At 37.0% G+C, this 72,089-nt stretch overlaps 2 protein-coding genes and 1 long non-coding RNA gene across 4 annotated transcripts; all 3 read right to left on the bottom strand.

The window, feature by feature from the left end:
• Window positions 1-24,721: 24,721 nt before the first annotated feature.
• Window positions 24,722-29,746, bottom strand: LOC149181013 (F-box/kelch-repeat protein At1g22040-like). 2 transcript variants are annotated; one of them, XM_089416414.1, is made up of 3 exons: window positions 29,421-29,746; window positions 26,490-27,003; window positions 24,722-25,754 (listed from the first exon to the last, which is right to left on the bottom strand). In XM_089416414.1, the coding sequence occupies exons 1-3, from the start codon at window positions 29,569-29,571 to the stop codon at window positions 25,040-25,042; spliced, it is 1,380 nt and encodes a 459-aa protein (XP_089272540.1). In that variant the 5' UTR covers window positions 29,572-29,746; the 3' UTR covers window positions 24,722-25,039. The 2 variants fall into 2 exon arrangements, with proteins under 2 accessions (XP_089272540.1, XP_089272541.1); XM_089416415.1 differs by having other exon boundaries at window positions 26,490-27,000; window positions 29,421-29,743.
• A 6,129-nt stretch (window positions 29,747-35,875) lies between these two features.
• LOC149181014 (uncharacterized) lies at window positions 35,876-36,151 on the bottom strand. The gene is made up of 2 exons (XR_016257507.1): window positions 36,031-36,151; window positions 35,876-35,954 (listed from the first exon to the last, which is right to left on the bottom strand). It is a non-coding gene; the product is annotated as an uncharacterized LOC149181014 (long non-coding RNA).
• A 13,656-nt stretch (window positions 36,152-49,807) lies between these two features.
• LOC149181015 (homeobox-leucine zipper protein HDG2-like) lies at window positions 49,808-51,028 on the bottom strand. The gene is made up of 4 exons (XM_089414061.1): window positions 50,977-51,028; window positions 50,748-50,849; window positions 50,212-50,415; window positions 49,808-50,110 (listed from the first exon to the last, which is right to left on the bottom strand). Exons 1-4 carry the CDS (start codon window positions 51,013-51,015, stop codon window positions 49,808-49,810), a joined length of 648 nt encoding a protein of 215 aa, XP_089270187.1. The 5' UTR covers window positions 51,016-51,028.
• Window positions 51,029-72,089: the final 21,061 nt, after the last annotated feature.

Below are 72,089 nucleotides of genomic sequence, written 5' to 3' on the forward strand. Positions count from 1 at the left end.
CAATCTCGCTCATTAGTTCCTCGGGTATGTGTTATGTCCTTCCTTGGATTTGCTTTGTTTTCACTGACATATTTCTTGCCATGCATGCGGCTTGTTTCCAGATCTTTCAGGTATTCATCTGTATCAATGGCTTCCAAGAGGATAGGATCTCAGGACACTGATGGTATTGCAGTTGGAGCAGTAGTTGAGCAGGTGTCCTCTAATCTACCGATCTACAAAGATAAGAAGTTGTATTTAGACAAGGACATCAAACTGAAGTGGCAAGAGGTGAATGAAACATTCGCAAGTACTTTTGGGTAAGACCTTGAAGACCGTCAGGTGTACGTGAATAGTCATAAGTCTGGCCTGTACCGGATTGCATGCAGATACCCCATGTTCCCATCCACGGACATGATTCATTGGATCATTTCTCACACTGACCCCAAGACAATGACCTTGAGCAGTGTCAGTGGGATGAAGCTTGCAACCTTCTAGGCACAAGATTACGATGAGATGTATCAGATGATCAAACCCATGACTGCCATGACTCCTCCATTCAGCTTGCCCAACAGAAAAGCTCACTCCAAAGACATTTTGAAGGATTGGGTAAAGGAGACAGCTCGCTTCAAGATGACACCCAACCAGATCTACAAGACAAATATATTGAGGAAGGAATACCAATATGTGGTCATATTCGCATGTCGACTGAGTGGCCAAGCAAGCACTAAAACCTTTCCTCAGAGTTGGGTGATCGTATTGGACCAACTAGCTAGGGAAGGAAGACCATGCAACTGGTCCAACATACTGGTTCACCAGCTGAAGGAACAAGTCACGAAGGCTCGACAGTCACCTGAGGGTATGCATGCAGAGATTTATATGTCTGCTTACATTCTAGATGCATTTTGTGCTCGACATGAGTTCCTGAGCTTAGAGTGGGCATGTTCGCCAGCGGAGACTGTTGTGAGCACATATTTCAAGTTGTTTTCCGAATGCAGCTTCATAGGAGTGATCATACGATTGTCCGACCATTTTGTCACCCCAGTGTACAGGTTGATATTCGAACTGGATCCACCCTGCATGTCATAGGAAGCGATGAAGGCATTGCTAGGCATTGTAGATGAGTATGCCTCACCATCTGGCACGTTCATCTGAGTCTTCAGTGCGGAGAAGTCTTTGCATGTTCTGCCAAAGTTCACATTGGACATGCTTTTCATGCAGGAAGTAGCGTACCACATCTCGGTAGGATTGATAGCTAGACAGCAGCGAAAGAAGAAGGCACCTTGGCCCACTCTTCCATTTCAGATTAGGTTATATGAGATCCGGAGTATCAAGAAAGTGGATTTCGAAGAAGAGAAAATGAGGAAGTATCCTTTCAACCTCCGAAGTTTCAACTCGTATGACCCACATTGCATTGTGAAGGATCACTGTGCGAGAGTTCAGTTCAACTGGATCCATGGGGCATGCCATTGGGCCGAGGACTAATGGAGATGTTGTTACAATTCCTCCAAACCCAATGAATAGGTTGGCTTTGTCGTATAGTTGTTAGCAAAGTAGCATGAAGCGGCATCGCAAAGAGCACCAACAGTAGCAACAGTAGTAGCAGCAGCAGAGGTAGCAGAGCCAAGCATACCTGTGTGCAACAAAGGGAAGAGGAAGATTGTCGACCGAATGGAGGAAGAGAAAAGATGCAAGTTTCGAGTAGATCCACTTGTAGAACAAGCAGTTATGGCTATTCAGGCGAAGAGGTAGCAGTGAAACAAGTGAATCGCGCGAAGGTAGAGGGATAAGAAGAGAATGGAAGAAACACAGAAGGAGTTGCATGAACTGAGAGAGAAACTCCAGAAAGAAAAAGAGCTATGACAACAGGAGAAGGAAGCGCAGCAGTAGCAAATTTATCAGGGAGCGCATCATGTGCAGATAGATGAAGCAAAACTCATACAAGTATTTGATTCATCTGAATAGCTCGCATCAGGCGAACAGGGTGAACCATCGCAGGGGCAAGACTTTGCTCATGAGATAGAACAGGCACTTGAATAGTTGGATGCAAACATGGAGCAGCAGGAGATGGAACAGGATACCGACCTCATGCCTCACCATAAATAGGTCAACTCACCCGCTTCATTGCATCCCGATGATGAGAAAGTCTCAAATGACCAAGGAGGCACTGAGATCCTTGGTGGTCAACCGGAAGTAGAGATGCACAACATCTCCTTTGACGAATCTTATCACATAGTTGTGCAGTCTCAGAGAGTACCGACCCCGGAGAACCAAACATCCCTTGCACAATTTGAAGAGCAAGTGATCGTGACTGATGTACACAAGCATCCAACTGCTTTGGCTAATGAAACTAGAGTGTATGTTGAAGCCACTAGCTCAAGTGTTCGTTTTCTCATAGCTGAGAATGAGATAATGGGGAAGGAATTACAGGTGGCCAAGCAGGGAGGAGACTTGGTGACAATGTCCGCCCGAGCTAAACTAAATAAGGCAATACTAGATGAAGTATTGTCCTTGGACACAGTTATGCGAGCATTTTACTCCAAGTTTGTATCGTGCATCTAGCAGTCATTCATCTCCATGGATGGTAGCAGCGATGTGCGAGAAGAGCACGCATCTTGAAGAACATACATAATGATGTTGATAACATGCAATCATGGACAATGAAGTACAAGGGAGCCATGCTTCACTTGCCAAATATGATGAAGGCCAATGCGGTCGAGCTACAAGCACGTATCTAGAGTCAGATCCAGAACTATGAAGACCTACCGCAACTCATCACTAGCATACACACTTCCCATGCACGAGTATTCAAAAGCATGGAGGTTATAGTGCACAATCATGCGATCCCATCACTTGGGACTCTCACCCAGGAAAAGGCCAAGAAGCAGGTCTGATAGGAGCTTGACTCGTACTTCGACGAGTTGATGTGCACCGCCACCAACCTAGACTTGCCTAATAGTGTAGACATCATGCACAAGTACGTTGCTGGTTCGGCTACACTGAAGACAATGATGCGCATGCTCACAGACGAGTTGGACAAAGGAGCCCAAGCAGTGTACCCAGATGCTATGGAGGCAAGGTTTAGGTTTCAGACGGATGTCATAGCAGAACACACAGACACTCTCAAGGACTACCAATCTTGGCATCAATATGTCACTATTGATCAGCATGAGGATGTCAAGCAGTTGGACTTCTATGGTTGTCTAAGTCCGAATGATGTCTAGTTTGGCTTGTCCAAGCCATTGTTCACATGGGTACATGTGCATTGTAATGTTGAGTCATGTCAAGTGTAAGTCAAGTGTCAAGAGTGGATGTAACAATCATAGAGTAGGTGAAGAGTCATGAGGGTAGTTGAATGGTCACAAAGGGGAATGTCAAGGGTCACCCCACCTTTTGCTATAAATAGTCCCTCATAACTCATTGTATAGGCTTTTGGTCAGTGAAGCTTCTACTAAGACTATCTTGAACAAGGCTTGGACAGTATTGTAGCGTGCCTTGGCTTCTCCACTGCACTGAGCTAGTACATCTCTTAGGAGGAGCAGGCAGATGTGGTTGTAATGTTCCACTGTCGGGGCTTGCATGTTTACATGGATGTATTGTATGATTGTGACTTGCACTTCTTTATATAATAAGAGCCAACACATTTTCATATGTTGTTATTGTAGTTTGACTGATCCAGTTGCTTTAATGATATATGTTGTTTAAGTTATGTACTTTTGTATGAACTGATTCACATGCAATTATATGAATCTTCTTTTTAATGTGTTGCATATGTTTTTAATGTTGTCACCGTCTGTGTCGACTGTTATGTCGGACATTAGACTGACCTTTCACTTGAACCTTGCCATAACAACTGTCGCACTCATCGCGGACTGATCCATGAGTGTTGTACGTGTTATCTTACCTTGTATGATGTGACTGTCGCATCTGAGTGGACTGCTCCACTGGAAGTTGTGCATGTCCTTTGTGTTGTGTGTTCCTAGCTGAGTTGGGATTGATCCCTTTCAACCTGGAACTCACCTTCACCTCCTTCCCCCTTCGAAGTGTTGGAACCTCTCATACACCTTCCTTGACTCATTGCATCAGTCACACCCTTTCTGCTGACAGAGTTATTCTACTTGCCTCTATGCGACATTGCGGTCAAGGCATTACCTTATGACCCACTGCTAGGACTCCTACACCAAATGGTCTGAGGTCTAATTGGGACTTCTTACCGGGGAGATCCCCTTGACATGTTTGCAGGTCCAGCACCGTCAACATACGCATGGTCGTGGTTTCATCAGGGTAAGTGGTGCGCTAACGCACTCGCATATTTAGGCCCAATGAAATAATCTGACTGCTCGATTAGCTTTAAATGCATTGCTACGTTACTTTGGGAGAAGAATAATGCTTAACTTCCTTGTGGCTAAATTCCCGGTGATGCAATCAAGGTCATTGGTTGGATTAGAAATATTTTGATCATTGAAAAAAGGAGAAAGGATAAGCTCATCATGGAAAGGAGATATTTTTTTAAAAATATGCAGGTTGCAACCCGATGAGTAACTGCAGACTGTCAATCCATTCAGAGCGTGATCATATTTAGATATTTACCTGTCTATTACCTGTGCTCTGACTATATAAAGGTGGGCTATTTAAAGTTATAATACGAATTATTCTATCTTAAAGGTGTATTAAACTTTAGACTTAAAAGAATGGAAGGGATTGGGGATAACACCAAGAGCTCAGTAGGTTTGGTCGAGGACACTAATTTTGAGTACTCTCCCTTGGGTCACTACATTTGACTAAGAGACCATATAATCGGGGAGATTGGCCCTTTTTACATCGAGATCAGGATTCCTCTAAGTTGGGTCGTGGACTGAGCAACTATATAGTCGAGGAGTTTGATATTGAGGTAGGGATTCCCACCTTAGGTCATTGAGCTTAACCAAGAGACCCATATTTATGGTCAGGGAGACCATTGGCATTGGAGAAATTTTCGGTTTTACCGGGAGACCGTTGGCATTGGAGAAATTTTGAGGTCTAAAATTGGCCTCAAAACAAAAAATTACAACCAAAATCAAATTTATAAGAACCAATAAGATTCAAGATGATGATTTCAACCAACGGGGATGATCCGCCATTTTTGGAGTAAAAAAATTAAAAATATTAAAAAATTGAAAAACTAAAACCTACTTTTTCAACTTGTCTCTACACATTTTTACTCAAATTTTGAGTGGGAGCATTCGTTGGATGTATAATTTAATTCCTTATCCAAGGAGTACCCATATTGTATACTTTGAATGGACCCTGCTACATGAAAAATGAGAAATACATGAAAAAATGTGATGTTATCACCTTTTTTCATGTATTTCTCATTTTTCGTTCAGTAGGGTCCAATGAAAGTGTGCAACGTGGATACTCCTTAGATGAGGAATAAAATTTTGCATGCAATGAGTGATATCGATCGAAATTTGAGTAAAACCATAGGGAGATAAGTTGAAAATATGAGTTGAATAAGTGTTTTTTCTTTTTTCCCTCTAAAATTTGATGATGAAATCTAATTTTATTTTATTATTTCCACTATCATTTTATAATATTCCTTAGGAGGCCCATTTTAGACTTGTATGGTCAAAGAGTTTAATCCTAATTACTCCCTTGAGTAATTGTGTTTATCTGAGAGACCGGTAGGTTGGTCGGGGAGATTAATTTTGAGTTCTCTCTCTTGGGTCATTGGTTTTGACTAAGAGACCAATGGGATGGTTGGAGAGATTGACTTTGATTACTCTCTTGGGTCATTGCGATTGTTTGAGAAACCATTTCATTGTTGAAAATGCAACAAGAAATTCCTAATTTAATTTTGCCCAAAATTAGTTAGGAGAAATTCGAATTCTAATTTCATAAAAATACTTGGAGGAAATTAACTTAAGTGATATAGCTCTTATCACTCAGTTACATCAGTTAATTTGAGGTGGAAACACTTGAGTTCAGTTCTACATGATTGATTGCTAATTTGTAGCAATCTAGTTTAGTTAATTTGAGTTATTGTCATTGTAACTAGTTCTCACTATTAGTAGAACTAGTGGAGGTTCAGTCAAGGGTGTGTAGCATTTTTCACACTGAGTGATCATCTAGTTAAACTAATCAAACAACCTAAATTAACTCATGCATGCAGAGAATTCGAGTTACCCAGTTGAGATTTGACTTCAAGGGAAGTGTATTATTAGTTGTAGAGAATTCCAAATTGTACAGGTGGTGAATGCAGTCAGAGAAGGGGCCTACAGGGATTGCGCAATACTAATTGGGAATCTCCCTAATTAATAGGGGGGTAATTCATTGAGGAACATCATAAGAAAATAGGGACTTGGGAAGGCTTGGATTCGGTTAAGCATCAAGCAGAGCTTGTCTAAGAGGCAATGAGATAGATTATACTAGTGTAGAGGTTGTTTGGGCTTGAGCAAGCATTTTATTTCTTCTATATTTTCTAACTAACGCAATACAAATAGGAAGGGATTTTGAGAAATTTATTTCCCTATAGATAAATCTCTGAGCATGTGTGATTTAATCTTGTCTCATGTTTATGTTGTGATTTGTCAATCGTTTAATTTTTTCTGCTGATAAGTAGAGTAGATTCAAGTCTTTTGTTTTAGCAAATTACATAAGAAGTTTGAATCTACAAGGAATTTCTACATGGTATCAAAGCAAAAATCACAATAGAAGAGAAGAATTCGAGTTTGTCTTTGCAAGTGAATCTAATTTGCAGTATCATTCTTCAAAGCCAGAAGGATGTCGTTCTATGGATTGAGACTTGAGTATGTCCTTGAGGATATCTCGAATTATATTGCTTGAAGTACAATATGGAGGCAGTGTTGGAAGATAACGCTGAAGGGATTCATATACAGTGATATTACTAAGCCTCCAACAACTGATGCTCAAGATATGGTAGAGTAGAATAAATGTGTGGCAAAGCCGAGGAGGATCATACTAGAAGGAGTTCAAGATCATATTGTCTTGAATCTCCATGGGAAGGATACCCCATATGCAATGTGGAAAGCCTTGATAGACTTGTTTCAGAACAACAGTGACCATAGGAAGCTGGCACTAAAGGAAAAACTTTGAAAGATCAAGATGGAGAAGGGTGACACAATACCACAGTACCTAAGCAAGTTCACCCAATGTCAGGATGAAATTGGGAGTGTTGGTATTACAGTTGTTGAAGATGATCTGGTAAGCCTAGAACTTCTAGTCCTTCCCAAGAGTTGACATAGGTACCAGGATTCAGTAAATGGGAGGGAGAAGCTACCAAATTGAGAGCAATTTTGGTATGACTTGGTGCAAGAAGAGATCAGTTGGAACACCAGAGATGGAACCTCATCCAAGCATAATGATGAGGAGAACTATGCCTTGGCTGGAAAGGAAAATAAATGGAAAAAGAAGAAATCCAAATCCAAACGGGATTCAACAGCAAGAAGAAATACGTGTCGAAGATCAAGTGCTTTCACTGTCATGAGCTGGAATATTATGCCACGAAGTGTCCACATAATAAGGCGAGTAAGAAGCCATCATGAGGAGTTTCAAGTGAAGCTATTGCTTCACAATTCAAACTTGATTTCACCATCATCTTATGTATGGTGAGCACCATGATGGGTTATATGTGATATATGTATAGTGGAGCCTCATTCCATATGACAAGAAACCAAGGATTCTTCAGTGGATGGAGGAGAAGGACCTCTAGATTCACATCGAAATAGGAGATGATAGAAGGTATAGTGCTACATGTATTGGTATAGTTACTTTTCAGAGGGATTTTGTCTCCCCTCTCAAATTAAAAGATGTGATGTATGTTTCGGGTCTAAAGAAGAATACGGTTTCAATTGCTATGTTGGAATATTGTGGCTATGATGTGATATTTAGCAAAGGAAATCATTTCCTTAGACACATCACCACAAGATAGGTGAAGCAGATCGGGGTTCAGGTGAAGAACCTTTATAAATTAGGTGTAGAAGATTGTGCAACATTTAGCACAAAAGAAGAGAAGGTGCAGAGTGAGACATTGGTGAATTATGGCATAGAAGATTGGGCCATTTGTGCCATGGAGCCTTAACGATCATGCAACGAATTTCTATAGGACTTCCCATCAGTGCACTAGAGCAGAGATATACATGCAAAGGTTGTACATTAGGGAATTACATGAAAGACACCTTCAATGAGCAAGACAGTAAAGCGCAAGTAGTCCTTGAAAGATTTCACTCATATATGTGTGGACCTTTCTCGACAACCTCCACGACCAAGCACAGGTATTATGTGATATTTGTAGATGGTTTCTCATGGAAGTGTTGGATCTTCTTCATGTAGAATAAAGATTAGAAATTCTCCAAATTTTTTGAATTTAAATCACTTGTTGAGAAAGAGACTAGAAGGAAGGTGAAGTCTCTCAGGAGCTACAATGGTGGAGAATATGTGTCGAATTATTTTAAGAAATTATGTGCAAAACAAGGCATTCGACGGGAGTTGACAGCACCTCATAACCCACAACATAATGGGGTCGTTGAGTGTAATAATGAAATTATTGTGGGAGTTTCATGGGCCATCTTACATGATCATAGCCTACCATTGCACTTGTGGGATGAAACATGCAACACAGTTGTTTATTTGCAGAACATGAATCCTCACAGGATTCTTGGCATGAGTACACTAGAGGAAGCTTTTTCATGGAAGAAACCAGATGTGTCACACTTCAGGCTATTTAGATCATCAGTTTACTATCATGTTTCCAAGGATGCAAGGAAAAAACTAGAGCCTACAACTGAGTTGGGCATATTTATGGGGTACACTGATACACCTCACATCTATCATGTGTACTTGCCATATCTCAAGATGATAGTTGTCAAAAGAGATGTGAAGTTCGATGAGGAGAAAATGAGGTGTTCCCTTGAGAGGGAGCTTCATTGGCATTTAGAGCGGGAGATTTTGGCTCCATAGGAGGAACCTTAGGAAGTTTTGGAGCAGCCACATGTAGAGGTAGAGAGAGTGGAGACTTCCACTCAAGCAAAGACATCCAGAGATGGAAGTAAGCACACCAAAGAAGATGACATATTATTTCATGATGCTTGAGAGAATGTGGGAGCACCCACATCACACCATATGCAGAGGAGGTCACTAGATCAGTACATTTTCTACATGGCTCTGATGAGTGAGCTTGTAGAGACTGAGTCATCCTCATTCGAGGAAGCAGTGCAAAAGCCATTATGGGTTGATGCCATGGTACAGGATTATGACTCTGTTATCAGAAACAATGTTTGGGAAGTGGTCCCAAGACTAGAGGACAAGTCAGTGATAGGTTCCAGGTGGATCTACAAGGTGAAGCAAGCAGCGGATGGAAGCATCGAGAAACACATCACCAAATTTTTGGCCAAGGGGTTCTCTCAAGTGGAGGGAATTGACTTTGAGGAGACCTTTGCTCCAGTTGCAAGGTACTCTTCAATCATATCAATTCTAGGTCTTAAAGAGTAGATGGGATGGAAGATACATTAGATGGATGTGAAAACAACATTCCTCAATGGAGTGATTGAGGAAGAGGTGTACATTGAGCATGAAGAAGGATTTGAGACCTTCGACAGAGAGTTACATGTGTGTAGACACAAGCGATCATTGTATGGATTGAAACAAGAACCTCGTGCTTGGTACATCAGGATTGAAATTTATCACACCAGGTTGGGCTCACCAAAAGTGAAGCATATGCAAACCTTTACCATATTGTTGTTGAAAGTAAATTATTGATTATAGTATTATATGTCGATAATTAAATTTTAACCAGTGATGAGAAGTTTATCAAGTCTTGCAAAGAGGATTTTGGAAGAGAATTTGAGATGAAGGACCTGGGGCTCATGCATCATTTCCTTGTTATGGAAGTATGGCAAGGAGATGGGAACTATTTGTCTCTCAGGGAAAGTATGCCAACGAGATACTGAAGAAGTTCCACATGGAGAGAAACAAACCTATGGAGACTCCTCTAGCAGGGAATTGGAGGAAGATGCTACTTCAAGTGAAGTGGTGGAGGCTAACATCTAGAGGCACCTTGTGGTTTCACTTATGTATTTGGTGAACACACAACCGTACATGTGTTATGCAGTTAACCATCTTAGTCAAGTTATGGTTAAGCCAGCCAAACTATATTGGAAGGCAGCAAAGTATGTATTGAGATACCTCAAAGGCACCACTCAGTTTGGTCTTTCATATAGGCGGACAGAGGGAGTGAAGATGCAAGGCTTCACAGATGCAGATTGGGTGCGTAGTCCATCAGAAATCAATAGCACATCAGGAGGAATTTTTAGTGTTGGGTCAGTAGCTGTTTCTTAGTACAGCAAGAAGCAGTGATTTGTTGCACTCAACTCAGCAAAGGCAAGAGTACATAGTTGTTAACCAAGCAGCATGTGAGGTTATTTGTATGGGAAAGATCCTTGTTGGGTTATTTTGTCAGATGATGGATCCTACAATGATTTAACAACCAGAGTTTTATCAAACTCTCTGAGAATCCAGTATTTCATGATCGGTCCAAACATATCGACATCGGGTATCACCATCTATGAGATTGTGTATAGAAGAGAATCATGTTGTTGGAGTACATTCCTACAGAGGAACATGATGCAGATATTTTGACAAAGGCATTGTTAAGATGCAAATTTGAGTTCCATAGAGGCAGGATCAGGTTAGCAGATAATCTATTTGTTGCTAAGAGGGAGTGTTGAAATGCAACAAGAAATTCCTAATTTAATTTTTCCCAAAATTAATTAGGAGAAAATTGAATTCTAATTTCATAAAAATACTTGGAGGAATTTAACTGAAGTGATATGGCTCTTATCACTCAGTTAAATCAATTAATTTGAGTTGGAGACACTTGAGTTCATTTCTACATGATTGATTGCTAATTTGTAGAAATCTAGTTCAGCTAATTTGAGTTATTGTCAATGTAACTAGTTCTCATTGTTAGTAGAACTAGTGGAGGTTCAGTCAAGGGTGTGTAAATTTTTTCACACTAAGTGATCATCCAGTTAAACTGATCAATCAACCTAAATTAGCTCATGCATGTAGAAAATTCAAGTTACCCAGTTGAGATTGGAGTTCAAGGGAAGTGTACTATCAATTGTAAACAATTCCAAATTATACATGTGGTGCAGTCAGAGAAGGGGCCTACAGAGATTGCCCAATTCTAATTGGCAATTTCCCTAATTAATAGGGAGCTAATTCCTTGAGGAACAACACAAGGAAATAGGGACTTTGGCACACTTGTATTTGGTTAAGTATTGACGGTAGCTTGTGTAGGAAGCAGTGAGATAGATTATACTAGTGCAGAGGTTGCTCGGGCTTGAGCAAGCATTGTATTTCTTCTCTATTTTCTGACTAATGCAATATAGATAGGAAGGGGTTTTGAGCAATTTCTTTCCCCTTAGATAAATCTCTGAGCATATGTGATTGAATCTTGTCTCATGTTTATGTTGTGATTTATCGATCATTTAATTGTTTCCGTTGATGAGTAGAATAGATTCAAGTCTTTTGTTTTAGCAAATTACATAAGCAGTTTGAATCTACAAGAAATTTCTACATTTATATGCTTAGAGAGTTTAGCTTCATAAACAATGTTGATTGATGAACTTGATTCTTTGAGCCTTTCCTTATAATGAGACTTATACATCTGATTTTGTGATATCTCTCTTAGGTCATTGCCAAGAGACTAGTGAGTCCGTCGGGGAGATTGATCTTGAAAGAGAATGAAAAGTACCTCCCTAGCTATAAGGGAGTGTTGGAAATTAGTAGCTTCATTCGGTATTTTCATCAATAAAATCAAAAGAGATAAATAAAATTTAAATTTACCCCATAAGTGTTCAAGTCATTCCTTCTAAGATCAATTCAGCCTGCCACAAGAGACACACCTTTTCACATGGACGAACTACTATAAATAGAGTATATTTTCTCTCCCCAAAGACATAATTTGGATCTCATATCTAAGGAAGACAACTTGTTCATCTGAGGCATGAAAGATCACTAGTCTAATGGTTAATCTTTATGGAAAATCTCGTTGGTCTGAGGCATACTCTCTGTGGAAAAGCTCACTAGGCTGAGGCATACTCTATGTGGAACAATGCACAGGACTAAGGCATACTCTCTATGGAACAATGCACAGGACTAAGGCATACTCTCTGTGGAACAGTCCGGACCTGAGGCACATTATCTTTGTGAATAGTGTGAGCTCTAAGGCTGAAGAAGACGTTGAAGTTTGGTCCTCTTAAAGACCTGTGGCAGACCTATTTATGAATATAATTGAAGGGATCATTGTATTGGATATTGGAGGGTTGGCTTGGCACTCGTGGGAGATCATCTTTCTAGTCAATATTTGCCTATGTAATCTTATCAAAGATATGTTATTTTGATGTACAAATTGGATTAAATTGGACATTCTCACATAAGGAAAGTTTGTTGGGTTTTTCCCCTTGGAGTGGGGTTTTCCCAGGAAATTTATGGTGTCTCTTGTTTATTGTCTTATTGTGATCTTTATTTCTTATGGATCTTAATGTGATGGTTTGAATTTTCATGCATAACTACTTAAGGACTAGAATGTTTTAAAAGAAATCAAATTGTATCATTGGAAATAGTTATCACTTTGAAAATTTCTCTAATCTTATATGCTACCAGAAAATAAAATAAAAAATAACCCTTGCATCACCCCGCTTCTTATATATCCAAAATTGCAACAATAAAAAAAATACAATTGTATAAATCAAAATGATATCAAAATAAATAAGAGGTTGAAAGCATTTATATAAAATGTGTGATGTATAAGGAAATTCGAAAGGGTTATGTATGCTCGCTAGCAGTGGATAAATTATTATATGATGCTAAGGAACCTTTGTCAATGCTATGGACATTCATAGACAGCGAAGCAATGCTAGGTTAAAAAGACACGAGGAACAAATGTTTGCAATTTGTTTTGCTAATATTAAATTTTGGACTTAAAACTTCTAATTCGGAATTAGTTAATGTCATTAATAATAAATTAACTTCGTCTTTTAGCTCTTGGAACAATAATAGATGAAGAATGAGTACTTCGAATGATTGACTTATCTTTATCTTAAATATCATGGTTTTTATTTGATACTTATAATTATTTTAATAACATAATTTGAACTTTATTATGATTAATATTATTTTATCAGAGATAATTGGTTCTTTACAATGTGTCGTCATTTGTTGTTGGGTCTACAACATCCTCCCATTTGTTTCCAAAATAAATGGGGATCCTATTAAAAAAATTATTTTGACTTGCTTATTTTCTGCTTATTTTCTGATGTAATGTATTGATAGTTTGTTTTTAATACTTTTGTGTGAAACTCCCATTTTTCTTTTATTTATAAAGTCTTGTGTTACATTTTTGAAATTTTGGATTTCTTCCCCAGCGATCCGCCCATCTGACATCTTCCTCTATCAATCCGAGTGATATTTGTAGAAACTTTTTCTACAATTATCTAGCTCTGATACCATGTAGAAATTTTGAATAATTTAACACATATTCAATGGAGATTATCCTGATCATGTACTAATGCGGAAAACATACACAATACATAAGCTCCTCTACGTTGATCAAGAATATAGCAGCATCAATAACAATAAAACATCAAGAGCATTCACACATTAACACAGTATGTATCACGGGGAAAGCATCTCGCTAAAAACCCCACACTATCTGTATATTAATGATTGAGTCATGTAACATTACACAGCATAATACTTCTCACAAGTATCTCCACCTCTGTTACACACAATACAGCTCAGATCTGATCTCCAAATCTCTTCCACTGCTTGCCTGCCTCCACTGCTCAATACCTGCTCAAGAACTGATGAGAATTGCTTCCCAAACTCGATTTTCACCTGCAAAATAGTCACTCACTCTTTGTGGACGTGAGCAAAGGCTAAAATGCGGGCCAAATACGTGAGCAAACTCATTGGCATACTCAATCCTTTGATTGTGCAAGATCTGGTGCACAACTATAGTCACAACTGATAGCAATCTGATTCTCTACCACCTGTCCCTGTTGAACTGAACATGCACTGACATGCAACTGAGTTAACTGATGTATTCTTTAGTTGTATTATGAGTTAATAATTAGTTTAACAACTCATCATTAGTCTATCTGCAGTTAGACTAACTACAACCAGTTTAACTAAGTTAAACTGAACACAACTCCATCAACTGTACCTCCAGTCCACTAAACTCAACTCACTTGAGTTCTAACTGAAGTCATGCATGCAACAACTCAACTGACTCATAAGAAAAACGAATTTCCTTCTGACAGCTGCATGTGCCACTTCCGTAGCTCAAACTGAAGTGCTCCAAGAGAATAAGATTAAGTTTATAGTCCAAATATTATTGTGAGATAATAATATTTGACTTTTCTATTTTTGACAGCCAGTCTAAAAATAGACTTGATCACTCACACTTTCATCAAAAATAGAAGTCCATCTATTTTCCCAACTTGATCAATCATCCATAAACATAGACATGATCCATATGTCTAAAAATAGACATAGTCTAAAAATAGACTTGCGCCAAAAATAGCCTGCGGGCCCACTTAGTGAAGGCGACTCTTTTCACTAAGCTCCATCATCTTGTTGCAATCTCAACACTCCCTCTCGACAAGATATGGATTATCAGCAACCCCTATCCTGCCTCGGTGGTACTCGAATTTGCTCCTGGTGAGAGCCTTCGTCAGAATATCAGCATCCTGATCCTCCGTTGGAATGTACGAAAGTAACATGATCCTCCGCTGCACACAATCTCTGATATGATGGTACCTGATGTCAATATGTTTAGATCTATCATGAAATACAGGATTAGCCGAGAGTTTAATGCAACTCTGGTTACCACAGTGAATCACAGTAGGATCCAAATGAGAACCGAACAAACCAACCAGGATCTTCCTCATCCATATAGCCTCGCATGAAGCCAAACTTGCTGCCATATACTCGGCCTCCGCTGAACTGAGTGCCACAGATCTCTGCTTCCGTCTGTACCAAGAAACTGCTGTCGATCCGATACTGAAGACCCCTCCTGATGTGCTCTTTCTGTCTGTTGGGCTCCCTGCCCAATCTGCATCCGTGAAGCCACATAGCTTCACCTCATCCTCCTGTCTGTACCACAAACCATATCCCGATGTGCCTCTCAAGTAGCGCAATACATGCTTGCCCGCCTTCCAGAAGAGCTTGGTAGGCTTAACCATAGCTTGTGAAAGCTGGTTAACTGCATAGCATATATCAGGTCGTGTATTGACCAAATACATCAGCGACCCCACCAACTGTCGATAAACAGTGGCATCCACTTCTTCTCCCGAAGTGGCATCCTCCTTCCTCCAACCTCCAGGAAGAGGAGTATCAACAGGCTTGCAGCCATGCATGTTGAACTTCTCCAGTATCTCCCGAGCATACTTGCCCTGAGAAACAAACAGTCCACCACTGCGCTGCCATATTTCCAATCCTAGGAAATAGTGAAGGAGGCCCAATTCCTTCATCTCAAACTCTGTAGCAAGATCCTTCTTGCATGACAGTATCAACAGCTCATCACCCGTTAGAATCAAATCATCAACATACAGTACAATGATAAGCAACTTACCCTCCACCACAATCTGGTATAGGTTCGGATCCGCCTCGCTCTTGGAGAATCCAAGTCCTGTGAAATAGCTGTCTATCCGTGTGTACCAAGCACGTGGTGCTTGCTTCAACCCATACAGCGCTCTCTTGAGCCTGCACACATGCGACTCGCTGCTGAAGACTTCAAAGCCTTCGGGTTGCTCAATGTACACCTCCTCCTCAATGACTCCGTTGAGGAACGCAGTCTTCACATCCATCTGATGAATGTGCCATCCCATCTGCGCTGAGAGAGCAAGAATCGTCCGTATGGAAGAATACCTTGCGACAGGTGCAAAGGTCTCCTCATAATCGATCCCCTCAATCTGTGAAAAGCCTCGGGCAACAAATCTTGCCTTGTACTTCTCCACACTCCCGTCAGCTGCCTGCTTAACTTTGTAGATCCATCTCGAACCTACCACTGATTTCCCTTCCGGTCTAGGAACAATCTCCCATGCACTGTTTCTGACAATAGAATCATACTCTTCCACCATGGCGTCTACCCATGCGGGATCCTCCACAGCTTCCTCGAAAGAGGATGGCTCAGTCACAACACACTTGCTCATAAGAGCCATGTATCCAGTGTACCGATCAGGTGACTGTCTCTGCCTGCGTTGGGCTGTAGGTGGTCCTACAACTTTCTCTGCATCTTGAGCCAGTCGCTCAGCTTCTGTCAAGCACTTTCGCCCTCTGATGGTTGGCGCTGCATGAGTGGTCTCTTCCACTCCATGAACCTCGTCCTGTGGCTGATCCACGTCCTGAAGCTCATCCTTAGGAACTAATAGCTCCTCATCTGCATGCAAGTGTAGCTCCCTCTCAAGCGAACACTTCATGGCTTTCTCCTCCTGAAATTTTATATCCCGTCGCACAACAGTTTTACCACTGTCTGGAAAATACACACGATAGTTGTGGGGCGTATCAGTGTACCCCACAAATATCCCAACCTCTGCAGTCGGCTCCAACTTCTTTCTGGCATCCTTCGTCACATGCATGTAAACGTTAGCACCAAAAATCCTCAAATGAGAAAGATCAGGCTTCTTACCAGAATAAGCCTCCTCGGGTGTACTCATGCCAAGTATCCTATGAGGACAACGGTTCTGCACATAAACTGTTGTATTGCATGCTTCCGCCCACAAGTGAAGGGGTAGGCCCTGATCATGCAACATTGCCCGTGCAGCACCCACAATCGTTCTGTTCTTCCGCTCAGCTACCCCGTTCTGCTGTGGGTTATGGGGAGCTATGAGCTCTCTACGAATCCCTTCTGCCTTGCAGAAATCCTTGAACTCGTCCGAGATGTATTCACCACCATTATCGCTCCTAAGAGCCTTCACCTTCTTCTCGACCAGTGCTTTGAATTCACAGAACTTTGAATATGTCTCGCTCTTCTTCTGCATGAAGAAGATCCAGCACTTACGAGAGAAATCATCAACAAAAATCACATAATACCTGTGTTTTGCTGTCGAAGCAACTGAGAAAGGCCACACACGTCTGTGTGAATTCTCTCAAGGATCGTCGTGGCGCGACTATCCTTCTCGTGAAAGGTGGCTTTCACAAACTTCCCCAAAGTACACCCCTTGCACTGATCTGACTGCGCAAGTGTGCCTTTAGGAAGCCCTGTAGTGATCTGCTGCAGTATCTTCAAGGCTCCATGGTGAAGGTGACCCAATCTCCTGTGCCACAACTCGCCATCATCCCGGCTCACCAATCCTTCTGCCTTGCCTGCCATTGCTGCGCATCCATCTACATGCAACTGATAAAGGTTCCTCACTCGAACCCCTATCTTCCGGGTCTCACCAGTTGTCTTGCTGCGCAGGAAGGCCTTTCCCTCGCTGAAAACAACATCATACCCCTTGTCTTCTAACATCGCCACTGAGATGAGATTCTTCTTCAATCCTGGAACATGCATGACTTCCTTCAATACAAAGGGTTTACCAGACTCCCTCTCAAAGGAAATGGTACCGATACCGGTCGCACTGTATCTACCATCATCGCCCATCTCGATGTGCACTCCAAGATCTTTGTCCTCCAGATCAGAGAACAAATCTCTATCTCCCGTCATGTGAAAAGACGCACCACTGTCCAGAAACCACACTGATCCCATCACACTTGAAACCAAGCATGCGATCAATGAAAAATCAAGCTCAAACTGAGAAGCTAAAGCCTCTCCCCCTGCAGATCCAGCAGCTTGCTTGTTCTTCTTCTTCTGCGGACAATTTGTGGCATAGTGTCCATGCTGGTGACAGTGAAAACACTTCACTTTGGACATATCCTGCTTCTTGCCTTTCGCACCAGACTGAGAAGCTTTCTCGTTCTTCCCTTTCTTTGCTTTGGCAGCCAAAGCGCAATTCTCTTCATCAGATACCTTTGATGAAGATCCATTCTCACCTTTATTGTTACTGAGTTTATCCTTGAGCGCCAAGTCGCTCTTGCTTTGGAATAACATTTGCAATCCGTTGAAAGACATTTTCAACAACACTGCTGCAAATTCGAATTCCACCAGCAACCAACTCAACTGCTTCCGATCAACCCTCGCTTGATATCCTGTAAAAATCTCTTCTACAAATCAAGCTGCTCCGATACCATGTAGAAACTTTTTCTACAATTATCTAGCTCTGATACCATGTAGAAATTTTGAATAATTTAACACATATTCAATGGAGATTATCCTGATCATGTACTAATGCGGAAAACATACACAATACATAAGCTCCTCTACGTTGATCAAGAATATAGCAGCATCAATAACAATAAAACATCAAGAGCATTCACACATTAACACAGTATGTATCACGGGGAAAGCATCTCGCTAAAAACCCCACACTATATGTATATTAATGATTGAGTCATGTAACATTACACAGCATAATACTTCTCACAAGTATCTCCACCTCTGTTACACACAATACAGCTCAGATCTGATCTCCAAATCTCTTCCACTGCTTGCCTGCCTCCACTGCTCAATACCTGCTCAAGAACTGATGAGAATTGCTTCCCAAACTCGATTTTCACCTGCAAAATAGTCACTCACTCTTTGTGGACGTGAGCAAAGGCTAAAATGCGGGCCAAATACGTGAGCAAACTCATTGGCATACTCAATCCTTTGATTGTGCAAGATCTGGTGCACAACTATAGTCACAACTGATAGCAATCTGATTCTCTACCACCTGTCCCTGTTGAACTGAACATGCACTGACATGCAACTGAGTTAACTGATGTATTCTTTAGTTGTATTATGAGTTAATAATTAGTTTAACAACTCATCATTAGTCTATCTGCAGTTAGACTAACTACAACCAGTTTAACTAAGTTAAACTGAACACAACTCCATCAACTGTACCTCCAGTCCACTAAACTCAACTCACTTGAGTTCTAACTGAAGTCATGCATGCAACAACTCAACTGACTCATAAGAAAAACGAATTTCCTTCTGACAGCTGCATGTGCCACTTCCGTAGCTCAAACTGAAGTGCTCCAAGAGAATAAGATTAAGTTTATAGTCCAAATATTATTGTGAGATAATAATATTTGACTTTTCTATTTTTGACAGCCAGTCTAAAAATAGACTTGATCACTCACACTGTGATCACTCACACTTTCATCAAAAATAGAAGTCCATCTATTTTCCCAACTTGATCAATCATCCATAAACATAGACATGATCCATATGTCTAAAAATAGACATAGTCTAAAAATAGACTTGCGCCAAAAATAGCCTGCGGGCCCACTTAGTGAAGGCGACTCTTTTCACTAAGCTCCATCATCTTGTTGCAATCTCAACAATATTTCTTTGCTTCTCCATATGCTTGGATAAGTGGATTACCTTTATCAATTTGCAAATGAATCGGACATGCATCCAATTCACATTTTGTTATATTTTATTTGGAATCTACTTTGTGTATCTACCCATCCGGGCTAGCCTTAAGCTCAGAATAGTTTAACCACCAGCTCCCTAGATGCCTGAATATACACCTATTTGGGCCCACACGACGATGATCAAGCTCTACATCCTATCCCCCACATGACCAGATGTTTCAAAACCATTTTATTAATAACTAATAATGAATGTGTCAATCCATCCGTTTGCTTAAATAAAAACACTATGCATGCCCCACACCCTAGATGACCAAATCTCGTTTCAAGCTTGGTTAATCACCAATTAAGAAAGTTAATCAAGTTTAACAAACAATTAAGGTAAACTTTGACATTCGACTTCTTTCGATAGATACTACTCGTTGCATTCAATGGACCCTGGATGTTTGGATCATATCATTAAAATGCAATTAAAAGCAAAACAAGGTTAGTAAGCAAAGTTTGACTTTGATACCTTAGCAAGTTTATTTAGTTTAAACAAAGTTTTCCTCGATTCTAATTATGTTGGTTATTGCGTTGCACCGATTCCTTAATTTTTTGAACTCTTGCATTTGATAAATCCAGTTGTCCAAGTAAAATGAGAGTAAGCCTAAAGGATAGTGGACATTGCCTCTAAATGAAAGGAGTTGGGAAAATAGACTCTAGATCAAGAAAAATCCCTTGAAAATTGCAGCAGATTTGGATTAGGTTAAACAAAAACCCAACTAATAGTCAATTAGGACATCCTTAACAATGTCTTTAACAACGAGACGTTTAATTTAGGAGCATGATTTCATCCATTCAATGGATTTCCTGTACATAGAGATATTTTGTTTTACCTACTGGTCAATTAGAACATCCTTAACAATGTTTTTAACAACGAGACTTTTAATTTAGGAGCATGATTTCATCCATTCAATGGATTTCCTATACATAGAGATATTTTGTTTTAATTTTTTATTAAAGTTGATTAGAACAATAAACAATATTTGTTTGTCAAATAAACTTTTAATATATATATATATATATATATATATATATGGTTCTTTTTGAGGAGGGGGTTGTTTGGATGAACTTTTATTGAAAGGAAACTAATATTATCTATCAATTATTTTGATCAATTTTGAAGACCTAAGGAGCTTTTTAGATAGTCTATTATGTCTATTATGTTCAACAAAATCTTGTAAGTTATATACTACTATATGCATTTGCGATTTTAGTTGAATACGAAATTAGGATTTGATTGAATATTTGCTTTCCATGAATGTTAGTATAGTCATTTTAATTCTATAATTAAGACAAGGATTTGTGTTCATCTATTTATTTATGTTTATATTATTTATGTTGCTTAAATTGATTATCTTTCGAACTAATGTTTATACTTCAAATTGAGTTGTATTATCCTCGGCATTGCAGATTAGTCGTATTTGTTTTAAAATAGAATTTAGAATTAATAAAAAAAAAATATAAAATAACAAAACTATTATTTCTTTGATACTCTCTCATTGGAGTTTATTTCTTTAGGTAGCTTAGTTGAGCTCACATATCAGTGACAAGCTAATCCACCCTGGTTCACAATTCTTAAACTAATGACAAACACAAATAATTTCACAAAATTCATCTAAAAATCCATTGAAATTTGTTTCAAATTCGTTATGAAATCACAAAAAATTCAAAGAGGTTGTAATAAAAAATCTACTTGCTTTTATAAATAAAAAACCAAAAAAAAAAAAACTAGGTTGTCTACACAAATATCAAACTTAACAACCAAAAAAAGCCAATTAGCTTTGGGAGGATGTTGAGAATCATTTTGTTAATTTGAATGTAACACTATTGTTTTAAATAATGTTTTTCATTTCTATATTAGTAATATTTTTCATTTATATGTTTTATCTTTATCTTCACAATTTTGATAAGTAACAAAAAAATCTCACAAACACCAATATAATAAAAAACAAATTTAAACAAATTTATGTAAATTTATGTAATAAAAATTTAAGATAATTAAGTTAAAATAATAATAATAGTATTAATAATAAAATGATAACCCTACATAATTAAAAAACAAACTTAGATAAATTTATGTAATAAATATTTAGGATAATTAAATTAAAATAATAATAATAGTACTAGTAATATAATGATAGCCCTAACATACTCGTGGGAGAGGTGCAGAAATTCCCTCGCCATAAGAATAGTGAGCATTAACACCCTCTCCTTATTTTTCATGCCTATCTTTTTTTTCATGTTTATCCGCGGCCATAAGAATAGTGAGCATTAACACCCTCTCGCAGCCATAAGAATAGTGAGCATTAACACCCTCTCCTTATTTTTCATGCCTATCTCTTTTTCCTTGTCTATTCTTTCTTACCTTAAATGGTAGGGGTTCTCTCTCACTGGTTTGATATTCATTGTAAGTTACTTAGCATACGACAACCTGGTCATTGCCATCCCACCAATTGAGTAAATATTTAATTGAAGTCTTGATTGGTGGATGAGTTTTATAAAAAATCACTTTTCCATAAAAAAATATTTTAATTTATTAATAAAAATAGTTTATATTGAAATTAAATAATTGTTTTTATATAGCCATAATTTATTTTTTCTATATCTTGGAAGGGTTTTTAATATATTTTCTAATTTAATTTGCCCAAAATGTAATAGGGATTTTTTGGAATCACAAGTTTGAGTTGTAAACTCTCTACAATCCAAATTTCAAAATTACGACTACGTTGAATATTCATCCACTCTCTTCGTTGAATATTCATCCACTCTCTTCTTGTAATACCCTTCACAGAAGTGCATACTTAAACCTAATAAAATTTAGTGATAAAGATAATGTGCATTGAGATTAAATATAATATAATAACTATTTACAATTTTACTTATTCATTGCACTATATCATTCTTATATGTAAATCATCCATCCACTCTCTTTTAAAAATAATGCAACTTCAACTACTTTTAATTGATATTGACAGTTTTCTAAATCTAAAGATTATGAAAAGAAAATTAAAAACTTTTTATTTAGAAAAAAAAATTTAAAAATGATATTAACATATTATTAATGTTTTTATTTATTAATATTACTTTTTATTTAGAAAGGAAAATTAAAAATGATATTAACCCATTATTATTATATTTTTATTTTTAATTTGAAAATCTTATAAGAAAATTAATTTCATAAAATTAAATATATTTATAACACATCACTCATCATTATTAAAATTTATAATTTCCTCAAATTACATATTTTCACATAAAAATAAAAACTACCAAATTTTATCGATCAATGTAAAACCTTTGTCACATTGTCATTTTATTAGTTATAGTTTTACTAAAGGCTTAATTAAGTACAGTGGCAAGGTTTAGATGACTGAGATTGGAATTTCCTAACAGACAGATGTGACACAATTGAAATCCCTTTTAAAAGATAATTATAAACTTTTGATTGATATCTGTTTTTGAAGATAAGCCTAAAATTTTGATGATGTTGGTAATAAAAGCAGATAATTTTTTTTATTTTTGAGTTTAAAGATTTAAATATAAATGCAGATAATCTTTTTTATTTTTGGATTTAAAGATTTATATATATATATATAGATTAATTTTAATTTTAATAAAATTTTGAAAATGTTAAAAAAAATAAAATAATTCATCTTAAACCATTTAATACTAAAGGAAAAGCAATATAATAGAAAAATACTAAATAAATATAGAGGAATATCAGATGTAATGCTGGAACCATTAGAGAATATCTATATAAAGAAATTTATCAATAATAAGAATTGAAATCTGTTCAAGTTTATTTTGTTATTTATTATAATGGTTTTTTAAAAATATATATATATTATCACAGTTACAACACTAACATTTAAAAAATACATTAAGTAGATGTTCATTATTATTTTTATTTTAATATTTTAATTTTATTTTATTTTTCATTTTTATAAATTTATTAATATTATCTATTAAATTGTAAAACTATGATGTTAAATGCTTTTTATTTTAAAACAAGTTAACTTATTGCAGATAAAACTAATAAGATGTGTAAATTGGAAAACACCACCTCCCCACCTTCCTATTAAAACCTTTAAACCCAAAAATAATACTAACCCCTTTTATTAAAATCTTTAACCAATCAAACCATTTTTAACCATACAAACAGTTTTTAACCATGCAGACATTCAAACTGTTGAATCTCTATTTTGATAAATAACTCATTTAATAAAGAACACATTACTCGTTTAATAAAGAACCCCATTAAATGAGCGAGCGAGTGAAGAAACATTCAAACTGTTGAATCTCTATTTCGATAAAGAACTCATTTGATAAAGGACCCCATTAAATGAGAGAGTGAAGAATAATTCCGGGAAGATGACTATTTTTTCTCATTAGCTAGGTAAGAGGTTTACTAGCAAAATTGGAAGGAATGCTTAGTTACTTTTAGGTTATGGTCGTTGCATAAAAAAAACCCCAAGGGGTTGAATAATCAGGCATGTCTGAGATAGGATCACACTGACGTGCAATTCTTTTTAAGTGGAAAAGATTATTGTGTCCAGCAATCCTTCATGAGGTGACTAACATTTCCTTTCAAGTGGAAAAGATTGTGTCCAGCAACTTTTCATAAGGTGACTAATTCAGTCCATTTGGGAGAACTTGCAATTTTTAAATCAGAGCTGGTTCTCATGAAAGTGCTGGTTGCTATGTTTGCCCTCCTCGCTGGATAGGATGCAAGGAAAGCTTAATTACTTTTAAGATATGCTCATTGCATAAAAACTAAGGGGATGAATTATCAGGCAGGCAAGCATGCATGTCTGAGATATGATCACAGTGAAGTGCATTTCTTTTAAGTGGAAAAGGTTGTGTCCAGCAACCTTTCATGAGGTGACTAATTCAGTCCATTTGGGAGAACCTACAACTTTTAAATCAGAGCTGGTTCCCATGAAAGAGCTGGTTGATGCTTGCCCTCCTTGCTGGATGGGGTATATCTATGTCTGCTTGATGATGGACCCTCGTCATGCAAAATATCTTGATGCAATTTCCATTTAAAAATAGAGAATGGGAAAGAAAGAAATAGGTTTAAAAGATTTTATTGAAAAACTTGAAAGCTAAAGAGATTCAACGTCTCAAAAAATTAGGGAGAAAAATTAAAAAGAGGGGGTTGAGAGACAGAATTTTAACTATTATCAAACAAGTGTCTACACAGTTCAATTGCAATTATTACAGATGGGTAGGCACATCATTCTTCCAACATACAGCACAATACATATATCTACACAGTTCATTTGCAATTATTACAGATGGGTATGCACATCATTCTTCCAACATACAGCACAATACATATGGTATTAGCCATATGAAATCAAAAAACATCTCTTCCAAATAGTGCCAAGGATATTAAGGATTCTATATTTGAACTCCCAAGCACAATCCCAGAGCGTGAAGAGACTTGCAAGAAAACAGAAAGTGGGAAAGCACAACCCTGATTGGGAACAGTAGAAGGTGAGGATATAAAAATTTTGAAATGAGGCTTGGTAATGAATATTACATTTAATGCGCATTAATAACCAAGAATCTGGCAAGTACAATGCCCCATGCTACCTAAAAAATCTATACCGTTTGGAAGCTGCAATGTATGCCATCTGATATTTTGACTGATCTTCCCATTCTCTACAGGAACAATCATGGCGAACAGTGCAGACCCCATAGTACCCACCAAGTAAATCTTTTCTTTGCTGCTTGACATTGTTAAAATCAATCTTGGATCCCAACCCAAAAGAAAATCTTCAGGCCGACACTTTACAGGCACCCAGCGATCATCTTCTGGAATATATTGTTTATAACCACTAGAATCAATAATATAGAGTTTGCCATCCATAACAGTACTTGGCTTTCCCCATCCTTCCTGTAAGCCCGGCTTTATTTTGGACCATGTATCTGTAACGGGATCATACATGCCCCCATTCGTACGACCTCTAATGCTCTGTGGTCCTATTACACATAAATTCCCATCTACCACTGCTACATGTTTAAGAGGATTAGAAGGATTGTCAGCAGTGGCACCTCCTGCACTTGCTGCATACCTCCATGTGTTTGTAATGGGATCATAAACTTCCAAGCAAGGGAGGGAATAGCCTATCATATGGCACATACCAGACCCTCCAACTACATACAGTTTGTTGTCAATTACTCCTACGAGGCAACCAAAACGAGGAGTTGACATGGATGCCATCCTTCTCCACTTGTTCTTCCTTGGATCATACATCCACACATCCCTGTAGATAATCGTCAGTGTTAGTGTGGAACAAAAATAGCAACCACATTGTATTATACAAAAGCCCCTAGTGACAAACATAACAAATGAATCCACACATGGTAACATTGGTAGCATTAAATAGCCTGAAGGTAGGCAAGGAAATGGAAGAGGTGAAGTTAAATAACAGGCTTTGAAATGAGGACCTTCTCCCTGGTTGATTTAAAGATAGAAAGCATTTACCACTCAGATGACATTTTATTCACATGTAATAGATGATAAATGCACCTTCTAGAATTTAGATTACATTCCATACATTTGCAGTTTGCAGTTTAATACAATGGCCATTCAGATGATTGATTGAAACCATGCACCGACCAGAGGGTCTTTTTTTATTGTTCTTTCCACCATGATTGTGATTTAAGGGGTTTCCAAAGAGGCCTATCTCCCTTGTTGCTTTAAAGATGAAACACATTTACCACTCAAATGACATTTTTTTAACATGCAATAGAGGATAACCCCACTTTCCAGAGTTTAAACTGCATTTGAAAAACATGCTTTTGCAGTTTAATACAATGGTCATTCACATAATTGATTGAAATTATCCACTGACTAGAGGGTCTTTTTATATTGCTCTTTCCACAATGATTATGTTTCAGTAGGATATAAGAAGATAACCAGATATAGATACATAAAGATGTTAGATTTAATCATATTTGAATGTTTTAAGAAAGTTACAAGCAGATCCAGGAAGTACCTTAGTGCTGCTTTACCAAATGGAGCACCGCCAATCACATAAAGCTTTCCTTGCAAGACTGCTGATGCGGCACCCAAAATTACTTGCCCTCCAGTCACAGCTCGATCATAGGGTACTGGAGGAAGTGCGTACCACCTATATCTCTGTGGATCTAGTGCATGCCACTGGCTGTAACCACCAATAAGTTGCCATCTCACTCTCTTACCTTGTATCCTCTCATCCAAGTGCGGTGACGTTCCAATATGAAGATAAAGCCAATCCTCAGAGCAGCCAAGCAGCTTCCGTTCCTCCAAGAACTCGCAGCTATCAATTGAATGGCGCCATGCTCTGGATACAGCACGAAGACTAGAATGATAGAAACGAGGTACCCTTGCTAGACATTGTAATCCTAAATCATTTGGCAATCCTGGAAAAATACTTAAGCCATTGCCTTCAAACTCTGAGTTGGACGTATTACAGAATTCGGCGCTCTTTGCCGGCAGCTCTTTCTGGGGAAACTTTCTCCACTGACCTACTTCAACCAATGCCTGATATCAGTAATCATGGAGAACAACAACATCAAGCAAAAGAAAAGCATGTTGATTTTATTTTACTACCCCCTAACCCCAATCCAAAGGCCCTTGAATTCTAAGAACATATTTACGAAACACCAGAGTTCAGTCATCTTTACTGAAGGGACCCAATGGAATTGTATCTTAGCCAAACAGGACAAAATGCTCAGTGGCTGAGAAAACATGTGTAAGAACATGTGTAAACTTCTTGGAGGAAATATTTGACCCTCAAAAACCAAAATCTAGCATGGAACATAGTTTGGTCTTCTTTCTTGAAAGAGCCTTGGAAATGAATTTAGGCTAATAAACTATACATATGATAAAAGATTCCAAAACAAAGGCACGAAAGAGAGCTTCCTGGAAACCTATTTCGATCCACATAAACCAGGATTTACTTGGCTTAAGAGAAGATAAGTTGTTATATGGTTTAATAGAAAAAACCTTCCTGGAAACCTGTTTGGCTCCACATAACCCAAGATTTAGCAAAGAGCACTAAATAAGATTTTATTATATATATATATATATAGAAAGAGAGAGAGTGTGTTCTTCAGGAAACCTATTTGGATCCACATAAACCAAGATCTAACAAAGAACAGTCTGCTCAGCGTGCATATTTCTGTCGACCAGCTCAGGTGAGAACTCGTCTGTGCCCTGCATTACATTTTTAGATTTGGTAAAGTAAAATGTCTGCATTGGCTTTCAGGAACATGCATTATGATCACCCAGGTAGTTGACCGTATTGTAGTTCCCTTCAACCATTCCACAAGCATACAAATGCATTCTAATTGAACACACTCAAAAAAATGTCGTACCACATAGAGCATACTGGAAACCTATTTTACTCCAGCTAAACCAAGATCTAACAAAGAACAGTACGTTCAGTTAGCATATATCTCTTGACCAGGTCAAGTGAGAACTGATCTTTGCCTTGCCTTGCATTGCATTTTTGGATTGGGCAAAGTCAAATCGTTTCCCTGCATTAGCTTTCATGTATTATGATCCCCTGGGTAGTTGAGCTTATCGTAGTTCCTTTTAGGCATTCAACAAGCACAAAAAACATTTCATTAGCAAAACTTTGTGTTACGGTTAAATTTAACACCTGTTATAAGATGGTAAGTATCCAATACTTTGCGACAAACTAAACTTTTTATTATGGGATGCGACTAAGGGACACCTGTTTACAAGGTTATTACCAACTATTAAAAAGTTAGAGTGGAGACGAACTGGAGGCATATATGAGTATGACTTGCCCTCTCATCAGGGCATACAGCAGGGTACTAAAGAGATTTTCCCATTCACACTCTGTCCCATTGGCACAAGATCCTTTTAACAACTATAAAGAAGTTACGAGAGTGGAGACAAACTGGAGGCATATATAAGTATGACTTGCCCTCTCGTCAGGGCATACAGAAGGAGACTAATCATATTTTACCATTCACACTATGTCCCATTGGGATGAGATCCTTTTGAAGGCGATGGTTTGAATAGAGCGCCCACTAGTCACAAGGAACATGTGTTATGATCGCCCAGGTAGTTGAGCTTACTCTAGTTCCTTTTAGGCATTCCAAAAGCACAAAAGTGCATTTTATAAGAAAACCTCTGTTAGAAATGCCCACTCTTAAAAACACATCACTTCTAACAAACTTGAGGTGAAATTCAACACCTGTAATAAGAAGGCATATATTCAATTTTCTTTGAGAACAAATTAAACTTCTTATAATGGGATGGGACTAAGGCACGTCTGTTTACATGGTTGTTACCAACTATGGGAAACTTTGCCTCGAGTGGAGACGAGCTAGAGACATGCAAGTATGACTTTCCCTCTCATCAGGGCATACAGAAGAGGACTACACAGATTTTAGCATTCACAGCCTGTCATCTTGGCATATCAAGATCATTTTGATGAAGTTGATTTGAATAGAGAGCTCACTAGTCACAACAACAAATCATAAACAGATAGCCCATGACTATCTAAAATTTATGAGCAACCACTCTGGACTTCCCAAATTACAGGTGGAACATGCATGCCTAATAGAGGTACTCAAGCCTCCCCATTACGAAATTAAAGGAGGAACTCTGAATAGCAACCTATACAGAAAGTCATTAAAAATTCCCCCCAAAAAATGGACCTTTCACCATCTTTCTTACAATAAAGATCAAAACCCTTCACACGATTTGAACATCTACGGCAGAATACAACAATGGAACAGGAAATATGAAATACTAAAACCCCCGATCAGCATGTCCCATTACAGGCTATAAATTCCAGCAACTTTCATTCACATGACTGATTTGCACAATGTACTAAACCTTAACAGACTGGTGGAACGGCCATCAAAATCCCCAAAAGGAGCTCCAGGGAATGAAATAACTAACTCACCTGGACTTACAGTCTTGAGTCTTCTGCGAAGCCGAAGCCGAAGCCGTTTTAAAGACTTTAGCCCACGGATTCTGGATCCAATACCGAGCAACTTGTTTTGAACCCGTGACTTGAGTGACGATTTTTGGCAGCATGAAACAACGATTCCCATTCTTAAACAGGCTCAAATAAGGCTCAGCCTTCTGTGAACTAGCTTTCCTGGTTATCTGCTTTTATGAATACATTTCAGATGGGGTTGGTCAGTTACTTATTGGAGACTCAGTGGCCAGAAACCCATACCTCCATCGTTTGGTTTCAAGAAGCATGGATCAAAATTCTACGTCTCTCACGGATTTCGCGCCGTCCGTAATAGACGGGGTCGAATGACGTGGCGTGGCATTACCGTCAACCGTCAATAGACGGAGAAAGGTTGGTGACTTGGCCTTACCGACTACAATTTAACGTACATGTGTATGTTTTCCATCGTTTGCCTCCATCGGAAAATGCCACGGGTTCATGAATTGCTTCGAAGTGTTATACAAAAGATATAGAAAGAAAGAAAGAAAGAAAGAAATTATTTTAAGGTTAAATATAATCTATGGGACAAATTGTAAAGATACAGAAAGAAAGAAAGAAGAAAGAAATTATTTTAAGGTTAAATATAATCTATGGGACAAATTGTAAAGATACAGAAAGAAAGAAAGAAGAAAGAAATTATTTTAAGGTTAAATATAATCTATGGGACAAATTGTTTCTTCATGTGCTTGATGTATTTGGCCATTTTTCTGTGAAACTTCAAAATAAATGCTCCCAATGTTTCGACAAACCCTTTGCTAAATAGATTATCCCAAGAGCTCACTGCGAGCATATCTGCGTAACTTTCCTTGTTGTCTTTGAAGGCCTCACAATCTAAAATGAAATGTTTTTCTGTTTCCACTTTTCTGGAAGAACAAAAAATGCATACTCTTTCCTCCCACACTTCCTTTGGCCTTTTTCAGCACCCTATTTCACAGCGGAGTTGATGAGAATTAGTCCTTAACTAAGCAATAAGAATTTTGGCTCTCCAAGAAATATTTGCCTCTATGTATGCTTTTGGTTGATGACTATGAGTGGGATTAAACACTTCAATATAGTAATTTTTCTTTCTTCCTAGCTCCTTATCCCAAGTATACTTGTCGAACTTTTCCATAACAAATTTTTTTATCTCTTTGTTGTTTATGGGACACCGTTTGTTATTTTGTTGCATCCAAGTTTTTTTGCTCTTGAACAATCTATCATTAAAAACAACCTTAGACCATCTACCCTCTTCCATTTGCTCAATTTTTTTAAATACCTTATGACTCGCACCATAGCAATTGCTTCAATAGGAGCAGTGTCTATTTAACAAGATAGCATAAGGCACTGCACTTTTAATCTTAAATTTGTTTGTAATCAAACGCTTCTGAATTTTCTCAATTTGTCTCCACTGCATGTCAAATGTATTGTTGGCCCATAGTTCACAACCATAGAGAATCACCGAAATCACTAGAAGCCCAAAAAAAATTTGAGTGGTTTTCTAGTCCCATAGCTCTGCCTCTCTACACTTATTTTGAAAAGCATAAAATGTTTTCCAACCCCCCAAAGTTCTTTTCTTTCTACAACTATTCCAACTTAGATTTTTGTTGAAGTCAATTCCGAGGTATTTGTAATCCACAACTTCTTCCAAAATGTTGCCTTCAAAGTAGAACTTATGTCAGTTATGTTTTTTTTTCTTAGAGAAAACCACTACTTTCGTTCGCTGATATTGACTTGCATCCCCACACTTCTACAAAAATGCTCGGAGAATAGTAACTGCTCTTGCAAACCAAGAGTCGATTTAGCAATCAGGATAAGGTCATCTGCATACAAAAGAAGCCTTATAACAAACTTGCCCAAATAGATACCATCACCCCCTTGCGAATTTAACCACTCCTCAAGCTTGTCGATATATAAACCAAAAAGGGTAGGAGACAATGCGTAGCCTTGCTTGAGCCCCATATCGCTTCTAAAACTTTCAGAAATGCAAGCTGAAGTTCTAATTTTGACTTTTACCTCTTCATACAGCCTATGCATAGCTAGTCTCAAATGTTTAGGAACCCCAAGTTCCTCCATTCTGTGCCAAAGCTTATCCCTAGGAACCGAGTCAAACTCTTTTCTGAAATCAACAAAAGACTTCTTCCTTTTTCTTCCAAACTTTTTCAATGATGTGCCTTAAAGTTATACAATGATCAACTGTGGAATGTTTAGGTCTAAAACCTGCTTGCCCTTTAGCACACTTATCTCTTTCTTCTGCCCACTTGCTAATTTTGTTTTCTAACATGCTTCCAAATAACTTTGCAAACAAAAGGTTTATCATGATGGTCCTATAATTGGAGGGATTATTGACATCACTGCTCTTGAAAAGAGGTATTGTCAAACCAGTTGTCCAATCTGTGGGGAGCCCTTGTTGTATGATGTTGTTGAAGATTTTTGTAATTTGAGGTGCAATAATCTTTGAGCCCCATTTTAGATATTCTGCTTGGAGTTTAGCTAAGTCTTTTGCTTTTCCAACACCCAACTTCTTGATATTCATCTCTACCTCTTGTACCGTGAAGAGTTTAGTATCAGTGTGACCAAGGGGGGAGGGTCAACCTTGGGAACCTGCTCATAAAGTTATATTATTTCCAATTTGTATCTTTTTCGGTTGGAGCTCCTTCCAAAATAATTTAGGATTATTTTTCCCAAGGAAAAGTAGTTCTTCCCTCCTTGAAACCAAGAAATCAACATTTTTCTTACTTAATAACTGCTTGTGAGCTTTGAGCTTTATGTATCCTTGTTTGACTCTTTCCACATTCTCCTTGCCTTTTTGCATTCCTCGTCAAACCAAGCATTAACCAGAAAGCAATTTGTTTTATATGTCTTAATTTTTGCTCTTTTGCACTTTGCAAGTGTGCATTGAATTAAATGTGTTAATTCATGACTATGAAGGTTGTGAATTGTAGTTTTCTCCTTCTCGAAGAGCCTCTCTAGCATCATTTTGAAGGTATTACAATTTTCTGGGGTCAAAAGAATTTTCTATGGTGGGAGATTTTGTTGGACATGCTGAATTTTTTACTCTAATTGTTTATTTCCAATCCAAGAGAAACATAAATAAATTGTCTTGTGATCTAATTTCAAGTCTCACAACTGATCTCCAATCAAAACCTCCTCAATTTTCTCACACAAACCATGCGAGCAAATTACATAATGTACCACACTTGCTCCATTGTAAGTATTGCAAGTGAAATTACCAGACTTTGCGCATTTGTCAAGCCATTACAAATGACTAAATCAAAGGCCCCACATAGAGTAAGCAATTGTTCACCAAAGAGATTGTAGTTGTTGTCCTCTGAAATTCTTTCCCACTGATGATTACTTTCTTCTGTAAGCAAAACAGGGTCACAATCATCTTTACAAAAAATAATGATAGTTTGCTCACTTACAGTCCTAGCATTGAAATCCCCACTATAAGGACTTCACCTAGCTGCGAATATGTTGCAAAATCCATTTTTAAGGCTGTGAATGGATCTTTGTGCTCAAGCCCTCTACCTTTTTAGATTTTTTAACCTTGCGGCGCAAAATAGCATGTTGCAATTCTGATGTGGTTTCTATATTTTGATATTTTAAACCAAATTAATTGCTTATTTGAGTCTTCTCTTTCTAACTGAATGGGACGACCTTCTTTCTCCCTTACTAAAACCATGATACCCCCGTGCCCTTTCCCATTCTCTTTTGCCTTGTTCCAGAGTGTCATTTTCCAGTATCCTTCAAACAGAGGTGTCTTGCACCCTTCATGCTCATGTGTTTCTATGAGGCAAATTATGTCTTTATCTTCTACAATAGGTCCTCGTCTCCATGGGTAACCTTTGCAGTTCCAACAAACTAATCTTAAGGAACCTTGGGTATGACTTGATTGCTATTTATTTTGACATGCAAGACTCACATTTGAGTCTTTGTCCCTACTTTCTCATACTGACCTTGCTTTCTAATTTCTTGTTGAAGAGTTTGTTGCCTCTTCTTTATTACCATCTTACTGCTCTGTTTTGGAAGGAGGTCCAAATCGCGGTATCACAACTTTGCTTTTATAAATCCATGCTCTCTTGCCTTCATCTCTTGCTGCCCTAACCTTTAAAATTCCTTCCCTTCTTTCCTCCTGTTGTTTTACAGTTAAATCTTCTTCTAGGAAAAAATGAGAACACCTCAAGAGATGTTTCTTGCTTAGAATGATATATTTATCACGCAAGCTTGGAATAATGACTTTTATGGGCTTGGCTCTCTCCCTGTTAACCTTACCCACGGTCCATGCTTGTCATATTTGTCCTTGCCATAGCAACTTGTCTTTCAAGAAGTCTCTTGCAAGGTCAAGAGTACATTCATTTTTCCATAGTCTTTGACCCCTTTAATAATTATGTTCGCTGCCCTATTTTGTCTTTCCTTGCCTTCACTATATTTCATGTTGTCAACTTGAATATTTATTTCTCCTTCCTTATTAGCAGAATTGCTAATAACTTGAGCCCAATTTTGGGAAACTTTGGTGGAATCTCTTTTCGTTTCTTTTCTTGTGTTCTATTCATGGTTGTTTATTTGGGCAATCATTTTCCCTTTATCCTAGGATGGTTTCACATTCACCACCTATGTACTTTCCACTACATATTTCTTTATGTTTTTCACGTCTGCCTTCATGCGTTGCCATTCTGTCTTCCCTATCAAGAGAGATTGCTGTAGCAATGCCACTTGTTCTTTTAAAACTTTATTGCTTTTTGATAAAGCATTGTTCTTAGCTGTTATTATATGAATTTTATGATCTTTTTCCCGCCCTTTAGCTTCTAAAACCTCCAACCTTTGTTTTGCATTTAACAATTCTTTCACATAAAGATTAGATGACTAGGTGAGAGGTGTGGATGTGGGACTATATCAGACATAATCATCAATGACTTTTCCTTTGGACTTCTTGTTGCCACATGCTTGTAGAGGAAACTTATTTGAGTGCTTTTTGCGAAGGGCTTGAGTATTTTTATTTTTAAACCTTTTTTCCTTGTTTTCTCCCATTTTAGATGAGCTATTCTTCGTTTTAAAATGCCCTGATATTGTTTGGCATTGGCCCAAACCATTTCCCAGCTTTGGCAGCTGAGGCAATTTTCGCTTGTCCTAAATCATTTGTCTCCACATGCTCTGAAATTTCTTTTTCCTTTGTCATGTTTGAATGCATTTGTTGTCCAACCTATTTCGAGAAATATGTAGGTCTATAAAATGCCAAGATTACTTTGCACTGCTCCCTGTTGTTTAGGTTATCGCTGCTCTTTGCTCGCTGCTTAATACTTCTGCTGCATAAAAGCTCCTTGCTCTCACACTGCTGACTGTTCACTGCTCACTGCTCTCACTGCTGACCACATTGCTCTGCTCGCATTGCTCGGACAGTTGCACTAAATGAACGAGAACTCATTGTCACTCCAAGAGAAACAACTCTTAAGGTCAAAACATAAGAAGTATTCTCTGCAAATACTCGGGGTGGACAAGAACGCTAGTTGGCATGATATTCAAAAAAACATTTGACAGGTATGTACTTTTGAGTCTATGGTTTGCTTGCCAAATCTGTGCCTATGCCCTTTGCCCTTTTTTAACCCTTAATTTAGGCCTTGCAAAGTAGGGTAGGACATTCACTTTCCTTACAACACATCTTTCCCTACCCCCACGCTCCTTCTCATTTATAATATTCAAAGTCATAGACCACTTTGAAATCCTATATCATCTCTTTCTCTCTTCTGCGAAATTGTAGGCAGTTTGATAGCAATCATGGTTACATCACGAGGCTCCACATTATGTGAGCAAAAGACATCAGATCGTCTACATCAACTTTGCTATGTACGCCCTCGGAGTCCAAAAACCTCATTGCGCATAAACTAGCATTTGCACCAAATGTTGCAAAGGAAACGCCGTAAGGCATAAAGTGCGGAAATCCATTATCCATATAGTGTGTGAATTACGTCAATGACCTAAATATCAACATCTCTATTCACTTTTTCTAAATGTTGTAAACAACCATAACTATGGAAATATTCTTAAATGTGTACCAATATTTATAGGCACACTCCCTATACCTTCAGATTTTTGGTTGCAGCTTCATAGATATTAAAAGGCATGATACACCATGATAACAACCCAGCCAACCATACATACTACCATACTAGGCTACCTTTAGCAGTGAAACCAGAGCTATAGCACAGTGAACAATCAGTAAAACCTCCACATTATTACAACTGAATAAATAAACAATAACAATACTACAATTGAATAAAGCATAAGCAAGAACAATAAACCCTGAATCCACCCATGCTACTCCAATTGAATAAAAACATCAACAATAACAATAAACCCTAAATCCATTCCATTATGGTTGGTTTATATGTCAATAAACCCTGAATCCATCCATTCCTTTATGGTTTATATGTCCCTTTAACTACTGTCACTGGGCAAGATGCATTGGACACAACATAATTGCTCACACTCCCAAGTAAAACTCTGCAGACATGAAAGCCAAACCATCAGAAGAAGACGATACCAAAGTGACTTAGGTGATCACACAGAGAGAGAATACCTTTTGATGAGTCCGAGGCCTCCGCTGCCCATGACTAAGCAGTCCACCTTAATATATTCAATTGCATCACAGATTTTTTCCCTTGGATCACCCCAGTAAACCTTAGTTACAACAGTTGCCTATATAAAACATACATAATTTGTTAGTCTGGCTATGGTCATGAAGAAAAGTCCAGCTTCTGTCTCAAATCGCATTGAGGTTTGCATCCCTTTAACCTTTTAGCCCCTCTTCAGGTATTACAAATTCAAATGAATTGATGTTTGTTTGATGAAATATAAAAAATAAGACACATTCAAGTTTATATCCGGCATTTTATTTCTCCTGATAAACACCTAACGTTTCTTAACAGAATAACCAGGATTTTAGAAGGCTTGCTGACAGAATAACGTTTCTTGATAGAATGACCTAAATTCTATATGGTTTACTTCCTATTAGTGTGAGAACACGTGAAAATTGTCAGGAAGTTTATGGCATTCCAGATGCCACTAGAACTGATGTTTGTGTCCAACACCTGCCAGAAGGTCAAAAAAATTTGTCCACGTTAACTGCAAAAATAAAGATAGAAGAAACTCACAATGACCCTATTCAACAAGAACTAAAGAAGAATATAGATATGGGGATTTGTTAAATATTTCAATGGGAAAGGACAAATATAACATGGAGGAAATGTGAAATAATAAACCAAACCAATCATCAGAAAGGAATATAACCTACCACACATCCATTGCTGAGTATCAGAACAGCTCTAATGAAGTCAATGTTGATGAAACTCAAATTTCCTTTATAGTAAAAAGCAATCAGCTACAGAAAGGTATTTTGGTTCCTAAACAATAACAATACTACAATTGAATAAAGCATCAGCAAGAACAATAAACCCTGAATCCACCCATGCTACTCCAATTGAATAAAAGCATCAGCAATAATAATATACCCTAAATCCATTCCATTATGGTTGGTTTATATGTCAATAAAACCTGAATCCATCCATTCCTTTATGGTTTATATGTCCCTTTAACTACTGTCACTGGGCAGGATGCATTGGACACAACATAATTGCTCACGCTCGCAAGTAAAACTTTGCAAACATGAAAGCCAAACCATCAGAAGAAGACAATACCAAAGTGACTTAGGTGAGGCCAACTTGCAGTCCGAAAAGGGTCAAGCCCTAAAAGAGACCTGAACCTCAGATCAGACTATGGTGGAGGGACGAAAGGCCTAAGAAGGTTTGCTAGATTTTTGTAAAGGCAAAGCCTTTATAAACCAATTGTATAAAATGGTTTTTGGAAATGTTTGAGACCACTCAAAGCAATGATGGGACTGCACAAAGGAATTTTGTGAAAGGAGGCTATCACATCAACCCAGGAACTTGCGTGAAAAGCAATTATATTCCTCCTCCCTTACAGTGACTATTGAGAAAGTTCCAAGAAAGTAACTATCACTATTCAAAGGAATAAGAAACTTTACTCTGTAATTTCGAGATTTTTTCAATTTTAGGACTCGAACTCAGATAGTCAGATTGTTGCCACTCCTTCCATATTTCCCTGCATATTTGATTGAATGAGGCCTTCAAGCATCAATGTTGTTGGAAATAATACTGAGAGGGGGGGTGAATCAGTATTATCAGATCAATCAAACCTTTTCAATGCTCAGAAACATATACGCTACTTCAGTTAAGTAAAACAGCGTGTACACGCTACTGTGACTAAATAAAACAGCGTATAAGCAGAAAACTCATAACTTAGTTAGCTTATTCTTCAGTTAAGTTCATCAGGACATTATTCAGCACATTAACAGTAAGCAGATGCAGTATAACAGAACGGATCAAAAGCCACACACATGAACACCAAGATATAAGGTGGAAACCCAATGTGGGTGAAAACCACCTGCTGCAAGTTATCTCTATCCTTCTTTAAGAAACTTCAGTTTACAATCTTTTGTACTGGTGCAGCCTTATACCAGTACGCAGGCTACAACCTGCAGAAGGCTACAACCTTCTCTCGTTCTCCAAACTTCCTTGGAAGGGAGCTCCAACCCCCTTTGTTCTTGTACTAGCCAAGATACTAGTACATAGGTGCTGACCTACAATCTTCTTTTCTTCAGGTATCACCTTTCATACATTTTCAGACTTGAATATTCCTGAAGCACAACATTACAATCTGAAGACCACAATTCATTCAATTTCCACAACAGATCATTGAAGCATAAAACAACCAAACTCTGAATCACTGAACCACTGAACCCTGTCAATCACCAGTTATCAGAACACAGAGCAGACTACAGAACTCTGCAATAACTGTCAGACCTCACTGTAAACCCAAAAACAAGCTTCAAAAGATATACGCTACTTCAAGGAGCCAAACCCGCGTATACACGCTCTTTTACCGAATCCAACCTGCGTACAGATCTAAAAATAAACTTTCTCAATTTTCAGCTGTACCAGACATTAGTTAGACCCAGAACATAGCATTGCGACAATATCCAGATCTAGAAATAAGCATAATCAACCATATCATGATAGTGCATTTCAAACCATTAGATCCCGATCTATCCTTAGATCTAGTCTTCCATCAACCAATGTGATCTCTCCTTGGCTTAGATCAAGCAACCCAGCACCTGCAAATCAGATCTCTTTCACTCTTAGATATTCAAGCCCTTGTCGAAAGATGATTTTGCCTAATGATCTTCTTCTCCTTATATAGTCTTAGGCCTAGCTAAATACCAAGAGCCAAAACCATAGTAACACAATACCATCAACTTCAAAACTAGGGATCGACACGCCCGTCGAGACACAATGGTCCGAAACCATAGGCACAACTTCCAAGGACTAACCACCATGGACCAAAGGAACCTTTCCACATACACGCGCTTTTTATGAATATAACTAGCGTGTACACGCGACTTGGGCTTAACGAAACGGCGTGTATGAGCTTCCTTGGCATGCTGTACTGAGATCTGTCTTCTGATTAAGTTGCCATCACCTGTACCAACCTCTGAGCATCTGTACCATCCTCTGAGTGAGTTGCCATCAAGGACAACACTTGAATCATAATGCCAACAATCTCCCCCTTTGGACTTGATGGCAACCACCACACCAAGTCACTCTCCCCCTTTGACATCAAGGGCAAAGGGCTGTGCTCCCCCTGAGGACATGCTGATACCTCTGCTTGGCTGTGCTGACAAGAACCAAGATTTATACACCATAAGGGACCTTCCTATCACCAAAAGACTCAATACATACATCCATACTCCCTACCAAGAGGGGACATATCAGAAACAACCCATTATATTACAGCATTCATCCCAGGCATAGTGGGGAAACCAACATAGGCCGTTACATGACCTTGACACCATAAAAGAGATAGGACAAGAGAGATACATGACATAGAGACAACAGATCTAGACCAAGACTTAGGAAAGACACCAGCAGCATCTGATAAACATCTTGTTAGATCAGCAACCAGAATTTCTTTCTGAGCTCCTTCTCCTGAAACCAACAACCAAAACATCTGAATGCCAACAATGCTTTATGAGACTTTTGAGCTGCTCCCCCTGAACCTGTGCCTGTTGCACTCCCTGAACTGTGCCTGAAGAATTCTGACATTCCTATTGTTGTTCAGAACTTCAGAGTTTTCCCTTGCTGTTCAGAACTTCATATACGCGTTTTATCCTCTATAAAACAGCGTATGTACGCGGATATTCTTTCTGCAACAAGCGTCCAGCATACACGCGACTTACCCACCATGAATCCACGTGTATACGCTCATATCCCTTCCGTAACCTGCGTATACCAACTTTTCTGTAGAACAAACAAACTTCAACAACCAGATGAAGCATCAACTACTCCCAGCTTTTGTCTGAGATATTCAAAAGTTTCCCTGGGCAGTGGTTTTGTGAGAATATCAGCAACTTGCTCCTTAGAAGGAACATACTCCAACTTGACCTTCTGCTCAAGCACTTGTTCCCGAAGAAAATGGTACTTGATTGGTATGTGCTTGGTCTTTGAGTGCATGACAGGATTCTTTGAAATGCTGATTGCACTTGTATTATCACATAAGATAGAGACAGGTGGAGTGCAAGTGATTTGAAAGTCCTGCAAGGTCTGCATCATCCAAAGAAGTTGTGTGCAACAAGATGCTGCAGCCACATATTCTGCTTCAGCTGTAGATAAGGCAATCGAACTTTGTTTCTTGCTGAACCAAGATACTAATCTGGAACCCATGAAGAAAGCACCTCCACTTGTGCTTTTCCTATCATCCACACTTCCAGCCCAATCTGCATCTGTGTAAGCATGAAGAGTGAGATCAGTATTTCTAGGATACCATAAGCCATAGTTTTGGGTCCCTTGAAGATATTTGAAGATTCTTTTGACTGCCTGAAGATGAGTTTCCTTTGGGTTGGCTTGAAATCTTCCAACCATTCCTACTGCATGTGTAATATCTGGTCGAGTACCTGTCAAATAAAGCAAACTCCCAATCATGGATCTATAAGTGGGTTGGTGAACTGCTGCTGATTCATCATTTGCACTGAGGCTGCATCCTGTAACCATGGGTGTACATACTGGCTTTGACTCTTCCATGCCATACTTCTTCAAGATCTGCTTGAGGTATTTGGTTTGAGACAAGAAGATACCTCCTTCATTTTGTTGGATTTGCAATCCAAGAAAATATGTCAATTCTCCAAGAAGTGACATTTCGAATTCTTTCTGCATAACCAAGGCAAAGTTTTGACTCATGGTCTCTTCATTGCTGCCAAAAATAATATCATCTACATAAACAACAAGGATTAGCAATTTGTTATTTTCAACTTTTATATAGAGATTGCTATCTGCTGATCCTTTTGAAAAGCCTTGTTGGTGAAGATATTTGTCCAACCGATAGTACCAAGCCCTTGGAGCTTGTTTGAGCCCATAGAGTGCCTTTTTCAATCTGCATACAAGGTTTGGATCATTTCCAAGAATGAACCCATCTGGCTGCTCAATATATACTTCTTCTTCTAAGTCTCCATTTAGGAAGGCTGATTTCACGTCCATTTGAAATACCTTGAAGTTTTGAAAGCTTGAGAGAGCAAGGAACATTCAGATGGCCTCTAGTCTTGCCACAGGAGCAAAGGTCTCTTCAAAATCTATTCCTTCTTGCTGTGCATACCCTTTACAAACAAGTCTGGCCTTGTTTCTAATTACTTCTCCATTTTCATTTAACTTATTCTTGAAGACCCATTTTGTTCCTATTACATTCTTATCTTTTGGTCTAGGAACTAATTCCCAAGTGTTGTTCCTTTCGATTTGCTCAAGTTCTTCATCCATTGCTTTGACCCAACATTCATCTTTGCATGCTTCTGTCACATTTTGTGGTTCAATGGAGGAGAGTAGAGCCAAGTAGCTTGAAGCTTCTGCAAGTGTCCTTCTTGTTTGTACTCCTGCTTCTTTCTGCCCCACAATCTGAGTTTCTGGATGGTTCTTTTGGACATATCTGGATGGAGTCTTCTCTTCTATTCTTGTCTGCTCCTCTGGTTCTTCTTGAGATTCTTCTTCTTCTTGAGGTTCATCATTTCGCCTTTGAGAGTAACCTTCATCTTCTTCAATGTCTTCATGATGAACTTGCCTAGGAATATATCCCTTCTCATCAACCACTATATCAATACTGTCAACAATTCTGCGAAGTCTTTTATTGTAGCACTTGTATGCTTTGCTATGTGGAGAATAACCAAGAAGAATGCCCTCATCTGCTCTAGGTTCAAGTTTTCCAAGTTGCTCATCAGTATTCTTAATATAACATTTGCTCCCAAAGATTTTGAAATGCTTCACGGAAGGAGTTTTACCACTCCAAAGCTCATGAGGTGTTTGAGTGCTGTTTACTCGGACATTTGTTTTGTTAAGAATGATAACAGCAGCATGTGCAGCTTCACCCCAGAAGGTTGCAGGAGTACCTGATTCATCGAGCATGGCACGAGCCATTTGTTGGATAGTTCTGTTCATTCTTTCCACAACCCCATTTTGCTGAGGAGTTCTAGCTGTAGAGAATTCTCTTCTTATCCCATGTTCATCGCAGAAATCGAAAAATTCATTTGATGTGAACTCCCCACCTCTGTCAGATCTGAGGCACTTAATTTTGTGTCCTGATTCATTTTCAGCCAATGCTTTGAAGGATTTGAATTTTTCGAATGCTTCATCTTTGTGCTTCATAAGCCCTAACCAAACAAACCTTGAGAAATCATCAATGAATAATATCAGATATTCTTCTCCTCGAGGTGTCCTTTTTCTAAATGGACCACATACATCTGTATGGACTAGCTCAAGAGGCAAGCTAGCTGATCCTTCCTTTTCTGGAAAGTTAGTTCTGGTTTGCTTTCCAAACTGACAAGATTTGCATATAGTGTTGTCTGGAATTTTGATATCTGGAAGATCGCGAACTGCCTGATATTTGCATGCTTTTCTTATTTGTGAGAAGCTTAGATGTCCCAACCTTCGATGCCATAGCCAGTGCTCTTCATCCTTGCTAAGATAGCATTGTTGTTGTCCTTCTTCAAATATGTACAGATTATTTGGAGTTCTTTTGCCTTTGAGAACTGTTTTACCTGTATCAAGATCACGAACAAGACATCCATTCGATCTGAAAATAACCTCGGTTTTTTGATCACACATCTGACTGACACTTAGAAGATTATGCTTCAATCCATCAACATACAAAACATTTCCAGCCTTGACCTTTTCTTTCAAAGGAGCAATACCTTTTCCTTTTATAGTTGCAGGAGTATCATTTCCAAAAGAAACTTTTTTTCCCTTTTCTAAAGTAGAATAAGATTCAAGTTTTTCTTTATCACCTGTCATATGTTTCGAACATCCACTGTCAATGTACCATAGATTTTCCTGTCCTTCTGCATAAAACGCTATCCCACATCTTTCTGTCTGAGGTTCTTTTATTCTCCATTTTTTGGTGCTCGTGGCTTGTTCCTTTTTCTCCTGAAACCTGCTCCTGCATTCAGATTCTTTATGACCAAAATTATTGCAAATAGAACATTCAACTTCATTTTCAAGAACCGAAAAGTTGTTATAGGTCCTCTTTGTAATCCCTGTCATACTTCTTTGTTTTTGAGCTTCCCTAGTCATGATTGTTTTATATGCAACACATTGAGCTGCTTTGTGACCAAAGTTATGGCAAGAAAAGCATTGTCCATTGAAGAAGCTTCTGCGGTTATTGAATCTACCAGCCAACTGATTGTGATTTCTATTTTCATCTATTCTTGTGCCAAACTGAGAAGATTTTACCTGTGGTTGGTTGTAGCTTTTGTTCACCCTTAAGAAGGATTGTCCCTGATAGTTTCTGTTTGTAATTCGTCCCTGCTTTACCTGATTATCTTCATTGTTCTTCTGCTCATTTCTTCTTGCTGCATCAAGATAACTCTTTGAGGTGGATGCTTTAGAGGTTTCTCCATTATAGCCCAAACCTGTCTTGTTTAGAGGAGACCGCTGCACATTGATAATCTCATCCAAAGTTTCAGATCCTTTGACAAACTTAAGATTAATAGCTTTTGTTTTCTCAATTTCTTTTCTGAGACCAACAATTTCACCTTCTAGTTTTTCAAGATGTTTTTCCTTTTCATCAATTTGAAATTGCAAAGTATCAATGATCACACTCTTTTCTTCTATGCATCTCTTGAGTCTAGTAATTTCATTATAGAGATTATCCACATCTACAGCATCCTCATAATCATCATCTTCAAATGCCATTAATAGCTTATATTTATTACCTTGTTCATCTTCATCACTGTTTGATAAGCCATCACTATCTTCATGGGTGTAGTAGCTTTTCTTATTTGCACTTTGTTTCTTATTCCATCTAGCAGGTTCTTTTCCTTTATCTTTATTAGGACATTTTGCAGCATAATGACCTACTCTTCCACAAGCAAAGCATTTGAAAGGTAGCTTACCTCTGAACCTTCCAGCACCCCTTTGAAGATTTCTGACAAAATTTGATTCTTCTTCCTCTTCTTCTGGAACATGGCTTGCCTCATAGTAATCTTCTTTTCCTGATGCCTTAAAAGCAGCTTCCCTTCTGTCTGATGGACCTCCCTTTCTCATTTCATAAGCAGTTAGAATTCCATGTAACTGAGACATAGTGAGAACTTTGAGATTTTCCTTTTCTTCTATTGCAGATACTTTAGATTCAAACTTGGGGGATAATGATCTTAGAATCTTTGAAACTACTATAGTCTCTTTTATTTCTTCACCTAAATTTTTCATACAATTAACAATCTCGTCTACCCGAAGAAAATAATTTGCCACACTTTCATCATTATACATCTTGAGAGTCTCATATTGAATCCTGAGAGTTTGAAGTTTAGCTTCCTTTACCTGTTCATCTCCTTCATAGCTAGTGATCATTTTGTCCCATATCTCTTTTGCTGATTTGAAGTGCATGACCTTCATGAATTCTGTTTGGGATATACTTCCTAATAGAGTACTGACTGCTTTTGCATTTGTTTCATATGTCTTTTTCTCAGCTGGATCTGTAGGAGTAACTGAAGGAAAAGCATAGCCTGTTTCTACAATGTTCCAAACTTCTGTACCAAGAGATTGAAGATATGCAGTAACTCTTACCTTCCAATAATTGAAATTTGTTCCATCAAAAACCGGTGGCCTGATTGATGCTTCTTTCTCGTAGTTGCTCATGATGAATGATCTACCTTCAAGCGATCAAGCTTCCTGAAGGACCTGCTCTGATACCAATTGTTGGAAATAATACTGAGAGGGGGGGTGAATCAGTATTATCAGATCAATCAAACCTTTTCAATGCTCAGAAACATATACGCTACTTCAGTTAAGTAAAACAGCGTGTACACGCTACTGTGACTAAATAAAACAGCGTATAAGCAGAAAACTCATAACTTAGTTAGCTTATTCTTCAGTTAAGTTCATCAGGACATTATTCAGCACATTAACAGTAAGCAGATGCAGTATAACAGAACGGATCAAAAGCCACACACATGAACACCAAGATATAAGGTGGAAACCCAATGTGGGTGAAAACCACCTGCTGCAAGTTATCTCTATCCTTCTTTAAGAAACTTCAGTTTACAATCTTTTGTACTGGTGCAGCCTTATACCAGTACGCAGGCTACAACCTGCAGAAGGCTACAACCTTCTCTCGTTCTCCAAACTTCCTTGGAAGGGAGCTCCAACCCCCTTTGTTCTTGTACTAGCCAAGATACTAGTACATAGGTGCTGACCTACAATCTTCTTTTCTTCAGGTATCACCTTTCATACATTTTCAGACTTGAATATTCCTGAAGCACAACATTACAATCTGAAGACCACAATTCATTCAATTTCCACAACAGATCATTGAAGCATAAAACAACCAAACTCTGAATCACTGAACCACTGAACCCTGTCAATCACCAGTTATCAGAACACAGAGCAGACTACAGAACTCTGCAATAACTGTCAGACCTCACTGTAAACCCAAAAACAAGCTTCAAAAGATATACGCTACTTCAAGGAGCCAAACCCGCGTATACACGCTCTTTTACCGAATCCAACCTGCGTACAGATCTAAAAATAAACTTTCTCAATTTTCAGCTGTACCAGACATTAGTTAGACCCAGAACATAGCATTGCGACAATATCCAGATCTAGAAATAAGCATAATCAACCATATCATGATAGTGCATTTCAAACCATTAGATCCCGATCTATCCTTAGATCTAGTCTTCCATCAACCAATGTGATCTCTCCTTGGCTTAGATCAAGCAACCCAGCACCTGCAAATCAGATCTCTTTCACTCTTAGATATTCAAGCCCTTGTCGAAAGATGATTTTGCCTAATGATCTTCTTCTCCTTATATAGTCTTAGGCCTAGCTAAATACCAAGAGCCAAAACCATAGTAACACAATACCATCAACTTCAAAACTAGGGATCGACACGCCCGTCGAGACACAATGGTCCGAAACCATAGGCACAACTTCCAAGGACTAACCACCATGGACCAAAGGAACCTTTCCACATACACGCGCTTTTTATGAATATAACTAGCGTGTACACGCGACTTGGGCTTAACGAAACGGCGTGTATGAGCTTCCTTGGCATGCTGTACTGAGATCTGTCTTCTGATTAAGTTGCCATCACCTGTACCAACCTCTGAGCATCTGTACCATCCTCTGAGTGAGTTGCCATCAAGGACAACACTTGAATCATAATGCCAACAAATGTACCATTACAAGGCAGCATGGCCCGTTGGCAGAGAAAGTAAGTTGTGAGCTGAACATCCCATGGCTGAACACCGTGGCAGCACCTATCTCCTATGTAGCATGTGCATTAAACTGCAACCCTTGAAAGCACGTTGGCTCATGAGGAGTAGGGTTACTGACTAATGATTGATCCACATACATGGTGGACCAATTTTTGTTGAAGTTTATGATTAAATGGATTGGAATTGTAGAGCCTGATTGGCACTGATGGACTCAGTAAGTAAACAAATAATTTGGCTGTAATTGTATTTGTAGATTTTGATAGCATAGAAGGATTCAGTAACAAACAACTTACTGCACTTGAATTATGCCAGTTGTGACATACAATTTTCTCAATCAAAGAAACAAGAATATTTTTAGAAATGAGGGCCAAGGTCGTTATTAAATGCAGATTCTACATAACAGATAGGTAGAGCCAATGTCTTTAAATGAGATTTTTTGGAGTTTCCTAGTGAAAAAATTTGTGGCCAAATCTTGATTTGTGTTGTTTAAACTGGTTTTTTAATTGCATATATAGATTCAACACCCTCAAAAATCTCTGGGGCACTTTCTTTGTGAAGAGTTCACCTAGACAGCTTGTGATTTCAATGAATCCCTAGCAGATTTTAGACAAATTTAATAAGAAAACTTTCCAAAAAATCACATTTAAAACTATTAGAATCTAAAAATATCTTGCAATCCTAAAAATAAGAGCAAGTTCAAACCATTAACCTTGTTGTTATCTTCCAGATTCCTGATATATATAAAAAAATGCCCATGGTTGCCCCTATAAACAACATTTGCTCACCTGAAAACAAAGCACTGCTATCAAAGAGAGGGGAGACTGCACGAATCACAAACAAACGAAAGAGACTGTTAAAAATTGTTGCTTGTTGCAGATTTTGTTTCTTTCTTGCTTGCAGTTATAGTATCTGTCCTTACCTTTGAGCATATTGGCTGTGAGATAAGAAGTGAAGAGAAGCGGAGGACACCATTAAAGCAGCAGTAGCAAAGGAGGTTTCGATTGGGGTGACCTGGGAACACATCCACATTACTCTAAACTCTTGATCTCTCCATTAGTCCTGTGAATGTGTTGCAAGGTCACCCCAGTCGAGCTTGCTCTGTCTCATTTATTCATGTGAGCCCAATATACAGGGGAAACCCTTTCTGAAACTGCGTTAATGAATGTCTGTAATTTATAATTTATTGAAATGAGATTGATAAAGAAGGAGAAAGGAACCGAAATCTGGTAGTACAAGCAATACACTTGAAGTGCAGATATGGCCCTAAGATTTATGTTGAGTTAGGTCGAAATTAGATGGTTTCACACACTGTCGGTGGAAGCAATGAAAGGGCTTAATCTCCTCCATATTTAGGTTGAAAGGACAGCGCCATGATGGGAGGTCAGTATGAAATTGCAATGTATGGAATGTACTCCAGTACTATTTTTACTAGGAAAAATTGAATAGTACAAACAATAATACTTTATTATAACAATAGAACGAATTGAAGTATAGTAAGGTTTGAAGGTGTCAAAGCCAGTGTGAATGCTGACGTGTCTAACAGTGACTATTGAGACTATGACATTAGCCAGGGACTTGCACACCAAAACCCAAAACCGGTTTCTGGCCCGATAAATCTTTTGTTCATGGATGATATGTTATAAATCATATACATTTCACAACTTGCTTGACCACGGTAAGATAAGCACCGTACCTACCTAATGTATAAAAGAAGACTGATAAGCAAGAGGGGGGGCAGGCAGTCCACTGCCAAAGTGATGGTTGCTGTAATTAGTAGAGGAATTGTAAGAACCGTGCTCTAATATGTCTGATTTTGAGTCTGAGTCAGTAAAGAAAAATGCTCAAATGTAACTATGTGCTCCTTCAGCAACCATGATGTGATGGTGACTTGGGAGCTCCACAGGCAATTTGTGAATTTCTAACCATTACATTAACCCACTTGCAACTTCTCTCGGTAATTCCTTCCTTGCATCTCTATTAGATACTTAATAGACATTTTAACATAGGATAATGTATAAAACACAGGGAGAACATCAAGGTCTACAATGGAATTTATTGTGAGTATTAAAATGTTTAGATATTTGTTTTCAGATATTCTAATATAATCCCACTGCAGCAGAGTGAGGTACAAATGTTGGAGAATTCCCAAAACAAAAAATACTTGTGCCATTTTGACTTCTTTTGAAGTTGAAAATTCTTCAGAGAAATAATCCCAACAGCAATGTTAAGATACACATAATAATCCAAAAATAGGGACATCCAGTTATGCCACTGCAGTAAGATCACCTGAAATATCACATAGAAAACAGCCACAAACCAAAGATCGCTCATGTGGCATGGCACTGAAACCGTTTACAATGTTAGTAACAAAGTGAGGAAGGATACTATGACATTAGCCAAGGACTTGCACACCAAAACCAGTTTCTGGCCTGATAAATCTTTTGTTCACGGATGATATGTTATAAACAATATACATTTCACATTTTGCATACGTATAGAAGTTCAGTTCAACTAAACTTAACAGAAAGGAAGTATATCTCTAGGTGATAATGACAACTCTTCCATGTTACACTTAAGCTCAGTACCTTGTAAGGATTTTGTGCTAGAGGGTGCAGATTTGTGTAATAGTAGATAAAAATCAACTCTCTAATACCATTTTTAAATATTTCTAATAAATTTTTATATTTCTAAATCGAATTCCATGAATTTGCCAGAATTCTTAATTCCATTGCTAATTTGCAAATAGTTGCACACATATGTTATTGCAGTTTAGGGTGGGATAACTGTGTACACTGTTCCAGGTGGGAGAAATCTGTGCATAGATTGATAAAGGAAAAAAAACCACTTGCTATTTAGAAAAAATACCAAAAAAAGTCGTGAAAATAAATTAATATAAATACATACTGGCCTTGATTTTTTAACCATTAAAAAAAATTAGCATTTATTTTTGTTCAATATAATATAAAATAACAAACAAACATCTTCAATGAAACGAGATTCGAAAGAAGGAAAATCTTGAAATTGAAACTATGTGGCATGTAAGTTGTCTGAAATTTGAATATACAAACTGAAATTAATGAACATCAGTGACATTATTTCGTCAAAGCTCTACTCGTTGGAGCCAATGCACAATATATTCGTTCACAAATTCCAAATACATTCAAAGGACACACAATAAATAGACCAAACGCAGAAGATAGTCTTCCACAATTATTCAGAAATCTGAATCCCCTTAGAGGCGAGGTAAGGTGCACTAGTCTATTGCCTATGCCAATGCCAATGGGTCTAGCATGTCTAAAGGTTAAATATACCATCCATGAATGTGGGAAACCATCCTTCCGAAGGGTTTCCTAGCACCATTAAGTTAATGAATTCAAACAAATCAAAGCTAGTGAATTCCAACAAACCTAAATTGATGGAATGAAACAAAACAAAGCTACTGAATTCCAACAAAGCTAGATTGATGGAATGAAATGGAGTGATTCCATGCTTACGTGCGTATTCAGGGGCCAGATAATCGTCTAACATATCATCTAATGGTGCAAAGTAATGACACGTAGGCAGAGAGCAAAGTTGATTTCAGAGGGGAACGCCTTACGGCGTAAATATTTTTGGATGAAAATAGATTCATAGTAATGGAATATAAGGTTGATAGGTAACAATGTTTACCAGTCGTATCTGCATTTACTTCCATGAGAGCTAGACGTTGGCATTGGTGCTGCAGTGCTGAGAGCCAACGCTGAGATCCAAACGCCAATCCGGAGCTGACCACAGAATGATACACGGAGTCCACACCTCTATGGTCATAATCGATGTGCTCTACCCAGGTAACCTGTTATAAACAGTTAATGAGTCAGGCAGCAATGAAAACCTGTAGGCAAGGAACCATGGATATTAATTCGATAACATGGAATAATTGTTATGAGCAATTACATTTGAACAATTGCCAGGGAGGTCTTGAATTATTAATCCCGATGGCTGCCTCTTGCAATTCACCGGAATTGAGTTCTCCACTAAACTGTCTGCAGAAACATCTACGACGGCCCAGACTCCTGCACCAAGCTGCTGGCAGAACCTTAAGAAATACAATTCTCTAAGCGGACCAAGCGGTGAGAGAGCATGGAGCTCCATATACATCTGTTATGACATTCAGTATATCTAATGAGATTCTACCTTCTGCATCGATAAAGAAATATGTATAATTCGCTTCACAAATAAACTATTCTAGAGACCATTACTAAGCTTTAGAAAAGTAAAAATATTTAAATTTCTAATTCAAAGCTAAAGCGTTTTTAATCTAAATCCTGGACTTAAATAATGAGAAAATACTTGATTTTCCAATTCAAAGTTAAAATGTTTTTAATCTAATATCCTTGAATTAAATAATGAGGCCTAATCTAATTAGGTATTTTAGAGCATTTCACTTCCCTCTGTAACAATACTCAGATCTGAATAAAAGATTAACATACCAGTTGGAGTTTGCCGTTCATGGTATCCCCTACACCATCGCATAAGACCTCCAAGGTCGTGGCTCTGGAAACAATTGATGCGAACATTTCCGAATAACGGTTCTGAATTGTATACGAAAGTTCAGTTAGTTAGTTCAACCGTGTATAGAGTAGCAGTAGTTAGAAATCGATCAAGTAGGCAAGAAGATGAAATGGTGGTGGTACAATCAGTGGTTGTTTGCTTACATACCGAATTCATAAGTATCTCCACCAGATCCATGCTATTCATAAGCACGGTGGCAACACCTCTGCTTCCCTCAGTTCGGGATGCCACCTCTGCTTCCCTCAGTTCGGTATCCCAGCGGTTTCGGACCATTGGCCGTCGGGAATTGGCGAAAATATTCATCATGGTTGAGCGTTTCCTTTATCCCATCGTGAGGAATTTTGATCCAGAAAGGTTGTTGCATTCCAGCCATTCTGATGAGTTCATTCATGGATGCCACGGCAAGTTCTTTTACGGATGATTTGTCAATCCCACTTGGACTTGATCCGTGTCGGCCTGCAACATCGACAGTGGAAAGCCCGTCCAGGGAATTGAAAGCAGGATTTACACGATTGATGACACCAGCACTACCAGTAGCCAGAATCCTAGCTTAACTTCAAACCAATACCTTGAAACAAAAAATAAGAGTTTGCTTAGTTTTAATCATAGTTACCAAATTCGGCCGAATCGGCTTGAAAAATTCGAATATTCGACAGTTCGATTCGGTTCGGTGATTAATACGGTTAAATTCGGTTCGGTTCGGTGATTGGTTTCTATAATAGAAGTGACGTGGATGGGCTTGGTATTAGATGAGCCTCGTTGTTGAAGTGACGTGGATGGGCTTGGTATTAGTGAGCCTCGTAGTAGTATTTCCAACTATTAGAGAACATTTCTAATTTCCCTTGCTTGGATAGAAGTGACGTGGATGGGCTTGGTATTAGATGAGCCTCGTAGTTGAAGTGACGCGGATGGGCTTGGTATTAGATGAGCCTCGTAGTAGTATTTCCAACTATTAGAGAACATTTCTAATTTCCCTTGCTCGGATAGAGAAAACAAAAATGGAAAATATCAGTGAAATTAAGAAAAATCTATTTTTTCAATTTTTTATTTAGGAAAAAAACAAAAAATAAGTGAAAGTATCTTATTCTTTCACTGTTATAAGATTCTATGAATAGAAATAAGTAGAGTTGGCATATATAAAGAAGAAAAATAAAAAGTTAAAAAGACAGAACAAAATAGAAGGTAAAATTGATATTAGAAATTTTTTTTTTTTTTTTCAATCTTGGAAACCGAAATTTAATTTTAAGTAATTAGGTTTTATTTCTGGAGGGATTGATGTTTTGGAGAGAAAAAAGGAATAGTAAATTTTTTAGATAATTTTATTTCTAAGATTGTTATATTATTTAAAATTAATAAAAAATATTCATAATTCAAAATAAATTGAGAAAACTTTAATAAAAAAAACTATTTTTATGATGTCTATTATCGAATTTTTTGCGAATTGAATTTTTTTTCGTTCGAATTTTTATCGTATCGAATCGAATTCGAATTCGAACTTGGTAACTATGGTTTTAATAAATGTATGAAACCGTTTCGAACATGAAATGCACCGATTTCATTTGGAAAATTCCCTTCAATATTAATTTCTCAGAGTTAAAGCTAAACTATGTTTAAATGGCAGTGGAAGCAAACCTCATGTTTTAATCTGATGTTCTCCAACCGCAGTTCTTGGTCTTCCAAAGACATCTCCGTGAGCATCGCAGGTCCTCCACAATGGCAACAGCTACAGTTCGTCATTGCTTCTTTAATTAAACGATTTTCCATTAGAAGTCTTTCATCGGGCAACATCGAGGGCAATGCTAAGCCTCTGTTTCCATTCTAGCGGCCTCAGCCCTGCCGTCGCCCATTCAAACAGATGCAGACTCAGCAGCCCCTAGGGCATAGACTCAGCCGCCGTCGATACAGTACCCAAGGAGACGAAGCCGATGCGCTGCTCAGGAAGTTAAGGTGTTGGAGCGACCTCAACATAATCCAACGACTCAAGATGGCTCAATCGTCTAACATATCATCTAATGGTGCAAAGTAATGACAGGTAGGCAGATAGCAAAGTTGATTTCAGAGGGGAACACCTTACGACGTAAATATTGAGCAGGTAAAAAGTTTCGAAACTATTTATAAGAATTTTCCTATTTAAAATGTTATCATGAGCAGCTGAGATTGTTCTGACACTTTCAAGATTGCTCATTGAGTTTGTATAATTGCCTTTGGACAGATTAACGTTTGGTCCTCAGACTTTTCCGTTCACAGTTAGAATCTGTTTTGGTTTTATCTATCTTATTTAAAAGCGAAAGTAGTTTTATCTATAGGGAAAAATAATAATAATTTTTTTTTGGATGGTTATATTATTTTAAATTATCAACTATTATTTTTTTGTCATGTGGAAAAATTTATAATAATTCAAGTTGTCAAACCAGTAGTGAGGACAACCATCTCTACTTGCTAATCGGGAATGCAGGGTGACTCGTCACCATTATTCAAGGAAAACCACGCCCCTGGAATAACTTGTTGGTGGTCTGTAAGGTGGGAGGCTTGGGAATTCAAGATGACTCGTCACCGTTATTCAAGGAAAACCAAACCCCCTGGAATAACTTGTTGGTGGTCCATAAGGGGGCAGGCTTGGAAATGCAGGGTGACTCATTACTATTATTCAAAGAAAACCACGTCCCCTGGAATAACTCGTTGGTGGTCCGTAAGGGGGCAGATTTTTACTCTGGCCAGATACCTCTGAGTTTTGGGTAGTTAACCTGTTTCCTTACATCCGATGAGCTCTTAACTAAGGAGAAACAATTTTAAAACATACTCCAAACCCATAAATTATTAATTAATTAACATGGTGATAACATTATTTTAAATTATAAATTATATTTATCCGAAAAAACCTTACTATCTTTAAATTATATATATTGTAAAATTAAAATTAAAAATAATTTTCCTTCTTATTAATATATCTGAATATTATTTAAAAAAAAATAAAAAAATATGTATTATCAATTAAATTTATGAGAAAAAATTAGGAAAGTGTTTATTATCTTTAAACTAAGTTTATATCGAATAATTAAAATAATACTTATTATCTTTATAGTATTCTTAAAATTTAAAATTATGTGTATCAAATTTTAAAAAAAGTTTACCCTTTTTATATTAGATTAAATTAAAATCATATAATAAAGGAATAAGGAATAATGATTATCCTCTGAAAGTGTAATTTTAAAACGGTTTCATGTGTTATGGTATCTTTTCAGGGTTATCCTCACAATTAGCCATATCAACATAGTAAACATCATTAAACAGTTAAATGAATGATTATGTTTATTATTCTTAAATTGAATTTATGTTATGAGAGGAAGGGAATGAATGTTATGCACCATTTATATTCATGTAAATATCATTATTTAAAATTAAGAAAATATTTGACAAATTATTTTTTATATATACATATATATATATAATTAAAATTTAATTAAAAAAAAAATCTAAAAAAAATTAAATATATTATAGTGCCAAATATTTTCACAATTACTAATGCCAACATTATATATAATATTAAGCTGGAATGGTTGTAGAAAGAAAAGAACTTTGGGAGGTTGGAAAGCATTTCATGCTTTTCAAAATAGGTGTAGAGAGGCAGAGTTATGGGAATGGAAAACCACTCAAACTCTTTTTGGGTTTCCAGTGATTTCAGTGATTCTCTATGATTTCAGTGATTCTCTATGGTTGTGAACTATGGGCCAGCAGTACATCCGAAATGCAGTGGAGACAAATTGAGAAAATTCAGAAGCGTTTGATTACCAACAAATTCAAGATTAAAAGTGCAGTTCCTTACGCTATCTTATTAAGTGAAACAAGGACTACTCCTATTGAAGCAATTGCTATGGTACGAGTCATGGGGTATTTAAAAAAATTGAGCAAATGGAAGGCCTAAGGTTGTCTTTAATGACAGATTGTGCAAGAGAAAAAATACGTGGCAACAAAATAGCAAATGGTTTAGTAAATGGGGTATTGGCTTAAACGTGTGTCCCATAAACAGTAAAGAGATAAAAGCTCGTCCCATAAACAACAAAGAGATAAAAGCTCTTGTTATGGAAAAGTTCCACAAGCATACATTAGATAAGGAGCTAGGAAGAAAGAAAAAATACTATATTGAAGTGGTTAATCCCACTCATAGTAATCAACCAAAAGCATACATAGAGGCCAATATCTCTTGGAGAGCCAAAATTCTTATTGCTCAGTTAAGAACTAATTCTCATCCACTCCATTGTGAAACAAGGCGCTAGAAAATGCCAAAAGAAGTGTGCGAGGAAAGAGTACGCATTTTTTGTTCTTCCGGAAAAGCAAAAACAGAAAAACATTTCATTTTAGAATGTGAGGCCTTCAAAGACAACACGGAAAATTATGCAGATATGCTGGCAGCGAGCTCTTGGGATAATCTATTTAGCGAGGGGTTTGTCGAGAAGCTGGGAGCATTTATTTTGAAGCTTCATAGTAAAAGGACCGAATACATCAAGCAAGAAGCAATATGTCTCATAGGCTATCTTTAGCCTCTTGGACATTAAAATAATTTCTTTCTTTCTTTCTTAAATGATAAAATAAGATGATAATGCTTATGATTCTCAAATTGAACTTATTGTTATCCTCGCATTTATTCACCTCAATATCATTTTGAAAACAAAATAAAATAAAACACTCAACAGATTTTATAGTTTTTTTTTATGACTATATATATATTTCATAATTAAAATAAAAACATTAACCATTTATTAAAATTTAATCCTCAAAATGCAAAGACCTACAATAAAAAGTAAAAATAAAATATAATTTAGATAGATGTCTTTCTGATTAATCACATTATTAGGATTTGGTAGACATTTTGAATCAACTAATGTGGTCCATGACAAGGTGAAGAATGAATCAATCTTAACGAATAAATAACATGTATGCATCATTGCCCAAAAATTAGTAGTTGGTAAATTAATTAATAAGTTAAGCAAAATATTATTAAAAATTAGAGGTAAGGAGTTATCTATTAAAATAATATTATATATTTAGTTAAAAACAAGTAAATATAAATATTAAATATTTTATACCAATATTAAATAATTAATTATTTAGAAATCTCACGTAAGGACTAAAATATTAAATATTTATTTAAAAACTAGTTGTTAGAATAAATAAATATTATTTTAATTTTAATAATTAATTAATAAGTTTAGTAAAATATTAAAACATTATATATTTATTTAAAAACTAGTCGTTATAAAATATTTTATTCCAATATTTTAATAATTAGTTAATAAGGTGTTATATATTAATTTTTTTATCTATCTAAAAGTAAATAAAATATTCTATTTTAATGTGTTAATAACTAATTAGATATTATCAATTTATAAAATATTAATAGGGGCTAACTTATTCCAAACAAATAAAATATACCTAAGTTCAATGTTTAGAACTAGAGATATAGTTTAAGAAATGGTTCTATAAATAATAATATATAAAATAAAAAAGTAAATTAAATTATTATTTAAATATGAAGAGGTTATTAGGCATATATATTAGTTATATTAACTACCTAATAATAATATTGCGAAAATTAAATAATAGAGAAAGGCTTAACTTTTATAAATATTAAAAACAAAAAAACAAAAAAATGAAGGTCAAGAGGGAGGGGAACAAGATAATAAGATATCTAGGGGGTAACAAAAATACGTATAATATAAAAAGGAGGAAACAAGAAAAATGATTACTAAGTAAAACAAACGGAGTTAAAGAAGAAAATAATAGTAAAAATAAAAACCTAAAAATCAGCTAGAAATAAAAAGTAAAAAGGAGAAGAAAGGGAGGTAGAATCAAGAAGTGAGAGTCCAAATCGAGCTCTTACTTAATTTCCAACCATCATCCCTATTAGATTGCTAATCCTCGGGATTAACCTTGGGTTAGTTTGGGTAGTTATTGGAGTCCAAGAACTCCCGAGAACTAATTCAACTGTTTCCTATATGTATTTATATGTACAACATGTACATAATTCTTCGAGATCATTTAATATACAATTATTTGGTTTCGTGTCCTACAGTGGTATCAGAGCGGGAAATTTATCCACCAGATTGTTGATTGATGAGCCACTAGTTTTGTGGCGATCTAGAACTTTGGACGAGAGATCTTGCAGAAGATTCTTAATCAACAGATTGTGGTAGAAGGGGTCTGTCTTTGATTCCTCGCTGGGCATGTTGCTAAGTGGAGTATTCGAACACAGCGAAAATAACAACTCTGTCTGCAAAACATTTGAAGTGCGACAGTTGTCAAGGGTATATGGGTTGTTAATGCATGATTGCCATGAAGGTATGAAGCCATGAATATATGTCATGCACTGTGATTGTATGTGTACAAAGTGGTTGTCTTGTATACAAAGATTTGAAAAACACTGATTTTCATGGATTATGTTTAAAGTCGATTATTAAACAATTGTAAAAACAATTGATAAGAACCAGGTGGTGCGTGCATTAGTTGAAGGCCTGTTATGTGCACCACTCATATCGTTTGGTCATCAAATGGCAGAATTCAAATATTTTGAAATTTTTTTATACATGTTGCCATATTGTCAATGTCTTTGAATTCTCCTTATGCGAGTTTTAAAAGAAATTAAAATTGAGATATATGAGGGCAACATATTTGGATAAAATGAGATATATGAGGGTTTTACATTCAGTATGACATTTCAGTTTTGTGTGCGGTAATTTTTATTTTTATTTTCAGTGTAAGGAATTTAAAAATATGAAATGTGAAGGGTTCCTCTACCATCTCTATAAATAATTAATCGCAGATGTTCTGGGGAGTTTACTGAGAAAGGATTTATGTCTTGAAACTTTGATTATCTTACAGTAACGCTGTGTTAACTCTTAAAGAGATTGAACCAGTACACAACCCGAAAAAAAAAAAAAACGGTTTGCGCAGTGGCATAGTCGGTGAAAGCGCAGTGGCATGGCCTGTGTTGTTACAAGTTCTCTTTACGTCGCGGATGTTGAGACTCTTGTGAGTAAAGCTGTAGATCTATAGGATATGGTTGTCTCCAAAATTAGAGGCTCGCTCCATCTATCTCAAACACTGTGCCATAGGGTAATCCCCAACTTTGCCACAGGGTTTGCAACCGACAAAGTGAGTGACCAGCAACCAGCGTGATCCCCAAGCCCCGGGTGGTGCTTCTACATCATCTCCTCATATTTGTCCATAAGAATGCCCCAATAACCGTGAAGATAGTAAGTGCTCTCCATGGGACGTGAAGGAATGGATTACAAGACTCGACAATTTTGTAACAAGTGATATATGATGACAACTGTCTCATTCATGCCTTGAAAAAGTATGAAGTCTGGATTGAAGTTAAATAAAATACCAAGCAGGGGAAGAGTGAAAGAGAAATCTAGGTGATATCATTTGTTTTTCGATGTTGCATCTTTGTTTTCATGCAATCAAAACATGTGCCTTTTCTCCCGGTAAGGAGTTGTACATCAGTTTAAAAGGTTTGTATGTTATCTTCACTTCCGATGCTTATGTGATTAAGTCGCTCTAAGTGTTGTGGTAATATGGTCTATAAGCTGCAAGCTATAAAATTATTGAGCGCCAGAAAATGCGAGTGTTAAGAATATTTGTACTCACTGTTGTGTTCAAGGTTTGTTTGTTAGCATGAAATCTAAATTGTGAAGTTGGAATTGAATGTTGATTGAAGTCTTGAAGTCCGTATATTGTGTTAAGATCAGGTTAATTAAAATAGAGGCTGCAGTCAACTTTGGTAAATTTTTAGAAGAACAAATGAATTTTTTATACAGAAATTACAATTGTGAAGAACCGTTGTATTTTGTTTAAGGAAGACATTCTAACGATTTTGGATTTAGACCTAGATGACTGAGAACGTACGTGTGGAGAGCCTATGCATCTTTGAATTAAAAGTGGAGTCTACATTGAAGGAGGTTTCAATTTGTTTGCAAATTCTTTGTGGAAGAAATGAATCCGGTAAGAATATAAGATAACTTCAACATCAATACCCACTTGAAGTTGAATAACCACAGTGGAAAAGGAAGCTTGTAATTTCAAAATTGCTATTTTCTTCTTGAAGATTGTGTTGCGCTACACACATCCATTTTTGATTGAGCATGAAAGTTTAATTTGGTTAACATATAATTATGAAAACAAGAAAAGCAAAGGGAATTGTGGTTACTAAATTTCATATAGTTACTTGGTCTATTAAAGGTCTCAAGCTCAAAACTTTGTAGAGACAAATTTGAAAGATATTTTTTTAGAAGTTGTCACAAAAAGGCAACATTTTGTTTGTAGCAATGTGATACAAATTTTCATGTTGAAATAATGTTGTAAATGGGTGAATTTTCGATTGAACCCGACACCCAATTAAATCATCGTAAATTTGTTTGTATTGGGTGCATTTTTGGTGGTAGCCGACACCCATTTTTAAAGTTGATTGTTGAAGAACATGGCCAAAGTCGATGATTTGTTACAGTTATTATGCAATTTAATGTCATCTAGTGATCATAATAGTGTCCAAGTCAGCAAGGACATGCTCTTTGACATCCAAATATATTTGCAAAATGCGAAAAGCAAAATTGAATTTTTGGAACTAGAATCCCAGTTTCAGCGAGAAGAACTGCAAAAGAAGAATTTTGAACCCATTCTTGTTTAAAATAATAGTGTGTTTGAGCTCAATCATCACTCATAAAATAATTAGAGTAATGTTTCTGCAGGACCAGAAATTTCTCTTGAAGAGCCTGTTCTTGAGCCTGTTTTTCAAGATGAGCAACCATCACAACCACTTCAGCAACCTTTACGAAGATCTACAAAAGGAAATGCAACTGAAAGTTCTTATGAGAAGCTTGATATTCCCAAAACTTTCATAAGGCCATGGGAAGAGATTAGACACAATAAACACAGAACTGGTTTGGGTTACAAAGAGGATATTCTAGATGTATCTTTTCACATACCAGATTTTGCTAAACCGATACAATTCCGAAGCGTTGGATTTCTAGACGGTGTTGTTCCAGAACAAGTTGATAGATGCCAACAGTGTAACAGAGTTGGACATGTGAAAGATCGGTGTTTTGATCTTCACCCATGTGAGCATTGCAGAAAGCGAAATCATCATACAAATAGATGTTCTAGAAAGAAGTCTACTGCAAGAGAGAAGGTAAATTTTGGATGGATTGTGATCCAGGTGGATATTGGTGGCCACCCGCAAATTCCACTTGGACCCCCACCATTGTTTCTTTCAGTTTTTCATTTTCCTTATTTGTAGCACAATGTACTATTTTTGGTATTTTTTCAGGTCTTGAACTTCCAAAGCCATTTTGAGGCCCTAAATATACTAGAAGGGTATTTTCTGTTCATGATTTTTCGGGTCGGGAAAAGACTACTTTCGCTCTTCTCAAAGCCGCTCCCCACGTCAAGGACTGGTGGGAAACCTACTGCAAGTAGAAGGATGAAAATACGGCCTCACTTTTTTCAGCCGCACCCACTTGGAATTCATTCTGGAATGCCATCAAGGAGCAGTACTACCCTGTCAAAAGCTATGAGGATAAATACATAAAGTGGACCACGCTGCAGCAGGGAAGGGACCAAGACGTGCCGGAGTTTACCAATATTTTTCATACCCTTCGCACAAAGTTGGGTATCAAGGATTCTGAGCTACATTTGGTACTCAAATACCGCGACTGCCTACACAGGTACATCTAAGACGAGATGGAGTTCCTGGACATCTCCTCGCTCGGCATGGCGTACTGATACACTGTCAAGATCAAGCATAAATTTAAATAGAAGAAGCAAGACTTTGGATCTGCAAATCCGAAGTAAGGGAAAGGCGCCCCCAAGCTACTGAACAAAGGACAAAGGCAAGGCGGGGTGGCCCAGGACAACCCGCCAAAGCCGCAAGAAAAGAACAAAACACGAAGCCGAAGAAGGACATGGGAAAGTGGTGTGAGTTCCATAAGAGCTCCACTCACAACACAAGTGAGTGTTGGGCCAAGCAGTCACTAGTGGCCAAGCTAAAGTATTCAGAATCAGATGCATGTTCAGACTCTGAGTCAAAACCCGATAAGGGGAATGACAAAGGGAAGCAGATTATCGATGTGGAGCACAACGCCACCATTGCCACCATGAGGATCCAGAAGGAGGAACCCGAAGATCCAGAGGAGGAGGAGAGCCTCTTCTACTCCCAGATGTGGGTAAAGGGCTCCCCGCTACAGTTCATTGTCGATAGCGGGAGCCAAAAGAACCTCATTTCGGCAGAGGTCATGAAGCGGCTGGGCTTACCGACTAGAGCACATCCGCAACTGTACACCATCGGGTGGCTGCACCAAGGACGGGATCTTCGCGTGAGTCAACAGTGTCGCCTTCCATACAACATCAAGCCCTTCATGGATGAAGTATTGTGTGACGTTGCTCCCCTTGATGTTTGTGACGTATTATTAAGCCAACCATACTTGTGGAAGTGACATGTTGTATATGAGTCAAGGCCTCGTGCTATTATTGTTACTTTGGGAAATAATTTATACAGGATACCGGAGGTAGCACCGCCTACCGCCATCTCTTTGGTTACTACAAAACAATGCAGTAAGCTCATTTCTAAAATCGGGAAATTTGTTTTATTGATGATACGCCCTCAAGGAAAGAAGAAGACGGTGGCCACGACCTCTAGACAGGGCCCCTCCGCACAACAACTACAGATGGACAAGGTCGTGGAGGAGTACGAGGACATCTTCACCTCCCCTGTAGGGATTCCTCTACACTGTCAGGTCAAGCACTCCATTGATTTGACCCCATGCGTGCCGCTGCCCAATGAACCAATCTATCGGTGCTCCGTTCTGGAGAATGATGAAATCAAGAGACAGATTCAGGAGCTACTGCATAAAGGTCACATTCGACTGAGTTCATCGCCCTGTGGGAGCCCGATCGTGTTGGTACAAAAGAAGGATGGGACTTGGAGACTTTGTATGACTATCAGGCACTGAACAAGATCATTGTCCAGAATAAGTACCTGATCCCACGGATTGATGACCTTTTGGACCAACTAAAGGGGGGAAAATATTTTAGCAAGATCGATTTGAAGTCAAGATATCACTAGGTATCAATCAAACCCTCCGATGTGTGGAAGACTACCTTCAAAGCTAAGGAGGGCCTTTTCGAATGGTTGGTTATGCCTTTTGAGTTGACGAATGCTCCTGCAACCTTCATGAAGCTAATGGATGACATCTTGCAGCCATTCACCAACTTATTTGTAGTGGTATACTTGGATGACATCCTGATCTTCAGCCAGAGTTGGGAAGAGCACCTCCACCACATTTGACAAGTTCTCCAAACACTGCGACAATGCAAGTTATGTGCCAATTTGGAGAAATGCACTTTTGGCATGACCCAAGTTCAGTATCTAGGATAAATTATTGATGAATAGGGGGTGCATGTGGATCCAGCCAAGATCCAAGTCATTTTGGATTGGCCATCTCCAACCACTTTGACAGAGCTTCGAAGCTTTCTGGGTCTTTCCAACTACTACCGCAGGTTTGTGTTTGGATTTTCTCATAGCACTTGGCCCTTGAGTCAAGTCACCAAGGGAGGAGTGAAAGAAAAATTATTTTTGTTTGAATCTCAACAGAAGGCATTCATAGAGTTGAAACATCGCTTCTGCTCAGCACCAATGCTCGCATTACTAGACTTGCAACAACCATTTGAGATCGAGACAGATGCCTCTGACTATGCTATTGGGGTAGTCCTTACTCAACATGGGCATCCAGTGGCATATCACAGTGAGACACTTTCAGACATAGTCCGGAAGTATCCCACTTATGACAAAGAGATGTATTCCATTGTGCAGGCCTACCGACAATGGAAGCATTACATTTTGGGGAAGGAAATGGTCATCCACAGAGACCACTAGCCCCTGCAATTCATACAGATGTAAGGAAAATTGCAGAATGATTGCCATCATAAGTAGTCCACATATCTGCAATAGTTCCATTTGAATATCAAATATAGGAAGGGAAGCACCAATAATGTTGTAGATTGCCTTAGTCGACCACCAATCATGGTGTTAACCATCATGCTCAACTCTTGTGGGCACGAGACTTCTGATTGGCCACTTCTTTACAAAAGCGACCCAGAATTCAGCCACACATACCAGACACTCTTGGAGGGTCGACATGTTCCAGATTTTCACCTCCAGGATGCCCTGTTATGCCACCTGGGTCACCTTTGTGTTCCTTCTAGCGAGCATGCTAAGATGATTTTGGAAGCACACTACAGTCGGACTGTTGGGCATTTTGGGGTCGAAAAAACGGTGGCAATACTATAGAAGTATTTCTATTGGCCGAATCTTCGACACGATGTCAGAAAGTACATTAGATCCTACACTACCTGCACCATTCCCAAACCGACCATCAAGAAGCAAGGCCTCTATACTCTGCTGCCTACCCCTAGTCGGCCTTGGGAATCCATATCCATGGATTACAGGTTGAACCTTCCTTCTACTAAGCATGGAAACGACTGTGTTTTTGTGGTCGTCGACAAGTTCTCAAAGATGGCCATTATGGTGGCCTGTAAGAAGAATATCACAGGATAAGCCACTGCTAAACTCTTCTTTGAACGAGTGTGGGTACACTTTGGGATCCCACAGTCTATCATCTTAGATCGGGACAACAAGTTCCTCAGTACATTTTGGTCTAGTCTCTAGTCGATGCTAGACACCAAACTCACTAAGTCCACAACCTTTCATCCCCAAACTGATGGCCATATAGAGGTTGTCAATAGGATGATCATACACATTCTGCGCATGTACAACTCAAAGCATCCATGAACATGGGATGAGAGCCTCCCCTATGTTCAACACAGCTATAACTGGGCTCTCCACAACTCGACTGGCCACAACCCTTTTCAGGTGGGCTTGGGATTCTAGCCACTATGTCCCATTGACGTGGCCATGCCATTTGTAGCTACTCAGGCAGATTTGGCTCATGTCCAGTGTGAAACAGATAAGGAAAACAACTTCATTGAGCACATCCAACATATCCACTAGGACGTCCATGACATTATGGAGAAATCAAATGCCAAGTACAAGTAATGACATGATCAACATCAGGTGCCACACAAGTTTCAGGTGGGCGACAAAGTCTGGTTGCATTTGCAAAAGGAATGCCTTACTGGAGCCTATCAGAAACTCAGACCACTCCGATATGGTCCTTACACCATTAGAAAGGCTATGGGAGACAATGCATTTGAGTTCAACATTCCCCCATTCCTTGGCCTACACCCAGTGTTCAGTGTGGACAGCCTTCGGCCATACTTTCCACCATTACTAGACACATCCCACATTGCAGAACAACTCACACCAACAGAGTTAAATCCAGATTGCATGGAACAAGCTGCAATTGATCAGATCATGGACACGCAGATCAAGCATACTCACCAGCAGAAGATCCAACTATATCGAGTTGTCAAAGCAGGCCAACTCCTTCACTAGGGCAAGTGGATCACTAGGGACCAAGTTTAGCAGAAGTTTCCTCATCTCATGGAGGAACTCAACGCAATGGGGACCATTTCTTCCTAAGGGGGGAGGAATGATCCAGGTGGATATTGGTGGCCACCTGCCAATTCCACTTAGACCCCCACCATTATTTCTTTCAGTTTTTCAGTTTCCTTATTTGTAGCACAATTTACTATTTTTGGTAGTTTTTCGGGTCCTGAACTTCTGAAGCTATTTTGAGGACCTAAAAGATGTTTTTTTGGGAAAACTGGGAGCAACATGGGTCCATGGACAAAGGTTTCTCTTCCTAAAGTTGTAGTCCTTGGATATATCTTTCTAACAAGGTATTGTGCATGTCAAACAAAGATCGTATGCCAAAGTTACGACCCCGGGAAGTTGATGTACCAATTTACCCAAAACAGGGCCCATAGTTTGGCGCTTCATCTCCTAGGGTTAGGGTTTTGGATGTTTAGGGTTTTCCATTGTTTCTCAACAATAAATAGGCTTTCGAGCCTCATTGTAAGATAGTTCAGAGGCATGTAGCCACCACATCTCTCTTCAAAGATAAGCTACCATCGCTTGAGCTAGTTTATTTCCATTTCTGTTTGTAAGCATATTTCAGTATTTTACATTAATGAAATGAAGTATTATTTCTGCGGTATCTCTGTATTTATGGTTATCTATGTAATTTTTTTCATTCTTGTTTAAATCCGGATCAGATTGCTTCTTGGGATTGGATTAGAATAACCAATAAGATTTACAGGGCATATCGAAGAATATGTTCCAGAGTGGTGAACAACCTTGCAGTAGTGAAGAGTACTTCTCACCTTGTATCTAACAAGGGGGGAATGGTTGATGGTCTGCTATAGGTTCAAGTTTGAGATGTCAAGCGAGCCTGAGTTAGATTTGAGTTGATTGAGCACTTCCATGTTTGGAATTGTTTGAGGAATTGCTATGATAGTTCCAAAGTTTGTGGTCACTTTAAAACCACATTTTTTGTTGTTCTGAGAACCCATATGAAGGTTCTAGAGTTGGTGTTGGTTGAGACCTTGAGTTCTCCCATCTTGGTTTGTGGTTATCCTTAAAAACCATTTCTTGAGAGACATTCAGCTCTTAGCTTAGATGCATTTTTGCATTTTGAGCTTTCGTTCTTAGACTTTGGTATATCCCTTCGAATTAAGGGGGGAATGTTAGATAACTAATCCTCGGGTTAGTTTGGGTAGTTATTGGAGTCCAAGAACTCCCGGGAACTAATTAAACTATTTCCTGTATGTATTTATATGTACAACATGTACATAATTCTTTGAGATCATTTAATATACAATTTATTTGGTTTCCAGTCTTGTGTGTCCTACAATCCCTATTAAGATTTCTGGGATGCCTCTCAATATCAATCGATTCCTTAAGCTTCCTATGGTGTAAGTGTTCAACCCTAGCAATGACTTTGGATTCTTCTTTTTCTCTGCATGTTGTAGATATTAGACACAATCATCCCACTCATCAGCAACACCATGTTTGCATTGAAGAATCCAAAGTCATTGCTATGGTTGATCACTTCCACCATAGGAAGCTATTGACATTGAGAGGCATGTCAAAAATCTTAATAGGGATGATGGTTGGAAATTAAGTAAGAGCTGGATTCCAGCTCTCATTTCTTGATTCTACCTCCCTTTCTTCTCTTTTTACTTTTTATTTCTAGCTTATCTTTAGGTTTTTATTTTTACTATTATTTTCTTCTTTAACTCCGTTTGTTTTACTTAGTAATCATTTTTCTTGTTTGCATCCTTTTTATGTTATACTTATTTTTGTTACCTCTAGATATCTGTTATTATCTTGTTCCCCACTTGACCTTCATTTTTTTTTGAATATTTATAAAAATTGAGTATTTCTCTACTATTTATTTTTTGCAATATTATTATTAGGTCAGTTAATATAACTAATATATATGCCTAATGACTTCTTCATATTTAAATAATAATTAATATATATTTAAATATAATTTAATATTTTAATTTACTTTTTAATTTTATATATTATTATTTATAGAACCATTTCTTAAACTATATCTCTAGTTCTATACATTGAACTTAGGTATATTTTATTTGTTTGGAATGAGTTAGTGCTATTAATATTTTATAAATTGATAATATTTAATTAGTTATTAAAACATTAAAATGAAATATTTTATTTACTTCGAGATAGATAAAAAATTTAATAGATAGCACCTTATTAACTAATTATTAAAATATTGGAATAAAATATTTTATAACAACTAGTTTTTAAATAAATATATAATATTTTAATATTTTACTTAACTTATTAATTAATTATTGAAATTAAAATAATATTTATTCTTACCTCGGATTTCTAAATAATTAATTATTAAATATTGGTACAAAATATTTTAAATTTATATTTATTCCTAAAAGTTAGTTTTTAACTAAATATATATTATTATTTTAATAGATAACTCTTTACCTTTAATTTTTAATAATATTTTACTTACCTTATTAACTAATTTACCAACGACTAATTTTCAACAACTAATTCTGGGTCATGATGCATCCATGCTATTTATTTCTCAAGATCGATTGATTCTTCACCTTGTCCCAAGGATGAACCACATTAGTTGGTTCGAAACCTAAACCAAATCCTAATAATGTGATTATCTATCTACATTATGGATCACAAAAATCTTAAATCTAGCATAAAATATAATTATAAAATAATTTGAATATAATATAATTCTTCTTTATTATCATCTTTATAATTTCAATAGAGTAAACATCATTAAATATTAAAATAGAATGATTATGCTTAATATCTTTAAATTATGCTCATTTCAATATATATATATATATATATATATATATATAAAATCCATTTATCAAATTTATTTTTCTAAATGTATGGATCTAAAATAAATAATGTAATTCTAAAACACTTTCACTATATTATTCTAATGCTTAATTATAATGGTCTTTAATGTCAACATGGTAAACATTATTCTACACTGGAATAATATGACTTTATTATTTTATTTAGGAATAATATGATTTTATTATTTTATTTAGGAACAATAAAAGGAGTTATTCATGGTTTGGTGGTGGAAAAAAAATGTTTAGTAAAATATTAGCTTTTTTAAAAGTATAAATAAATAAATAAAAATTAATTGATTGGAAATATAATATACAGGTATTTATAAATTTTAATTGTTATGTGGAAAGAATCTCTTATCCCTTAAATAAAGGGGTGGTATATATCAATTTGATGTTTATCTCGGTGAAGACCTTAAAATTAGAATATTATTATTATTATAACACTTCTAGTATTTCAAATAGTAAGATATAAGACCAAATCCATATTATTTTTAATAGTTTTTCCTCTTAAATTTTATTAGAATTTGGTTTTAGATTAATTTTAGGGTCCCACGATCTACTTAGATAATCAAATTTGTAATTTAAACCATACAAACTACTATGTGAACAATTGTATAGTCTAAATTTTTTATATTTAATTTATGAACACACTGAGAAAATCGATCCTAAGTAATTTTGAGTAAAATTGACTAATAAACCAAAATATAAAATATTTAAACTAAAACTTTGAACAAATCTTTATTTGTATTCAAGCTTCTGTGATCCATAATGAATTAAACAAAGACTTTCAGTAGAAATCACATGACATAATTTTTTGGCCGATGCGTTTTGAACCGACAAGTGTGGCTCATCATCAGGATCAGATGAAGAGGCAGACCATGGCAAAGGCTTAAATAGAGAGCAACGTAGAGACATAATTTCAAGTAACGGCTATATTTGAACAATAATGTTTAAATTATAATATTAATTTATTAATAGATTAAAAACAAATATTATTAAGTAACAGCTATATTAAATGGCTAGTTTTTGAAAAAATATTTAAATAATGATATAATTTCATTAATTCATTAAAAATATTAACAGGTAACGACTATATTAAACGACTAGTTTTTGAAAAATAATATTTAAATTAATTTATTAAAACCAAATATTACTAGTTCTTGAAAAATAATATTTAAATAATGATATTAGTTTATTAATTTATTAAAATATTAATATGTAAAACGGCTACTTTTTTGAAAAAAACATTTAAATAATGATATTATTTCATTAATTTATTAAAAATGTTAATAGATAACGACTATATTAAACGGCTAGTTCTTGAAAAATAATATTTAAATTAATTTATTAAAACCAAATATTACTAGTTTTTGAAAAATAATATTTAAACTGTGATATTAGTTTATTAATTTATTAAAAACAAATATTAATAACTAACTGCTATATTAAACAACTAGTTTTTAAAATAAATAAATAATCAACGTCAAACTTTAAATAAGGGGAGTCAAAAATTATAAAAACGAGTGAAGACCCTAATGGAGACAAGATCATTTGATAAATAAAATAACTAATGAAAATAAAATAAAATAAATTAAAAATAATTAATTGAAAAATACATAAAATAAAACAAAAATATACACAAGTATATATATATATATATATATATAAAGAAAAAATAATCAATAAATAAAACAGGATCAACAATAAAATATGGGGCTCAGGCCCATTAAACAAATAACAAAAATACTAAAAAGAGCTAAGAATGAATAGGATGATAAAATACATAAAAAACATGAAGGATCAAGAAAATAAACTTTAATCAACAACAAACAACAAATACTACAAAAATGATGCCAATACCTACATAGATTAAAAAAAAAAGCCCTGTGACAACCCAACTTCTACTAATATTCAACTTTCCGTTTAATATAGCCGTTACCTATTAATATTTTTAATAAATTAATGAAATAATATCATTATTTAAATTTTTTTTCAAAAAATATTTTTTGTTTTTAATATATTAATAAATTAATATTATAATTTAAACATTATTGTTCAAATATAGCCATTACTTGAAATTATGTCTCTACATTGCTTTTTATTTAAGCATTTTCCATGGTCTGCCTTTTCATCTAGTCTTGATGATGAACCACACTTGTTGGTTTGAAACGCGTTAGCCAAAAATTCTCTCATATTGTTTCTACCGAAAATCTTTGCTTAAATCCTTATCTATCAAATTCTCATTAATATAAAATAAATTAAATCATGATATCAATGTATTTCAATACTTTGAATATATATATATTTTCAAATAAATAATATTTTATTTTTTTAAATAAAAATTTTAATAATATAAATTTTTTTTTTATTAAAACCTCAGTAAATTTAACTTTTAAAAAATACCACTTAAATTGAATTAAATAAATTTAAAATATATTTAATTTAACAACAAATTCCATATACCACGTTCATTTCATCTATCACGCTCATATCGATATAAGACCATTTCAATACCTCATATTAAGATGTTTCACTTTAAATACAAATGTATTTATGAATAATATTTATATTTTACTTAAAATAAAACAAAAAAAATTAAAATTTAGTGATATAATAAAAATTTACTCGAAATTTAAATAAAGTTAATTTTGAAAAAATATATTTTCTAAATTTGGAGTTGTTTTTAGTGCGATTTTTTGAAAGTTTTTTTGGCGAATTTTTATGGTGTAATTTTTCTAAAATCGGCGGGAATTTTTTGAAATCATGAATTTGATGGGTAATTCCTGCACAATAGAAGCGCCCTAGAGGTTTTCCAAGGTGCTGAATCCATATATACAATAAAAAAACCAGTTTAAATAATACAAATCAAGGTTTGAGCTCAAATTTTTCTAACGGATTCCGGTACCGGAAAATCCAAAAAATCGCACTAAAGACAACTCCTTTAAATTTAATTTAATATTTTTTTTAATTAATAAAAAAATTAGCAGCTAGAGGCATATTCTTTATTTATAAAATAATAAAAAATATTATTTAAAATTAATTTAATAATTTTTTAATTAATACAAAAAATTGCATATTCTTTATTTATAAAATAATAATATGACATAAAGTTTTTACATTGGGAAAAATTTATAATATTTAAAATTAATAAAAATTATTATTATTATTATTATTATTTTAATAACTAAAACGGATGTGAATTTTATTTATATGTTAAAAACAGAGAGGGACTTTGCCGAGGCAACCCTGCATACATGGCTGTAATCCTACTTTTGTTGCCTATGGAAAGAGGCAGTTTCACAAATTATGATAAAGACTTTCCCATTTACATTTAAGATCCCTTTCATGAGAGTGCTACCTAAGTTCGCCATGCGATCTGCTTCCTTGTTGGAATTTCTGAGAATATGATAAAATTTGTATGAATCAAAGCTCTGAAGGACCATCTTCAGTCTGTCCATGATTTTGTTGAGCCCAGCATTGTTGAAATATTCCTCACTGATTAGTTTTTTGATTAAGATTTCTGAGTCTCCAAAAACTTGAATATCGTTGGCTCTTTTCTCTTTGGTAATGTGGCAGGCCTTAATCAGCCCTAGAATCTCCGCTTGATTTTTTGTTTTCTCGCCAAGACCCCAAGCAAAAGAAACAGTGGAGAGCCCTTCCGAGAAGTAGATGATCCCACCAGCGCCTGCGGCTCCGGGATTCCCTTTGGACGCTCCGTCAAAGAAAATAGTAGTTAGATTTTGGGCCCTCCACCAGCTTTGAAAGATGTCATCAGTCTCTCTTTTTCTCCAATCTGGGTTTGCTTTCAGGGGTGAGATTCTGTACTTTCGGGGATGTGGTTCCAGGGCAAGCCACCTCTTTTCTTCCGGCCTGAGCAAGGGGTCTTCCTTGAAATATTGATGCCGAGCCGCTTCCAATAGAAGGGCCTTAGCTTTTGCAGCAACTTGAGTCGGGGAGTGCTGCACATCTTTGAATATCTGCTGGTTTCTAGTTAACCACAGTTGCCAGCATACAAATTTGGGCAGCGCTATCCAAACTTTGCGCCAAAAGGACTTGGGAGGGGTACTTTTGGGGTAGCTGGCACTCCAATATTCCGGGACAGTCTAGCTCTATATTGTCTATGGAAGTAAGAAGTGTTCCGGTCCCCTGCCTTTAACCATAAACTTCTAGACTTTAATCTCTAGTATTCTTCTTCAGTTCGGAAGGACTGGAAGGTGGATCGTTGTGCTTTGACTTCCTCGTCCAAAAGTTATGCTGTAATATCTTTATTCTCCATTTCCGTTTGCATTGAGTGCAGCCTCTGAACTGCCTCTTTTCTTTGGTTGGTTGGATTGGGGTCTGGCTTTTTTATCCACTCCTTCAACGCATATTTCGTCGCCTTCAACTTCTATTCCCAGATGTAGCTAGGGGAGCTGTGATGGGTTTGACCCATGCAACTTTCACTGTCTCAATAAAGCTCGGTTTCTCGATCCATAGAGGGCTGAATCGAAAGGGAATGGGGCCCAGATCTTCTTCATCTTCCAATAGAAGCTGTATTGGCTTATGATCTGAAGTCAATTTGGGCAGGATTTTTGTGTTGGCGATCTTTTTGTTCAACAAAAGGCCGCTTTGGACCAGAAATCTGTCCAGCTAGGCGGAGATGTGTTCCGGCCCAACACGATTATTCGACCATGTATACAGCCCATGGACTAGAGGGAAGTCTAAGAGATCCCAGTTTTGAACGAGCTCCTCCACCGTGGCCAGCATGGAGTCTCTGGTACTGGAGCCTTCCCTCTTCTCTTTTGGCTTCAGGACTATATTTAAATCTCCTGCTATGATAATATTATTTGGGGAATGCTGTTCTAGATAAGATGATAAAGAGTACTATCATTCTC

The sequence above is a fragment of the Pinus tabuliformis genome, chromosome 3_2 (assembly GCF_031772625.1).
Source record: "Pinus tabuliformis cultivar Carrire ecotype Pingquan chromosome 3_2, CPIR1, whole genome shotgun sequence".
NCBI classification, from domain to species: Eukaryota; Viridiplantae; Streptophyta; class Pinopsida; order Pinales; family Pinaceae; genus Pinus; species Pinus tabuliformis.

What these genes read in the sequence shown, in the direction of transcription:
- LOC149181015 (XM_089414061.1), bottom strand. Translation starts at nt 51,015, where the DNA reads ATGAATAGCATGGATCTGGTGGAGATACTTATGAATTCG. An exon ending in TGAACGGCAAACTCCAACTG is followed by an intron (nt 50,416 to 50,747) that starts GTATGTTAATCT and finishes ATGTCATAACAG; the next exon opens with ATGTATATGGAGCTCCATGC. An exon ending in TCCCTGGCAATTGTTCAAAT is followed by an intron (nt 50,111 to 50,211) that starts GTAATTGCTCAT and finishes TGTTTATAACAG; the next exon opens with GTTACCTGGGTAGAGCACAT.
- LOC149181013 (XM_089416414.1), bottom strand. Translation starts at nt 29,571, where the DNA reads ATGGGAATCGTTGTTTCATGCTGCCAAAAATCGTCACTCAAGTCACGG. An exon ending in ACTCAAGACTGTAAGTCCAG is followed by an intron (nt 27,004 to 29,420) that starts GTGAGTTAGTTA and finishes CATTGGTTGAAG; the next exon opens with TAGGTCAGTGGAGAAAGTTT. An exon ending in TTTGGTAAAGCAGCACTAAG is followed by an intron (nt 25,755 to 26,489) that starts GTACTTCCTGGA and finishes GATTATCTACAG; the next exon opens with GGATGTGTGGATGTATGATC.